The following is a 72,089-nucleotide window of genomic DNA, read 5'->3' on the forward strand; positions in this document are numbered from 1 at the left end:
TAATTCATTAGTAAGATGTATAAGAAAGACATTTCGTGCAGTCTTCTTAAGTGGTATGTGAGAATCAATATAAGAAAATTAACTCACTCTATGCACGAGTACTGATCGACTCATTTCATTGATCAGTTAGTATGATCAGTTTCCAGAAAAGTATAATGAATCGCCCTTCATCTTGACTACCTCGAGTAAGAACAGTGACGGACAGTTTCCTATGCACCTGGTTAAATGAAAACTTCCAACCCCACCTGAGCATATCTAATGAAAGTAGAAGCTATATCTATGGTACACATAATTGGTGACCTGTGCCTTCAAAATATTACCAGTGTATAGTAAATCCATATATTGTGTAATGCTTACAAATAAGTGGTATTGGTATTAATGAGGCGATAAATCATCATTTTAGGTGAATGGGTTAAATGTTGAAAATGCTTAACCAGTGCTGACTGGATAAGTAGATTGGGCAAAGCTAAGTTCACTGGTCTATATGGTCAATAACAGCTAGACTGCATGTTATGGGGGACAGTAGGCTTCCTGTTTGTGCGCTGTACAAAAATTGAAGTCTGTGTTACCGGATGTCTGGTAAACTTACAGAAAATCATTGGTAATATCTCAGTTGCATTTATTTTTGTTATCCTTGTCTTACTCTTCAACTTAGTTATATCGGTTACTTTTCCTTCTTCAACTGCCATATTTTTTATGTATACCGAGTCAGGTTTTACCTCGTCTATAAATTTCTGAAGGGCAAACGTTGGATCCAAGCCAAATCAATGTACTTCTATCAATTTCGTTAATCTCGTAGAGCAAGTTTTACTGACCGCACAAACTAAGCTGTTTCTAAACGCATCTATCTGTGTGTTGATTGGACTATACAAGTCAGTCAATACTTCAATCCTGAAACACCTCGTCAATTCTGGTCACTCTGTCTCATGAGAATCCCCTTTTAAAATCATCTATACAGTCACCAGTACTAGTTCAGGACTTCAAATTAAAAAGTTACATTTAATAAAGGATCTAACGCTCCACCAATTTAAGCCTAATCTTAAATCTTAAATTTCTCATTTCACCATGGTTTTAATTCTCATTTCTATCTTTCATTTTCAATTACCTGATATTTTTTATGCTTTTCTAGTTTTTTACAGTTATTACTTATCTATTATCGAGCAAACAATTATCACTCATGTACAGACTAGCATTAATTTATTAGCCACTGAATCATTACAAAACTTCATTGAAGTGTTCAATTTTCTTTGGAACAATTTCTGATGCAATACAACAATTCAATTTCTGCTTATAATGCTTATGACTTAATGTCGAAGAAACCCACACAGGATGTACATATGCTAATAAGAAACTAATCAATTGCAGTCCTAAAAATCAATGGAAAGTTTCAAATAACCAATGCAAAAATGAATCAATACAACTTTAGTTTGGGCAACTTTTTTAAAATTAAGCAACAGTTTTCTGTCTAATCGGTGGCTACTACATTTACAAGTGGTAAAATGACAATTGATGGCTCTCACACACTTTCCCGTAGCATTCTTTAACGCCTTCATCAAGGGACTGGCCATCAGAAACAACACAGAAGTTTATTTTATATCTTTGACCACATCTTAAATAACTTCTCTTGTGTTTACTCTTAATTACAAAAAAAAATAACTGTTCTGCGGATTATTCCCTTTTTATGCCCATCTCCAAAAAATCTTAAATAATGACCTCATATTTAATTTCATTGGACAAAAGCTTTTGTCCAATCAGTTACAAAAAGGCACTTGTCAAAACATTGTTTCACAGAACAGAAATAATATGTTATGAATGTCAAAAAGTGTTTAAGGAATAACGAATACCCACAAAATTTATTGAGAAAAATGGAAAACGTGAAGATAGAAAAAAACTCAAAGAAACCACAGCAAATAATGCCACAGGGTCAATCAATATGAGACTAGAGACTGCATTGACAAGAACTTATCCTGAAGCTGAATTGATTGTTCTGTCCAAAACAACATGTTCTTTGACACAATTAAAGGTCGACAGGTATCGCTTTCATGTTACCACTAACTATATATACAAATTTACATGTATCTGCCAAAGCAGTTACATTGGTGGAACAGAAAGGAGAGCCTACGTCCAATTCAAAAAACATATTCCGAAGAGTTTAAGATCGAACGGACTAAAAGCATTCAGCAGTGCCATCGCAAGACATCTCCTTGACACAGGACACGAAGTCGATACACTAAATTCCTTCAAGGTGATTAACAAACAATTAAACTCCAACCTTTTGAAATTTGCCTAAGCAATAGCAATCAGACGTCTAAAACGAGATCTATGTATACAAAAAGAGACGGAAATAAATTTTCCTTTTCCTCTGGTAACATTACCCCCTCCCTTTTATTTATTTATTTATTCATTATGTCATTCATTATTCCAACTCTCTGAAGTTTAAAATTACATCATTCATAACTGACTGCTTTCAATTCATATCTTTCTTTATTATCAATAATCTATTTTCAGTTACTTCATTACATAATCATCGAATGTTTTTTTTAATTCCATGAGTTCTAATCACTATTTCAATGTTCAGGAACTTTCCTTTCCAAACTTTATTTATTCGAAACAAAATCCTTTATGAGCTTATTAACTCTATCGGATTCTTCGCTACATCATGATATACATATTCATTCTTAATCACTCTCTTATGTATAAGTATATCAATATCTGTAATAACTCTGATTTTCAAATATTTTAGGTTGTAAGCCGCTGATGAGAACCTAACGAAATAAAATGAATCCATTTATTATTCTTCAACAATCTTTGATCTTGCTCTCTTTAACGAACAATGTCACTGATATATAAAAGAGTGGGATGAAAAAAATTTTTTTATACTAACACAGTTGTTAGGTGTAAATATTTAATAAAAACTATTATGTTATTCATTTCCTTGATTATTGTAATTGATTATTATGCATGACTGATTATGAATAATGACACGATCTTTTTTAATTTTCTTGTTTACTACTACTTGTTAAAAAAAAACTACTCATCAATAAGACTGTACAACATAATTCGATGAGTAAGTTAAAATAAATGAAAAGAGTTTACTTTACCTAATTATCTTTAATCTTTTTCTTTCTTTATTTATTTAATGGTATAATGAATTTGTTTATGTTTAGTTAAAATCATTCGTGAAAATATAGAACGAATACAATAAGAAACAAATGAATTAGTAAATCTATATGATTTGTCTAGATTCTTTCAATAGTCTAATGATTGTGTTGTGTTTTATTGTGTGTTTTTTTTCCTCCTCTTAAAACACATAATCAAATTATAATTTAAATAATTTGAGAAATCTAAAGTATCCCTTTGAAAAATTGATACATTAATTTTAATTAAGAGATGAAAGAGAAAAAAAGAAGTAGAAGTAAAAGTAGGCAACGATGAAAGAAGCGGGTAATGATGATGATGATAATAATAATAATAATAATAATACACAAAAATGTAATAAATATGTACATACTTTATAAAAAGAGCTCGTCATAGAAACAGTAAAAGAAAGTGAAGAATAAAAGACAACAATAAACAGGAATTGAAAATAATGTAGAAGGTGAAAGATTAATGTTATTGATAAACTGATTATGTTCTGAGATTAAACTTTTGTTTTTAAAGAATTAATAATACTTCCATGACGTATTGAACCAGCACTTAATGGACGAATTGCAGGATTATTGTTATTATTATAACTGGTGTTTAAAGTAGTTGGATTCACATTTATAATCGATGAACGTTGTATACTAGATACAGGTGTACTTCCTGAAGATGGTATAATCATGGAGGTTTTATTTCTTTGTATTAAACTAATAGAACGTTTATTAGTGCTTGGTTGAGATTTTGGTGAACGATTCTTTTTTAATATTTTTGCAATATGCTTATAATAAGAAGAGAGTAAATGATAAATAAATGAAATTTATTATTTATATCTTTGTATGTATTTTTGATTATATTCAAAATAGTGGGAAAATACGTTACTACTCTGTACAATCAAGTTAATTTAAACTAATTCACTTTCTGTGTAGCCCTGTAGTGATACTATAATTGATGAATGACCTTTGAGTGACGCTAAACTGACCTTGAGAGTGTCCACCTAATAGAACCAAATGGGGGCTATAAACCAGTGTTAGCAATTTGAATTATGATGAACAGTTGATGGTTAAAGATAGTAATTAGATTTCGGTTTTTCACCACGAACTGACATCAGCTGTAATACCAAAACTCTATTTATCCAAATGGATGAGTGAATTTGTCTCCGAAATCCAAGACCTATTATGTTCGACGTGATTGGTTCGTCCATAAATTATAGTCTCGTCGAATTTTCTATTCAAATCTTAGTTCTACATTATAGACTATGTTTAACTTATAATCAGTGAATTTGTCTTAGTTGAAATACTAGTTAATAATAAAATTGTGTCTTATTGGACATGTTTTTGAATAGTCAATATTGAACAATATGTTGTTACTATTTCGCATAGAAACAGATTAACAACGTTTTTGTAGAGATTAAGATCTATTATAAAGTTAGATATATGTATATTGATGTTCTGACGTCAGTTTCTTCTAATACCTAACCTTAATATTGTTTTTGAAGTTAATTTTTAAAATGAACTAATATCATCTAGAGAAAAGCCGAGGATCGCTAGACAGTTTTTCGTCCTTTTATGGAACTTCTCTGTACTAAATATCCATAATCTAATTCTGGAACAATTTATTCTCATGGAGAGCACCAAACCTTAAGACTAACAAGGTGGAATGCTCATTATTCTCCACAGTATTTAGGTCACCGAGCATCTCCTGTAGACTTTCCCAGTGACGTATTTCTCCAGTCCTCAGTGTTCATAGGATTACATTGATTAAGTTTCAATAAGATCTCCAAGTTTAGAGGTCCAAAATAACAGCGCATTTTTTATTTAAAATAAAATAGTTAATATTAGTTTTCTACTGATCATCGATTTAGGATTTGCGCAGTTGGCATACTAGAAAAAGTCTTATTTACAGTCTCTAGGCCAAATGTAATCCTTGGAGAATTCTTTTTATTCCTCACTATAATAATTAGTGGTTCTTCTTTATTCTAGTGATTGTATCGCTACTCTATTGGTAGACTATATGTAGCGTTAAAAGTACTGAAAAACATTATTTTTCAACAGGTAACATACAGATCAAATATCTTTTTGGTGTTAATGTTCACTACCGGACTTAAACCTAATACTTTTCAATGCAGACGCGCAACACAAAATCCACTGAGATGCTGAGTCCACATGGCCATATAATGGGTTACAGATTACACTACTAGCCAAAATCTAATTTTGCTTAAATACATGTAAGCTAATGGTAAAATCAAGGCAGTCCACTCAGGATGTATACATGCCAACAATGACTAATCAAAATTCAATCTTTACTATCGACAAATAAAAGGTTCAAACGCTCAAAAAATAAGGAACAAAAAAATAGTTTCAAGCCTCTTCACTGACTACTTGCAATCACATTTCAGAAGTACAGAATTTTTCGTTATTTCTTAAGGCGAGAAAAACATTATACCTTTTGCCAACTAGTTGGAAATGCATTCAGTAGACAAGCAATAGTAATCAGAATTAAACTTGAAATTTGTACTGAAGACATAATCAATATTCGTTTCATCCAAAATAATTCATAAACTGGAAAAGAAAGAGGATATAAAGCATAAATTAATTCAGTAATATAGATTCATGAATCATTTTAATGGAGCAAATAATCAATCAGATTGAAAGAATATTCAAAGATAGATGGTTATGACTCACAAATGTAGTAAATCTGGCAACTACAGACAATATTAAGACGTTTACTCAGGATGTAAAGATGTCATCTGAAGCTAATCAAAACTCAATCCTGAATATTAATATGGAAATATAAATCATAAAGACTAATAAATATCACACCCATCTGACAAGTTAGTGACTGTTTGTACTCACCGTTTGAAGCGAGACATACAATATTCATGTTTTAATGTGAACAAAAATACTAGGCTGCTGATACATCCATATGGTGTTTCAACAAGGATTCAAAGCATATTCTGAATCCAGTTATTGGGCAAGATAGCAAAAACATGTTCATCTATGTTTTTGATATACTTTGATAACAATTTTTAATTTAGTTGACTGACAGAATACCTTAAGTATGTAGATAGTCACCCAAACAAATAGCTAAGTGAAAACTGAACATATATTTGTGTAGACTAAATAACTTCAAACAACCGAGTGGATATTTATTAGGTAACTGGAGTTGGTGTTTATAAGTAAAACATTTTATAACAACTATAAGCCTTTAAATTTGCTTATAGAATCACGACGGATCAATCTAATATGAGAATGAAGGTCACGACACAATCAACGATGATTCGTTTGTATTTGTTGCATCTAGAATGTATGTTTTCAACTCTATGATATTAAATAAGAACTTTCGTCTAAATTTGATCGAATAGTTTCACAGTATTTAGGCGTCGAGTTGATGTGAAACATTAAAGAGAAAGAATGTATTTGTAAAATCTCAGCCAATGAATTTGAAGTTAATGCAACATTTCGCCTGGTAATTTGATCCAAGCTTTTTCACGGAAATATAATCAAACATCAAAATTATTGAATATAAATAGGTAAATGATTCTCCGGTTCACTGTATACTGAATAAATCATCATCATCACCTAATTTTCCTAAGTTGCATCAATCTAATGTGACATTAAACAAGATTAAAAAGTGAAAATATATTATCTAGTTGAAATCAACAGAAAAAATTTTAGGTCAAGGATGAAGATTATCGAAAGTATTAAAATGATAATTACTCTTATACACGTCATAATTGACATTATTTAATTTTAACTCCCAAAATTAAAGTTTTAACTAACAACGACTAATAAAAAAACTTGTTTCTAGGATACAAGGTTTTTTTAAGAAATATATTTTAGTTATATCTTAACAAGTAGAAAAATTTATTTCTGATGTTTTGTCACTTAGTGTGAACCGCTTCTTCAGAAGTGGGATATAACAAAAATATATTTCTTATTAACTTTCTGTCTAATGATTAATTTATTTGAAACTATCAAGTCCAACATTCGCACTGATATATATATATATATATATATATATATATATATATATATAAAATGTGATATGACCTTTTGTTGAATTTTATCATCTATAAGCTTATTTGAGTCCAGTTAGTTAACTAATGTGTAAAACATATGTCAAGTTTAGGTTTATTTACAGGCTGGTTGCCAAACTATACAAGGAAAGGCAGGATTACAACCTGAGATCCATTCCTACCAACCACTGGCTATTCACATTTGTTTCAGTTTCTGCTGCTGGGTAGATAATTACTAACCCTTAGAGTGAAATCATGATTCATAATCAGGTTTATAAATATGTCCCCAGTTATCGAGCAACATCATTAATATTATTAAGACTACGCAAATTCAAATGTTTGAACATTTATACAGTAATTTTATTTCACATATAAGTTGTTGACTGCATTCCTTTAAGCCATACAATCATACTTTGATATTACTTTTTTAGTTCGTAGTGATCATCTTTAGGGTTATACTAACACAGTTCTGACAGGACTTTAGGACTTTAAGACTTCCATAAGCTTTTGAATAGAAAGAGCAGAAACCTACAAGTTCTATTGAATGACAGTTACTCTCTGATACGAATTAGTTTAAATTATACAATGTTGTCGTTGTGACAACGTTCGAGTGACGCTTGACTGACCGTGAGCGTGTCTACCTAATAACTAGGACCAAATGAGGGTCATAAACATGTGTGAGGATTTAGAGTTATAATCTCCAGTTGATGGTTGAAGTTAGGAATTAGATTCAGGATTTTCATCACGAAGTAACACCATCTATAATGCCAAAATTTTATTTATCCAAATGGATGAGTGAATTTCGCACCAAAATCCATGACCTATTATCTTATAGGTGATTGGTTTGTCCATAAATTTTAGTCTCGCCACATTGTTAATTAAAACCAATCTCACTGACAGGCTAAATAATTACGCAGGCGCTATTAGGCTTGAATGTTTTACTATCTATGGGTACAAAATTTGAGGTGAACATAACAGAAGACTACCATTCAGTGCTTTTCTATTTTTCTTCTCTTTCTCCTACTGGTAATCTTTGATTTTAACGAAAATTATCATTCACAAACCATCTAACTGATCAACTCAAAGTCCTATTTCAGTTAACATAATACATATGTATTTTGATTGATCAATAACTTTTGCAAACGACCTCTCTATGTTGAAATATAAGAGCTGTAAAGAATGAAATTAGCTAGCATAATAACTCTAATTTACTATTGTTGGTCAACCAAGAAACACTACTTGTATATCAATTAATAGTTTACACAGGAAACCTATACTATTCTATACATTTTTATACTTCAGATAATACTAGATAACAATGTAACAATTAAATGAACCATACCACTTGAAATGGTTACAATTGTACTTAACCATCTAGCTAACTCTGAGATATATATATATTCATGATTTACTTGTGCTGATTATATGGGATTACGTCACTATCTATTTTAATTGTTTAAATAAACTTCTATACTAATACTTCACTTATTCTCTGTGATGATTGTTAAAAATCAATTTAAGTGAATAGTTCTAATCCATTTTTTTTAGAAATAGTCTATATACAAATCAACAAAATTGATATTAATAACACTGATGATAATAATACTTGAGTACTTATTATTTATATCTTTTTGAATGTCATTTCTTTGGCTATAAATTGAAGTTTGAAAGAGAGTAGACAATATATAATCACTTATAAACTATTCAATGAGTTGAATGTTTCTTTAAACTGATAAAGTATATTAAACTAATGAGAATAAGAAAGAAAATATCAAATGAAAATTTAATATAATTGAAACTTACTAATACAAATAGGTAAAGCACATAATGGTTGAATAGCTCTTATGATTCGTTTTGTTTTACGACAACTCATATCCATAAAAACAGTGATACCTTTATTTTAATAAAAAAAGAGAATATGTAATACCAATAATGATGATATAAATTTGAAAATGAAAAGTTTTATATTTGGTCAGTTGTTGTTATGCATATCTATTGCACAAGCTAGTGTCTATCTTAATTCAATAAACTAGTAGAAGTGTCTAAAATTGAAGTGATCGAGTTTGAGTTTCAATGTAAATGTTCTTGTTAGGATGTACAATTGGGATCCAAATAGAATGAACTTGACGTCCTGGAATGTGTTATTGATCACCATTCCACTTTCTTGATATAGGAGTGAATTAAGCAGTTTGGAAACTAAAAATATTCTTCAGTAATTTTTTATGAAGGAGATAACCCAATAAATATAGCTTTGATTTAAATTGTATATATATTAAAAGTAGGAATTAGTAGAAAGATTTAGGATTACCTTTTTCATCAAACTTCAGACCAGGAATAATAAGCAAGTTGTATGATCTTGGATCAACAATAACTGAATAGCCACTATAAAATAAAGAAATTTGTTTTATCTAGTTCTGGAACCCGAGACAAGCATGTAGTTCTAAATTTGCCTATAATTCAGTACTGATATTTATAACAGGACTCGAATTCATTTCCTTTAGCTTCGTATGCTAACTTCCAGATGTATTTACACTCCTAGTAACCCCAATCAACTACTTTATTATTTGTCTATTCTCTACAGTTTAGACATTTAATCCACTATGTAAATTTATGTGTGAGTCTGATCGAGCACATCAATCTTTAATTATTTCTGCCATTGGTTGTAACACAAAGACAATCAATAATTTATCCATAATCGATTAACATTCATAAATATATATGAATTTCTAACACACACTCGTTTTCCTGTGTGCTTGCTTTCTGCACGCTTGCTAATTTTTCTAATCATTAACAAAAAACTATCTCTATAACTGATGTTCGGGCTTTTGAATAATTTCGAGTAATTCCATAATTGTACTAGCAGATTTAGCCTATGTTGAGTACTCAGTTACTGGGATACTATTTATTGGAGTCAGATGTAGAGGAAATTAACCGCTACCCATTCGCTTGATGTGTATCCTACATTTCACTGATAGCCACAAATCCATTTATTTGTAGAAGCTCGTAAAAAACGATTGCATTACCATTATGTTCACGTATTTGAATTTGAAAAAACAGTTTAAGGGACATAGGCTTATCAAAGCACGAACATTATATTTGCAACGTGTCTTATTATTACTGTCATTTGAAATAAAGCTGTTTGATGATCGTTTTACCAATGGTAATTAAAATTGTATTATCTCGAATTGTTTTCTACACATTAGCATTATGTATTAGATGAATCAAATTGTGTTGCAGAATACCATGTTCATTATGTCATTAAAATAGAATGTTTCTAATTTTTTTCCCTGGGTGACATCCAGTGCTTATACTTATTTGAATCTGTTGAATATTAACTCCTAAGATAAATATATTATAACTTTGAATATATATTACATATAGCGGTATTATGATACAATTCACTAAGTGGTTGTGATTTTTTAAAATAATATCACTTCATAAGAAATATAGATAAATTTAAGCAAACTGTACCTACCTAAATATGAAATTCCAACACCAATAAAATAATCCCATGGTAAATATATCCAAGTTATTATTTCTGTTGAGGTCAGAATAGAGGTGAATACAAAAATCGGCCAAGTAATTAAAATGTTAAATAAGCCTATTGTAGTGAAAAAGAGGTTGGGAAATTATATAAGGTGATACGTTAAGAAAATGACAAATCACACTGAATAGTTAAGATAAAGGATTTTGGTTTGATTAATGAGTATTGTTTTCATTAAGATTTGGCTTCAGAAGTATTGGTCTTTCAGTTTTCATAGTGTCTATCAATCGAACTTGTTAGTTCCAGCTTCTACTCCACTGAACATGTATGTATATCTTATTAGAAAAATTAGTAACTAAAGTCCAAGAATTAGAAATGGGAAAGTTATTAAACCCGAAGTTTCGTTCAAAATACAAATCATAGTCATCAATATGATTAGACGTACGTGTTTTTAATTTTCCATTTTTTCAGACCATTTCTTCCGATAGATTAGGAATGGGTAATTATCAACAGATGAGAATGAAGACATGTTGGATCCAACCATATCAGAGGAAAGAGTTGTTACAAATGACATCGGATAAACACTACAATAGTACGGCTAGATAAATATTGTTATAAACAACGGACAATCTATTCCATCTCATTAGTCATATGCTATCGTCACAAGAAGTGATAGTCATGATTGTGATACAGAATAAGGATTGCGGATGTACATTGCTGAACTGTCCCAAAACTGATGGAACTAATTCTGCCTGAAACATCATGGTTGTTCCAGTAGTTGGTTCTCCACGTAGCATCGATTCATTGGGAAAATGGCTCTTAGAGATGAAAACGTAACAAACTGGGGAATATTCAAAATCTATTTTTCTAATATATTTGATCATATGAAGAATGTCATGCTGAGCTAAACATCACTGTCTAATGTTAACTTCATATATCATCTAATGATCTGTATTGATATATGTATAAGTACTTATGTACGTCAAAAATAATAACTTTTATATGCAGCATTACTAATTAACACTTTTATAAACGGTTTTGGATTATTAAAATCAGTATATAGGATATTATGTGACAGATGATGTGTTGTGATGCCTTTTTTGCTTAGCAATGATTGGACTATTTACTTGAATCCTCTAAAGAACTGAAACCAAAGATATGACCACTAGCCAAAAGAATAGTTTTTATCCATAAAAATCGAATCCTTAAATAAAAATTGCTAACAGAAAAGTGACATACTAAGATGTGGTAAACAATTAAAAAATATCGGCTCCAGTGATTTGACACCTGGACTGAGGTTCAGGATACGTACTTCGTCTTATTTGTTATATGTCAAATGGATACACCTAGACTTATGGCAGTAGAGACTCACCAATTGGAGTCCTGAATTACAACAACGGGGATTATAGACTTTTACTGATATATATAATACTAATTACCATTACTATTACTACTACGTGAGTTGTGAAAGAGTCTCATACTAGAACGAAACATCTGTCCAATGATGCAGGGCTTCCAATGGTGCTTAAACTTAAGTAAGTCATTTTATCTTCAGATAAAAGCGAATTCACAGTCAGTGAATTTCTGTCTAAAAAATCTGACTGAAAAATGAATTGAGTAAATGGAAACAATCGTTTGTTCTGCATTAAAACAAAAGCTATAAAATGAAATAGTTCCTTTTTACAAAGTCAAACAGTAGCATGAGAACACTTATTAATTCATAAAAAAACTTTTAGTAAATTTCTGTTAAATATGTTTTTTTCTTTTGACTACAATCTTAAAAGATACTTGCAATATAGATACCAGTAATTGGATTTGTGACAGCTTGTTAACCGTTTTATGAAAGAGAATAAGTAAATGCACCTTCGGAAACGTAATGCAGCCTAGAAGTATGAGAAGGTCGCGAAGAGATATATGCTTAGACGTTTATAGGGATCCAAAAATATATCGTTTAATGTAATTATGCAAATGTAAATGTTTTTTTTTGTTGTTTACGTAATTTGCTTGTAATCGATGACGACTTAGGAAACATCGAAATATCAATTATTTCTCATTGAATATCTCAAGTTTATTTTTTATATCGATCAGAAATATTATTTTTTGTTGTTTACTATTTGATAACTTGAAAAACACTGTGAGTTATCTTAGACGTTTTTGTCAAACCATATTTTCTGAAATCAAATGACTGGTTATTCTTCATGACAGTCAGTATAATATTAGAGTGTAACGCTGTTCAGTATTGTGTTAGTTGAATAGTATAAAACATATAATAGAGATATTCAATTAAAAGATTCGACGTTTAATGAACTTACTCTCTATATCTTAACATCTATGGTCTGATATATTTGAATTATCGGGATAAATTCTGTTAAAATCAGAAATGATTATTGTTTTTTATAGACTACTTGATTGCGGATCAATTAACTGACTAATGTCTTACAAATTACAAAGCAACAGAATCTGTATTGCTTGTTCAGTTTTTAGTTCACATCAATTCCCATCGATTGTGCTTGAAAAATGATTTGCCTTAGAAATATTATAGAATAGTTTTTAGGCGAGACTATAATTTATGGACGAACCAATCACCTATAAGATAATAGGTCATGGATTTTGGTGCGAAATTCACTCATTTATTTGGATAAATAGGGTTTTGGCATTATAGGTGATATAAGTTCGTGATGAAAATCCTAAATCTAATAACTAGCACTGGTTTATAACCCTCATTTGGTCATGGTTATTAAGTGAACACTCTCTAGGTCATTGGTTAACAAATAAATAATCACATACTACTTGTTTACACAAATTCCAAAAAATATTCTCTTATCAGAAGGGGTTTTGTGGAGATTTTAGAAATTTCACTGATTGAAATCATGAGTCAATTGAAACTAGACCACCATGGAAAACCTGGAGGCACTGGACGGCCGTTTCGTCCTAGTATGGGACTCCTCAGCGGTGCTCATCCACGATCCCGCTCCCAGGACCTATCAGTCTCGCACCAGGCGCTTCACCAACTATATCACTGAGCTGGCCGGAATCCAACGGTGTTAATGTCTAACTTCAACCAATCCACGAGGTTGCGCCACCGTCCACTATTGTCATCAGTGAGCTGGTATCTCATAACAGACCTGATCGAACTCCACTGGTCTAGCTTCAATTGACTCATGATTTCAATCAGTAAAATTTCTAAAATCTCCACAAAACCCCTTCTGATAAGAGAATATTGTTTAGAATTTGTGTAAACGAGTAGTATGTGATTATTTCTCTGTTAACTATATCTATCGACCTGATTAGTTTAACTCCTTAATTTGCATATATAGTGTGATATAAATGAAAATAGACATTAGGTTAATAATTGAACTATTCAGGACATGATGTTTATTAGAAAACAGATTTTACACCAAATAAATTGATGATTGAGTTCGAAATTAACTATCGAGTTTTGATGAGTAAATTCTTCCAAGGTAGTTTAATTGATAATGGTCGCAACCAATAAAGTAGATCATAATCAGTTTAATTTTAAAATTACATTGATTTACAAAAAAACACAATAAAAAATAATCGATTTTTAGTCTTAGCGATTATTTAATTTAAATCAATGAAGTATTTTTCCAATTATCTAGTATCCTACTGTCAAGTTTTTGACCACATAGTAACAAGCAATATTAATTTTATCTAATATCTAATGCTTTTTTCTGTTTTATTAATGAATCAAGAAACAATATTAGAGAAAAAAACATGAAAGAAAATATTTTTCTAAAGAGAAATAAAAATTTATGCAATTGGATTAATATATTACTAAATAATATGAATTAAGTAGTATTTGGATGATTACTTACCCAATGCGAAATAAAAACAAGCCATTTGTCCAACAGTAGGCTTATTAATAATACGTTTCAAAATAACCTAAATTAACGAACAATAAATCATGATGAACAGAAACCATGTATATTTTGATTTAAAGATATTATTTAGTCAGTTGGAATCAAGAGCCTACGTCGATAAAGTCGATTAGAGAATTTGTTTTAAAAAGTGTTTCTGAATTCACAGGTGATCAGTCGAAATATAAATGAAAATTATGAAAGATGATGATGAAAACAAAGATCGATTTTTATTGAAATTGCAGGAGAAGCTAACCCCGCTCAATTAGAAGTCAGCGGTCCATTCTTCCAATATTCGTCCAATCCATAGTGTAGTACAATCATTATCACTCAACAAAATATCCAATGAACATAAAGGTAAAGCTTATAATTTGATCGGTCACAAGTTCTCACAATAGTCACTGGAAATCCCCTAGGAACTAGACTAGTTTTTGGTTACTAATTAGGCAGTTGGTTAGCACATATTTAATTAGTGTTTTTCTCGCCAGTGTTATTCAGTGGTGGAAATAAGCTTTAATTCAATTTAACACATACTAAAGTCAACCTGAAACTAATGAAGTTCAACCACTGTCGGCTGTCAGACAGTTACCGACCCGTATCCAGTGAAAGAGAGTTGAACAATATCATGGACCGATTAAAGTTGAAAATTAACACCATTGAATGCTGAGTCAACAGTTTGAATGTTAAGCGTGGGTACACAAGATAGAAGGTCCTAGGTTCAATTTTTGGTTACGAGTTCGTGGCTGAGTACTTCCGAGAAGTACCATAGTAGGACAAAGAAGCTATTCAAGGCTCTAGCTAAGGTCGATTTGTAAGTTCAACAGTAAAGAATGACGAAAAGTCTAGCTCATTAATTGAGCGTTAAATATTTTGTTAAGACTATGAACTGAAACTTTTGTTCGAAAGCTCGCAATATTAAACAGTCATCGACATTAATTTAGGTGATCAATTTTGCCTATATTTTCTAGTGATTAATAAACGTTTGTAGTTCCTAAATCTGAGGCTAAATTTAAAGGTTAATATACTGATACTTTAGGTTTAGAGAATCGATGAAAGGATGTTTAAAGTGGCCTTATTATCCATAAGTTTCTTCAAATATTATGATGAGAAATTTTCCAGTCGTATTTTTATTAGTACGTATATACGTCTTATTGCTCATAAATGGTTGATCATATAATTCAAGACTAAAGAGCTTAATCCATAAACTCTCAAGAATTTGTATTTTTAAGGTTGGGAAAAAGTTTGTAATTCTTCATATAGTGGGATATGTCTTCTTACTGTTGGCAGTAGAAAACACCTCAAGAGTGATAATTCACTTTCAGCTATATATAATAAGATTTAACCACACACACAAATTTACATACATGTCAATTATGAATCACCTTGACCGAAATGACATATCATTGATTTGTTCAGACCTGTATTTTTTATTGATCCCACATAATATTCTTACGTTGTTCCTTTGTACTATTTAGACTTGGATTCATTTTGATTTAATTATTTAATTTTCTAAAGAAGTAGCTTACATTAAGTCACGAAACGTCGGAAAATTTAATTTTCCTATCCATTTATTTATAATTTCAAACAGTTTACCATATTAAAAAACAAAAACTATTTCATACATGACATGTGGTAATTAGTTTACGAATTTTAAGGAAGTCAGTTTTTCTTATTCAAAAAAATGGTATAGTGACCATTCATCTTTATGTATCCATCTATGATAAATAACCAACTTCAGCTTTAATTAATTTATCAAAAATCTGTCAAGTAAACGAATATAAAAATGTACACATCAAATGAGATTTTAAATAAAATAACAAAAATCAACTACCGTTTGGGAAAATTTTAATCAATTCACTAATTGGTAAATTTTATTGATCATCTATCAAAAATTATTGATTATAACGTTCCTCGTTAAAATCATTTTTAATTGTGAAAATCTGTTAGTTACTAAAAGGTAAGAATTAGTATACAGTGTGTTAAAGATTCACTATGATAAATATTTATTTTAACAGTTGAAATCATAAATCAATTGAAGCTAGATCATCATGGAAAACCTGAAAGCACTGGACGGCCGTTTCGTTTATTTGTTTTCCTAAATGATTTTTTAAAATCTTGGAAGATGTGATAACAAAGGTAAATTGTATTGTTACTTTCGGATTTCAATTGATTGTCTAAATTGATATGAGTAGCATGACTGGTTGTCGGTTACTCAAGAAAGACAAATTATTTACTTAGAGCTACTTAATGAACGAAGATTAAAAGAAAGAGCCGTTGGCTATAGAGGAAACATTTTTCTAGTAGACTGATATAGTTGTTTTCAAAATATATGACACAAAGCTAAGCAAATTAAGCTCATTTAAAACGGAGTTAATTACAGGATACAAATTTCGTAGGTAATCCACCATCCTATGAAACGAATATTTCCTGATGGGGTTTGATCCGTACCTGTCATGTTAGATAGTATACGTGAAAGGCTCTGAAAAGTTTGCCATTCGAACTATCATAAATGACTGGTAAGTTATAGTATTGACATGTCAGTGTATATTACTCTATGATAACTGGAAGGTTTCAAAATAAAAGCTGAAAAACATGTTGAGTCTTATTAAAATTTCAAAATTAAATAGACAATTACTTACTATAAATAATGAAAAGATAATTATCGACACACTAGTAAGACATTTATACCACATTACCAATTGATCACTGTATATATTCAAGATTACCCCACTGGAAGCCATAATGAATGCAATGACCTAAAATAATATACATATAAAAAAGTACATACTATTTTAGATATAATAAATTGGTTCGAACTCTTTATGTAAATAATCATCAAAGAGATTAAATTTTGTAAAAAAATGGCTTTCTGATAAGAGAGATTTACACAACTATTTTATTATAGAATAACATTTCTAATCAAATGAAATTGATAAGTTAACTCCCAGAGACCAAACACAAAGTCATTGAATAACGGTATCGCATTATCTTTGGAGAATTAAAAGTTTCACATCTAAATCTTAAGGGGTAGATCTCATCTCACGTAGTAAGCAGAATAAATAATTTAAAAGATACCTCAGTCATTTCTGACCTATGCTGTTGTTTTTTTAGAGGCGGTAAATAAAGTACTAAGCTACATTCGTAAAGATTGATTGTAGTAAGATATTAACACCATTGGATGCCGGCCAGCTCAGTGGTCTAGAGGTTGAACGTTCGCGCACGGACTGAAGGTCCTGGGTTCAAATTCCGCGCTCAGGATCGTGAATGCCCACTGCTGAGGAGCCCTATAATACGACGAATTGGCCGTTCAGTGGTCCCAGGTTTTCGATGGTTCTCTAACATCGATCGCTTCATGATCTTAATTCAAAAAACATTCATCACCGTTAAACGTGTCTGATAGACTAATTTGTTAGTTTACTATAAATAATACTATGAACTTGTCGGTAACTCACTGTTAACATGGATTATAGATTAAAATCAACTTATTGACTATTAAAATAAACCATTTCCAAGAACTTGTTGCATCACCTGTACTTCGAGTCATAATGGTGATAAGCTGCGACGTCATCTGGTGCAGATAATTTAGGTATCACTTGTTTAGTTAATAGGTTATAAATTCAAATGCTAAACTTCACTGCAAAGGCTCTCACACTGACATCAACAACACGAAATATAATCCCTTACAAATTTTTATTTATTTGTTATTTCTCACTTTCCATAAATCTCTTTAGTACATTAGAGACATCTGTTGAACATTATTAAAAATCATTAAACTCTAAATACATATTTCGGCTTAGTTTTTTATTATACTATTAGGTACCCACAGCTCCAAGTAGTGTTGAACCCAAAGCATTTATCTACGTCTAGTAGTAAACATAACGACTTTTGCGCATCTGTATTTTAATATTTTCAGATTTAGTGTTAAGTGGTTGGAGGTAGTCTACAGGAAACCCTGATGTTCGATGGTACTCATCAACAAGGCATCCCAGTGATCAAATTAATGTTTTCTGTAGAATCCAACCCCCCCCTCCCCATCACGAAGCTTCACTGTCTGTGACGTTATCACTGAGCTGATAAATAAACGACTAGTCACTCACAAAACTAACATGTTTATGTTCAATGCTTACTGAGTGATACTCAACATCTCACTAGATTCATGTGAAATCCATCACAAAATTAGTCACAATGGATTAATTTTTATTTACTACAGTGGTTTTGTTTGTCTTTGTAATGTCAGTAAACCAGATAACTAGATATATAGAACACAATTTTTCCATTAATAAAATTCATCGTAGTTGATTGTAAAATAAAAATTTCTGATAAAACTTACCCGTAAAGCACAAAATCGTCTATGTACAATAATCCAGCATAATAAGTATAAAAAACAAGGGAGTACAGCTGTGATAGCGGCACAATCAATTGGTGTTATAATTCTTAAACTGCGAATATAACAGTGTATAAATATTTGCCATAAACTTGATAAAAGACTACATCTAGCAATAATTTTCATAATTTTTGGTTGGTCACTTGCTACGATGATAGCATGATTCCTGAATTAATCAAGTAAAAGGAAGAGAATGAAAGAGTGAAAGAAAGAAATTATTCAATTAAACGCTACAGATAATGATCTTTATAGAGAAGAATAAACTATCGGGAATTAGTAAGTGTTAAAAGGAGTGTTCGCGGTTAAGGAAATGTTATTATTTTCGACGATTTCATCTATTGGAGCTGCACAGAAGTCATCTATAAAAACGAAAACTTAATATCTGATTAACAGAGGTACTAAAAGTCAGAATTTAAAGTAACATAATAATCAATGGATAATAAGAATAAAATAACATGTAGAAACGAGATATGAAGGTTTCTCACCTAACGATTATACAGAAGATAAAGCTATGAATTGAGATATTTGAAAATAAGATTGGAAACAGAGATGTGAAAGATAACTTTCTACTTAGAGAATATGGAAAGATGAAAAAGAGAACATGTGTCACGAAACAACAACTGACAAATTATGAATTGGTGTTAGGATCATGATCAAATGGATAGACCTTCTATATCTCGTTTCTATGCATTAGTCCATTCATATTACCCTTTAGTCATTACGTTACTTTAAATTTTGATTGACTTTTAGCACCTCTGTTAATGAGACAATAAGTTTTTGTTTTTACAGATCACTATGTGTAAAATGTAACGATTATACTACTGTGAAGCTCCAAACATTTAAATTGTATGTCAGAGTTTGTAATTTTCTGTTGTTGATAGTAAGTAACCCAATATAACGAAACGTACATCCTGGATTCCATTATTGTCACAATTCAAATATCTACAGACACTTGTGACTGAATGATATGACTGACTAAATCCACTCAGGTTGAATATATGTCAATAAAGCCTGATCAACTGAAATCCTCAATATAAAAGATGGCAAAGTAATTCATGCGATTCCACAGAACCGTCATTCATTATTATCAGTGAAACCTATTTCACATATTGCATAGTTATGCTCTACCAGTTATACCTTTTTACTTAGGTAATTTCTCTTAAAGTTCGTTACCAGTGAGTGCACGATTATCCTCAACAAACGATGTTTTGTGAATAATGTTCAGCTTTTAGGTTAGAACATGAACTGATTCCAGATAGGTAATCACTGAATATCAGGAAGAACTAGGTAGTTTTTTCGTACTGCTAAAAGACTCACTAGCAGTAGGCACCTACTACATAGTCAAGGGTTAAAACTGAGAATTTAAGGTCTCATGATGAGCAAGTAATTTTTGGATTAGCGAGTTAATACTCAGTGGTTTGTGCTTCTAACTTCGACCTGTTCACTATATCGTACAACTGCCATTCATTGACCCCGATTATGTTTGTCTCATGCTTGACATTGTCATTTAGCTTTGTCCTGACAACATACCAAGAAAAAAGCATGTTGATTTAAAAAGAGAACAAAAAAATCAGTAAAAATACGTCTAACACTCACATAATCATTTCAGTGATTGTAAATGCTTCCAAACGGAATAACAAATTGATAATGAGGTATATCGGGTAAATTAAAATTAACCAAAATGATATAGTATAAGAAGCCAATGACGGAGGATTTACAAGTTCCTGAGTGACAATGAGAATATTATGAATAACAATAATAATAATAATAATAATAATAATAATAATAAACCTTTTATAGTGAGACAGATGACTTGTGTGTAAGTATAAATCATTGTACTTTTATAGAATAACTTGTCTTAAAACCCAGTTAATCATTGACTTTTTATCATTAGTAGTATGTCAGGTCTGAATAAAATAGCGATAATTGGATAGTGTTAATTTTTCTGATGAAATTTACGTTTTTCTGAAACATTATTGGATTAGAATCTTGCTATATAAAAAAATGATCTCAAATTATGATCTAGACCAAAATATCCCCATTTTTGACCAGGTTACTTTTAAACAACAAATGATATTTACTTTAGATCTTTTGTAGGTTCATGATTGTTCATTGTTAAAAAGCTTGAGACTGAAACTTAAGAACCAGCTACAGTTCTTAGATTCAAAAATGTTATCCAGCTGTTGAATATCTGTGACGGCAGTCTCCAATCGAAACATGTTTATTAGTTATGTATCATTCCATATTTGTCCTGTTGTAAAGATCTACATTTTCATCTGTTTATAAATTCATCACATATCCATGATTCGCATTGAGAGAAAAGTGAAAAACGTAAGACTATATTGTGAAGAATATCAGCCTCAAATTTATTACATCAATATAATACCTCTTCAATACAGTCTATTTTGTATTGTGTTTTGTTCCATTTACGAGTGTCATATACATTACCATTATCAATTAGGGACACCTAATAATCCTTTAAAAAGGTGGAATTGCATTTTGAAAACTAAGGCAACCATGTACTATTTTATGTCCTAGATGAAAATATCAATTCCCTTGCTCAGGGTAGTAAACACTCATTTTTATCTATTCGGATCTAAGTGAACCGACTATAATTCTTTATAATTGTAGCTAAAAAACGATTTATTTTTTTGAAAACCATCTACAGATGTCTCCATAAAAGATAGAAATATTGTCTAATTGGTTTGCAATTAATTAATTATGGTCGTTTGCCTTAATTTTTATTTACTAGACATGATTTCATACTAACCCAAGCTAACCACATATCGAAGACTTGAAATGTCAAAAACTATTTTTAGCATCAGAAGGGGTTTTGTGGAGATTGTAGTGACTGCAATAGTTGCGATCATGAGTCAATTGAAGCTAGACCACCATGAAAAATCTGGAAGCACTGGATGGCCGTTTCTTCCTATTGTGGGACTCGTCAGCAATGCGGATTCACGACCCCTCTTGTCGAGATTCGAACCGAGGACCTATCAGTCTCGCGCGCCAGCGCCTAACCACCAAACCACTGAGCTGTCCCAGCATCCAACGGTGTTAATGTCTAACTTCAACTAATCTACGAAATTCAGCTACACATCCACGATGGTCATCAGTGAGTTACTATCTCGCAACAGACCCGGTTGAACTCAACTGGTCACGACTTCTCATTAGAACTCCAGGAAATACCTCTTGAAGCCAGTCATTAGTGAGCATATGTTGATTATAATCAGATAGGGGTTTTGTGGATATTATAGTCATTTCAATAGTTGAATATTTATTTTAAATTGCTTTTATGTATGTTTATATTCATCATCATGGTATATCTACGTCTTGTTATTGAAATAAATTAATCGATAGAAACAAGGTTCATTTATCACCATCTTCTTATAATTTTATTATTATGAGACTAACTGAAATGAAATAAATGATTAATGCTAGTTTACCTTGATCAATTTAGTAAGTTTTCTCAGTTCTTTGTTGGTTTATTTGTAAATGCATTCACTATGATAGATATGCAGTGACGTAACATGTTTAATATAGAGGAATATAAATTATGTAATATTGTTATCGAGATGTATTTATGATAGCATAATTCTAATTAGTATTCAGTGTATTGTGAATGAGAGTTTTCATCTTTTAATCAGTATTAATAACTAAGCTAATTTTAGTAATGGCTTTTTCATCCATTATAAATTTATTGCATAAGTATTTCTGAATAAGAAAAAGTCAATATAATGAATCACTTAGGGTTGTGTCCAAACACAGATTTTTAATCTTCATAAAATGCAAATTATATTCAATGGCCAGGTACAAACATCCTTTAGTTTACTGACAGCTGATTGAAATTAGGTTTTACTTAATTGGAAACTCATGCTAAATATATTTATGTGTTTATAAAGTATTCTTTCTGTAGTTATTTTGTAAACGTAATTCAGCTTTTAGGTGACACTATCAGAAACCTGAGAATATCGAACGGCCATTTCATTCTGTAAATGAACACTTTAATCCAAGATATTAATTGGATTCAAAGCCATCAAGTCCCATAGTGATGGCTTAATTATTAAGCTGCATTGTTGAGATGCGGCGATCCACATTTCATTCTTTATTTTTATTTGTAATATACCTTGACGATCGTCCAATATCGTTAGTGTTATCTGGATCCTCCCCAACATGGTTAAACATCTTCTTTGATGGCTTACGATTAAAACTTTAATTATTCATCGCTAAGGTAGTTAGTAATGAATGACTAATTGGGGTCTAGTTAATGGGCTTGTGTAGAATAAATTAATTCACAGGTAATATCTATGCTCAAATTAGATAACAATAGTTTAACTATTTTCACGATTCAAGACTAAAGTATGAACCATTAATTCCAAACTTACTGGTTGAAGGGATACCCACTTACCGTAAGGCCTGAAGATCCTGGCTTTGATCACTGGTGGTGTCGTGGAACATCGCTGTTAAAAAATCTCAGGTCAGGGTTAAACACCTGCTCAATATTTTTCTGTTTTTCGTGAGACTTCGATTAATGTGGTTTTATAATGAATACCCCTTCGATGTTATGATATATTCTACATTGCTGAATACTACTCAATAAATAATTGTTTTTTTTATTACTAACATTTTCTCCCATTTCATTTTTATAGTTGGTTTAGAGAATAATTTATACTTATTCAGTTATCAAACGACGCCATTTAGATTTGATAGGTTTAGTCTTTTTTGACGATAATGACTAATGTTTGTTATAACTGATGACCAGTTATGAAAGTGTTTTGTTTACCTCAGTAAGGTCATTTCAGCAATTACTTTGGCTACGAATCGTTTATAAAAGACAAACTGCATAAATACAGTAAAAGTTCTTAATTCATTAGATATTAACTAAAAATATTAGTCAATAATTACCAGGGATAATTTTTACATATATAAGGTCATTACCTGTAACTCATATAATTCCGTTGGCATGTCGATTTGAAATGTTCATGGTTACGTTAATTAGCTTCATGATGTACGACGTACAGATACATAATCTGGCAATTTTAAGATATTAGTTTAGAAAAGTGGAATACTTATGAGAGTACCTAAGCATCATTTGGAATGTGATTATCAATAAATCACACTGTTATTTACAAGGCATAGATTGTATTGTAGTTTTGATTCAGTCTGAATACATTTATAATAAAAAGCGTAAGTAATAGCCTCAATCAAACATCCTTTGACACTAATCGATCGGTAAACAGAAACCAAAGTCATGTTGTCCAGTTTTTAGAGCTGATAAGGTACTTCCAGTTTCTTTGTAATCACTTAGCTAGGTTATATATTATAGTATATTATTGATATTATAGTATATTTTATTTTACTTCATGTAAGCTGGAAGAAATTAGCAGGAAGTATTGAATCCAGAGTTGTTACTGGTTCTTGCACATAAAACAGGAGAATTGGGATTATTTGTTCAGTAGAAATTCACTGGTAACTCAGGTGGCTCAATGTAAACATTGTTGACAAAAATATTGCAGATATGAACTAAGATCTTATAGAGAACAATAGTTTTATTAGGGTCATTAATTTGTTTTGCTAACAAAGTACTTTTGTCCATTGCTATTCGCAAATTGGTTCATACTGCACAATAATAGAAAGTGTACATAAAATCACCAAATTCAGAACTAAGATTTACCTGAAAAGTTGAATTATCCCAGTAAGTGTAAACATAGATATTTGGTACGCATTCTATAAAACAAACAAATGATGTACTAAGGAATGCTGTAGTAAGAAAATACCATAGAATTTGCCAACATAAATGTTTCAATTGTTCGGTATGCTTTTTATGTGTTCCAATAATTTTCCAGTCATGTTTTTTGTACAAACGTTTTACTGCCCATTGAAGTTTATTTTGATTAATCTGTTGTATATTATCCTGTGTTTGATTTGCAAAAGGTAATACGGGAACTTCTAATTTAATTGAAGATATACTGAGTTTATTAGTTGCATTCTGTTGAGACAATTGTTGTGTTGTGTCATTATTTAATTCATTTGGCTGGTAGATTGATTGTGTTCGTTGCTGTGGTTTTCCTGTACTTGTATTAATTGCAATTTGATTATTCGGTAAACTAGATCTAGAGTAAATAGAATCTAGTTTTTCACCGGACTGACTGTCTTTATGACGATGATGTAATTTCCTTGTTTTTAATCGTATTGGAGGTAGTTTAAAACAGGAACAATCATGCTAAATGGAAATAATAATATGCAGAGATAGATTGAAAAATAACGCTGAAGTACTGAGGATAAATTATTTCCTTATAATGCAGATACGTTCAAATGTTTATTTATAGAAAAGGTTGTAGTGAACAGTCACTTGGAGCTTTTACCCAGTTTTAAGGTACCCACATTTTAAATAAGCAACTAATTACTTTAGATTAGCCAACCAGTTGGTACCTCTGAAATTCACACAAACCGTATAGCGTAACACCAAGCATATAATTCTATCCTTGGCAAATGCACCAATTACCCTCATCGCTTTTATAATATTACTGATAACAAATGGAATATAAGTAACAAAGATGGAATGCATAGTATTTAACATCAGCTACGTTTGATAAACCAACACTGAAGATAAGTTAACATCTTAGAACTGAATATAAGCATGGATTTGTTATAAATGTGTTATGTCTTGTGACCGCCAATTAAAGAGCAGTGACTTATCGACCGGATCAATGACGCGTAAACCCGTATGAGCAGCCTAGAGTTCTGATTGGCCCTGCTTTCCGCCTAGCCCAGTCAGTTAAGTCCAGAATACAAGTCTCAGCCTCTGCGATATGAATCATGTATTTCAAACATACTGTGTTTATATACCAATCAAGCAGACCAAATCGTACCATAAAATAGAACGTATCATTTGTACAAGATTTAGCCAAATGTGGCTGTGAACGTGGGAGGTAGTGATTAATAGACAGGAAATAATTCAAGAATGGAAAGTCGTATAATAACGGTTCATAGGTTAAAATAAAGTTTATAATAAGAGAGACATAAATACAAATAGTTTAGTTATTTAACAATTATACGATAAAAATATACGCACAGTATTGGTCCATAAATAGATCCCAAAAAATTACCACTCATTATTCTTATCGGGATACAACAAAATGCGACCACTATAAGTTCATTAGAGACTTTCAAAGCTCTTCAAAATTATGTCTAGTTTGTAATTATTGAAACATAAGGCGTGTCACAAGTGAATCTCAGATGATCGCTTGAGATACCTGAACAAAACACTTGATTAAATTATTTTGGACAGATTTATTTTACACTAAATATGTGACTAAAACGTTATTTAAATAAATATACGAATACTGGCAAAGAAGAATTTCGCGTTTAGTAAACATCTATTGCTTTTTACTTATTTCTTATAGGTTGAACATGCACGAGTATCAATTGAACGGAAAAATACGACCTATATTTTTTATTGTACATAAGAAAGAAATGATTGAAGAAAATTATTTTGAATAGCTATAATGATGTAAGAGCTTTATTGTTTGGATTAATATATGATTCAAAACAACAACCAACAACATTTGATGACCTTTGTACACCAGTCAACAAACGATCAATAAACGGGCCCCATAATAAAGGCCGCGTTTAATAAGAGCAACTGATTTGAGTCAGCTATATTTCATCAATTTGACAACTCCAAGCCAACGAATGGAGTAGATAAATTATTTATCAGGAAATATTTCATTGAGCTCAAGCAAGACTGAGCTTCAATTTGAATTTTTGAATAAAAAAGTGCTTAACTGATTTCATAGAGAAACTAAAATAGTCCTGATGACTTCTTCAACCGTTTCCTAATGTTTACAGATATCTAAACAGAATAAATTTTAAGACAATCAATAATATCTCACAGGTCAAATCATGATAATCAGCCTGTTGTTGCTTACATAAGCCTAATCGATCATTATCAACGTAAAAAATTATGTTCAAACATAACTCCAAGTACCTTTCAACACAGATATCTCCAACAATTTAAATTGTAAAGAAGATTCGGTGAATTGGAAGTCATTTAACTTATTTAATTAAACCGGAGTTCAAGGCTTCCTCAGCAAAGCCATTAATCATCGCTCACTCTTTAGTAGTTCAAATTCGTTTTGTAAAATCAATGGTAAAACAGATAAATATGTATATTAGTCTTCAGAACACTATTCATTCAAATAATTTAAGTGAGTAGTTAATTTATTTACGGAAACTCAGTAGGTATTAGTTAGTTGCAAATGTGGGTAAATATTACTTTGTTGAAGTAAGAAATGGTTGAGACACCTCGGTTAAGGAAGATTGATAGCCTGATCAAATACCTTAAGCTCACAATCTACTCTTAATTTCAGTGTTCCTCATTTGACTATCCCATAATACATAAATAAGCCTACGATGAAATCTTTCAACAGGAACTAGTAACCTATCATAAACAGTGCAAGAACCTGGCACAAATGCATATCAGCTGAAGTTACCGGAATACATCACTGCAAAAAGGGAAAATTTTCAATTTTAATATTAGTTCAAAAGTATTATCCATGATATTCATGGACGTCCTCTAGTTCCAAAGACCACATTTCACACTTATAATGTAAAACCCAACGTGTCGCATCTAGAAAGGCCAATAAACGATGTTATCTGCCCTACTGAAAAACTTTCTTTTAGTTATATGACTCATCACCGGTTTATACCTATGACCTCACTAAAGATAGAGTCCAGACCGAACATGACTCATACAGAATAGATTATTTTTTAGATTTTTGAGTTATTGAATGCGATGGTCCGCATTTCTGAATCTATCCCAGATTTATATTTATTTATCATCAGTCGCATAACACGACTATATATTTTACTTCAGTTTCGGACAGATAATTTTTCAAGGATTCTAACTAGTAATAAATAACCACAGAAATCAAAGAAAAAAGTCCCTCATAAAAAAACCTACCGTTGGTGCTACCAAATCATCTAATTGTATGTGATCTATACAAGTGTCACTTGTTAAAAATGACCCATTTTCTAATTGAAGAGATAATGAAGAACGTGTAGGATTCAAATGACTATCTGAAAGAAAAAAATGATAAGCATAAATTATCTAGTTTATTATGTAGGCAAACTGACTAATGACATTTAAAATAAGCTGACAACTCAGCATTGAAGAACACTGTAAAAATGATTACATATTATTAAATATTCCCATTGAGACATTAAATCGAACTTGTCTTTTAATGTTACTTATTAGTAGTATTTGCATCTTGTATGTATTTTAAACTCATATTTACATGGAAAAAATACTACTGCCTGAAGAGCATTTACAAAACCGAAAGCATTCATTTAGCGCAGAGTGTATTACTTTATTACGTTGATAATCTAAAAGAAAACCATATACAAAATTACAGTTCCAGTTTTCAACGTCCTTAGCCAGATATCTATCGGTAACTATCAATTCGTCATTCTGACCAAGTGTATATTCAGTAAAATCGATTGGTTGAAATCAAAATGCCTACCGACAACCTATGAGTAGGATCCACTCCTTCAGAAAATAGTATGCACTTATCAATGTTATAGTGTTTCTATTTTATTAAGAATAAATCCACTTCTATTGTTTCTGTATTCATTCACAACATCGGTAAGTCATACTAATTCCTACATTCGTAAACCTCCATTCATAAAAATAGAAGTGTAAATGAATGGTCACAAATACTATTTTATGTTGAGGCTCAACTCATGTGATTATGTAAGTGAAATAAAAGATCGTAATATTGAATTTGTAAGTATCAGTGCCAAGATTGAACTTGATAGTTTCAAGTAAATTAACCATTAGGTACAGTGGTCTTGAGTGCCTGGTCCTACGTTGTAGCTGACTGACTGAACCATTGGGTAGAAAGTTACTAGTAAATATGCTATTTCGAAATATAACACTAAGTATATTTGTTGTTAAATCGAAACATGTTTGACACTTGTTAAGCTATTCAAATGTATGAAGATGAAAGAGTCTGAATTTTAGATTGGAATGAATTCTACTAGTATTTCTATGATCAGCAAATATGACAGCTAATCAAAGCCTACTAAAATGCATCACAATATATCAATCTCAATAAGTAATTATTTAGAACCGTATTAAATTGATACAAAACTGAGTAACGGATTAATAGATAACTGACTTTTAATTTATAAATGCGTCATTTTATAACATAGAGTTATAGCCTTAAAAAGTGTCAGTCAGTCAGTCAGCTACACTATAGGACCAGGCACATATATGTATCGGTCCAAGTTTCCATATCTCATTAACACAACAAGTTTAACACTTGATTCATAGAAGTAGTTAATTCAATGATGGTACTTTATAGAAGAAAGATTATATATAAGGTCATAGCACAGAAAGAAAGAATTAGTTCGTTGAAAGAAAGATATGAAGCGATTTTAACCTCATAGTTTAAAGGAAGACAAAGAATGTATGCATCTACATCATCGTGATCGATCCTGAGCCATGTCACCAAGAGTCTCCAGCCATTGGTTACGACAGTCACGTGGACCCCAACCAAGTAGTCTGCATCTACCAACATAGCTCAGACTAGAAGTTAGTGACTTCAAGCACTGATGCCACGTTTTGGTTTGGCCGCCTCTAACTTTCTTCCAACCGTCCCCAACACTGGTTAGCATTGCGCGTTGTGGTAATCAGTGTTCAGGCATTCGTAACACTTGATCCGACCATCTCAGTCGATGAAGATTCACAACCTAATCAACTGATTTACCATCATTCCCTAATACCGTGCGTCTAACCTCGCTATTACTTACTAGGTGATCCCAGCAGGTGCAAGTAATATTTCTAAGTCATCAGTGGTCAAATTCTAGTAGCTTACGAGTATCTTCTACTCTTAATAACCATAAAATAACTGTTCATTAAGTAAGGCTTAAATTAACACATACTAATTCATGATTTTCCCATTCACAAATCTTCCAACAATCACGTACTTAATTTTTGACAGTTTATTATTATTCCCTATTGTTGATGCTCAGAGCTACAAGTGTTCTGTAAATTTGGTGTGTAGCTAGAAGCGGACTGTCAAGATTCGGATTTTATCCAACTCATGACTCATCGTCTCGGTCAACCTACATCTCGATGTTGATATCATCACTGAGACTCAAACCCAGTAACTTTGGCTTCTTTTGACATTTCCTAAATGGGTTGAAACCCTTATTTTGGATTCCACCGTTAACTATATACCCATCACTATTATATTGTTCAAGATACTTAAATTTTTAATTCATGAATTTAAAATCTCTCAAATGAATGAATACATCATCTATAAATTTTATGCAAATTTTCTAACTATATAATAAATTTCCCTTTTTTGTTACTGAACAATTGAGATAAATTCTGTTGACAGCGAATTGTTTAATGATATAGAAAAATAATTATCGATTTATATCAGAAGGGGGTTTTTTGTGAATATTATAGTAATTTTAATGATTGAGATCATGAATCAAATGAAGCTAAGCCAGCAAAATTATCGACTTGTTGTGGTTTTAATTGTATTAGTTAAGCTAGTTACTATACAAGAAAATGACCAAAATAATTTATTTTAAAAAAGTTTCCTAAGGGAAGAGGTGAAACCTAACACTAGTAAATTATGTTTACGTTAGTTTTGTGCACAACTATTCATCTGAGTTATTTGTTATTTGTTTAAAAACTAAATTTAAATCATTAAGAAATTACTTATTATATTTTTGCGGAGAAATGATGAATGTCATTCAACTATTTTTTTGTTACTAATTGGTTTTTATAATAATTATTCTGAAATGCATATATTACTAATTATAAATGTCTATCAAACAACACATTTCATGGTTAAATAAACATAGGAATAAAAGTTTTGCTTACGAAGTTACTTTTTATACGCAATATTAAAGTTCTGATAAGGATGCAGCAATCAAAGATTATTATTATTATTATTGATTTTAATATGAATTTCAAAACTGTGTCTAAAAGAATCAATTTGTATTTAGAATGGTGGTTGGAGGAAGTCGACAGGAAACCCTAAACCCGGGTTTCGTGCCACTAAGTGGTTATCAATATCATGTGTGTCAAGTCCGTATTAATGCAGATCGAATGCTATCGACCAAGTTACAATGTGGCCACTAGTCTAGGTGACTCGACATCGAATCCATCAGGGAGCACCTGTCGCCACAAGATAGCAGGTACCCCTTGCTGATGAGCGCCAAGGGGCACGAAAACCGAGTCCAGGGTTTCTTGTCGACTACCTCCAACCACCATCTAATCTCAACATAGTGCACGCAGTGTCGAGTCACCTAGACTGGTGGCCACATTGCAACATGGTCGATAGCATTCGACCTGCACTAATAAGGACTTGACACACATGGCACTGACCACCACCCAGTAATCAGTCAATTGTGAATCAATTTCTATTTACTTTACACATTTACGTCATATCAGATGATCAGTTAAGTGAATTTAAAAATACAAAGTAATTTGGATTATTGGTGAAGTCATGAATAAGCACCGTTAAGAAGAGGCAGCTTTAAGGACGCCTTTGTTTTCAAAATCAGTTCAACAATCTTCAAAATACCCTGTCATGTTAAATACTGAGTGATTTATCCAAAAATTTAAAAATATTTTCTTTTGTATCGAGTTTGTTTAACAGTCAACATGGTAGATTAATTGAAGACACATCTGATCAAATACAGAAATTTCAGTGCTCATAACGAAACGTTCCTTTTAGATCAATGATTTAGAATCTCAATTCATCTATGATAACTTCCACCTCAATATGAGTGAATTGCGTTAATTAAAATTATGCTGTAGATTTTCGAGAATCTATTTTATAGATAACCACTGAATAACAAATGATTGCGGTCCTTAATGACAGCCTGATCAAACATTTGCGTCACCTATTTTTGGACTGTACAAATATTGCAACTGAGATACCGTCTTTAGATTTTTCTAGACTAGAGGGTTATGGATGTTAACTGTATATGCTAACGTACCATTGTCAAAAGCTTACAAATTATTATAACGTTAAATACTGGAAAACTTAAACAGAAATACTACAATTCTTGGTAAGTTTTCTATATGATCTATCATTATTTTAAAATGAGAGGCGAATATATTGGAATTCAAAAGCCATGTATGTGACTGACGGAAAAATAGTTGTTGGCTGCTTAGTTCAAATGTGTGGTTTTTTACTTGTGAGCATGCAAGATGCCATATGAGATTATAGTCGAAGACGACAGTTCATTAGACTTGTATCCTGTTTGTAGTAAACCGATTCAAATTGAAAACATGATCTAAGTAGTTCCAACTATTTATAGATAAGGAACTTCTCTTTGCAGAATTGTCAATAATTCTTCTTCAGTGACGCAATGTGCTCCTTCCCTTATGCAAAGACCAGTAATAATTTCGCCATAATTGATTAATTAACTGGATTTCGATAATTTCCTGTCAAGCTTGAATTGGCCAATGCCATGATCAGTTTTCTGAAAAACTGCGTAGACAAATAAAAAATTCTAAGGTCACACCGGGAACAGATCATTGAGAAGTTTTCCTTTTGCTGATTGTATTTTATACTTTTACACCATAAAACCCGATAGTATTTAATTCGTTTTGGTTTGAAAAATGTAAATAAGAGCTATTGAGGAGTTTCAAAACAAAACGATATAATTCATGTAAATTCCATGATTTTCAATAGTTTTTTCTTCAGCTGACTTCAAATGATGATGAAAATCGATTCTAAATTATACGATATTTCTACAAATTCATAATTCATCTTTTCTATCAGTGACTGAAATAAATGATTAACTATTAAACTCATATTCTTGTGGAAAGAAAACAATTTAATTAAATAAATAAATAAAACGTTTAAAATAACATTATAAGCAAAGATGGATAGTGGCTAGCAGTGGAATCCAGAACGCGCGTTTCGTCCTAATTTGGACTCATCGGTTGAATGTACGTGCATCACAGAGTTGATGTTCACTCTGGGAATCAGATCCAATACCGTCCGCTTCAAACGCCATCGCGCTATCCACTTAGCTACTGATTCCTGATAGCCACTTGATTGTGCAATGGGGTAGAGTTTAAATTCACTTGGTATTGTTTACTTGAATCTTCCCACTGTTATTCAGGACTGCAATTGATCAGTCTGTTGTTGGCATATGTGCATACTGTGAGGATTGTCTCTATATTGCCTTAATTCACAAGCATTATAAGAAAAGATAACACAATAGCGTTTGAAGCGAGCAGTACTGGATTCGAGTCTCAGGAAGAACATTAACTCTGAGATGCAGGTGTGGTGTGTGCTACTTATAAGTAGTATATGATGTTAATCGTGGACAGAAGATCTGGCAGCAGAGGGACGAGAGGATTGAACAGTAAGGAATGGAAAAAGGATTCAATTTGTATAAAAATGCAAGAACAATGAAGTCTGAGTCATTTTTAGACAATTGGTGGGCATTTTACAAATTAAGCATTTACTTTATGATTGTTAGATTTTGTTAACAAGTCCTGTAATTTTGTGTTAAATACATTCGATTGTCCCCACTGGTGTTCTGTTCACTACATTTGGTGTCGCTGCCAGTCAGAAGAGGGAAGAGGTGATCTTCTGCGAACGCCGTTGCGTGCCTGGAGCTTAGGTGCTATTTGGGGCAATCTGGTGTTGGGGTGGCGTCGAGTGGAGTTTTCTGGCGGGATGGGGTTGACTGTAGCGGGTGCTGTCGACGGAGAGGAGCGGTGGGGCGTGCGGCTGCAGACCGGACATTGGATGTAGATGGAGAACAGGTGTTAAGCGTCCCAGGTGCCGGGTGAATTAGGGTAATATCGAGGCAATACTTACAATGTACACATATACCAATAGGAAACTGATCAATTACATTTCTATAGTTTTTATTACTTATCGCTAAAAATTCTTAATTTTCACTTTTTTCTTAATTATTTGCCTTCTTACCTCATGTTGTGATTTAAAATGGAAGATTAAAAGAAAATTTACTTAAATAAATGAACTAGTAATTTTAATGTAGATTTTGGAAATAAACTGATATAATTTCAATAGGCAAGACAAACAATGGAGGATAAAAAGCAACAACAACAACAAAACAAACGTGACGGATAAAATGAAGGTTGGCGAACTAACTAAGTAACCTTTTTTCTCTATTTAATTCATCTGAAACTGTACAAAATCGTGTATTCTATTTCTTTTTTTTCTTTTTCACTGTTAGTAGACTAGTGAATTACTACTGAATTTTGATTAAGTAGAAATTAATCTTCATATTGAACTTTTTTATTATTAAATTTAAAATTAAGAAAATAGACAAACAGGAATTGTTTAAAAACAATAACTAATCTTTAGTAATATTTTATGTTAACTAAAAATCTTATGCATATATAATACAGTTAAAATTTCGCTTATTTACTTTTAATTCATTTTTATGATGAAGTAGTTTTTGTAGAAATTTTTCGAAAGTTAGAAAGAATATTTGACTCAGTAGCTAAATGGATAATGTGATAACGTTTGAAGTGAATAGTACTGGGTTCGAGTCCTAGAGTGAACACCAACTCTCCCCGAGAGTGAGGAGAGTCCGCCCTCCCTCTCAAAATGCTCTCATATGGCCACGCGTATACAGCCTCTGCCAGGGGAGTCCTACTCACTGCATTATCGTGGCGGGGGTGTTTTTTACGAAATTGGGAGAACGAAGAGCAAATGTCCGACACTTTAACCGGGTTAATGGACACGGAGAATCCCCATAGGGGAGTTAGAAAACCCTGATTCCAAACCAATGGTACACATGGGCTTCAGTACCCTGGGGGAACAAATGGCGTATGAACCATTAGTTGGTCGCCGGCTACCATGGAACTGCATCTCCTTGCGATGCTCTACTGCGTTTTGGATTTGACCTCTAGGTCGAAGGCTCCAGGTATGGCTCCGTAAGGAAACCACCTGCTTCGATTTAGGCACCTGGGCAGTATCACAGCCCTCACACAAATCAAATGAGATTTATGTTGCACATATGTATCTGGTGCCTTCTTGTACCAGTATTTATGTGTTCAAATAAATAAATACATAAAACTCTGGGATGCAGGTACATCCAGCTGACGAGTTCCAAGTAGGACGAAACGTGTGTCCTGGATTCCACTTCTAGTCACTGTCCATCTGTACTTATAATGGTTGTGAATTAAGGCAATATCGAGACAATGTGCACAGTATACACATATACCAATAAGAGACGGATCAATTGCGGTCCTCAATATCAATAGGGAGATTCAAGTAAAAAATAACAAGTGGATTTATATTTGACAGTTGTTTCATTCTATGATTAAAAATTCCCTGATAAATATGGAGATTTCCTATATATCTCTCGTTGACATTAAGGTTTGATGAACACTGTTATAAAATGAATTCATTTGAATATTTCACAAAATCATTTTAGTTATGCTAACTATTGGCTGGTATTTTAGAGTGGGTTCCTTGGAATCTTGGAGAGAATCTGTAAACATTTGATTTTTAAGGGTTTGTTAGTGAGTAGATAGTTGTAGAATTATGAGCTTGACCTTTGTCCTTTATGAAACTCATCAGCTGGATGAACATATATCTCAGTTTTAATGTTCGCACGAAGATTCGTTATTGATGTTATCTAGCCTCCGTAACTCATTGGTAATGTCTGAAACAAAGGATACCGATTTCTAATCAATATGAATAGCAAAACTCGGTAGCAGGTTTATCCAACTAACGAGCTCCAAATCGGACGTAAGTCGAATTAATGATTCCGCTATTGGCTACTTTCCAGTTATAATGAGAGCTCTTGACTTGTTGAGGTAAAATCCTTTCTGATTATACAATAATTAGTAGGTAACGTCGGATAAGGGTGACGTTTCATCATATTTTGACTGAAGTTGACTATGTGAGATATTAGGGATAATAATCAATATGTGGCGGAAGCCTGAAGAACTACAAAGGCCATCATCCAGAGCATACAAGTGTTTATTAACAGTCGTCTACGCAAAATACTTCGGATCCGTTGGCCAGACACTATTAGCAATAATCTACTGTGGGAGAGAACAAACCAGATTCCAGCGGAGGAAGAAACCATATAGAATCGCTGGAAGTGGTTAGGACACACATTGAGGAAAGCACCCATCTGCGTCACAAGACAAGCTTTCGCCTTGAATCCTCAAGGCCAAAGGAGAAAAGGAAGACCAAATAACACATTACGCCGAAAAATGGAGAAAGATATGAAATGAATGAACAACAATTGGATAGAACTAGAAAGGAAGGCCCAGGACAGAGTGGTTTGGAGAATGCTAGTCGGTGACCTTTGCTCCATTGGGAGTAACAGGCGTAAGTAAGTAATAAATCATCATTTCTCAACATAGGGGTTAATTTCAGTGAGGTTATTAGCTTTGCATAGTTCATATAAAGATGATTGTGTTTATTCCAACCCATAAATAACTCAATTGTACAAATGAAACCACGATCCAGACAAAAATTCATCTAAGTTGATATAAGAAAATATATATTTAATTTATTTAGTTGATTCTCACTTATTCAGTAGCAAGTATTGTATGAATATTATATCGGGTTTTTTTCTAACAGGAAAATACTCTACATTGTTTCAAAATGACTTTCTTGTTACGTAGTTAGCAGGAAATCTTGGTTCAACTAGGTTTCATGCTATTTGATGCACATCAACGAGGCGTACTTAGAATCTTGAGAGAACTGATTCTCTCTGAAGGGTTCTATGCCTTATTACCCGGCTTCATGGTCTAAGTAGTTATAATTGATCTACTCGGCTTGTATGACCGGGATAAATATGACTGAGTGATAGAGGAGTGGTGATCAATGTCATATCTGTCTAATACTTTGGTAGTTATCGAATTCTATCAATCAAGTTATAAAGTGAGTACCAGTGGAAGTGACTCGATATTGTGACAAAGTGTTCTTCAAATTAACGGACGATGAAAAAAAGAGGACGGCGAAGTTTAATTATTATTTACGATTTATCTACGGTATATTGAGTTTCCTTTCTTTTTCCCCCTGGCTATTTTGACATAGTAGGTTGTGATGTGATTGCTTTTTTCATCTTACTAAACAGAAATAGATTGAGAGATTAAATCTGTATCTTTTTCTTTTTACAAAAAGATGTATATTTTTCAAAACTGAGATATTAGCAGCCAAAGAAACCAAGTGAAAGATCAAGAAACTAGTTGTGTTTGTGTATATAGTATGTGCATGTAAATGAGATTGATAAGAGGTTGATTTGCATTGATTAACAATGAGTGTGATATATATTGAGAAAACAATAATCTTCTTTAAAACGTTAACATTATACAAACCTTTTTTCTGTCATGATATAATTCATTAAACTAATCTAAATAGATCTAGAGTTAGTTTAAATGAACAAAGTCCTTTTCATCTACTAATAACATATATTTATTTATAACTAAATTAGTATACCGTTAATGTTGTTCCCTAATCATGAATGACATAAACAAACTAATAAGTATCAGGAGGAGGTTTTCTGTGAATATTATAGTAATCTTTTTTAACAGTTGAGATCATAAGTCAGTTGAAGCTAGACCACCATGGAGAACCTGGAAGCACTGGATGGCCATCTCGTTCTATTGTGAGACTCCTCAACACTGTACATTCATGACCCCACCTTTCGAGATTCGAACTCAGAACCTATCAGTCTCGCGCTAATAAGTAATGAATATTAGAGTAAAATTGTCTTTTTAACAAAGCAATGATCAATGTATATTATTTTAACGGATATTTTAAACTTGAAAGTTATATAAATATTTTAAAATGAATTGATGCAGTTCAAACTGGATAATCTTTCGTTATGTTCACCGAGTTCAAAAACTTGATTGTGAAACTTTTTTAGTCATTTATGAACAACGTCATCAACATTTGCTTTAGGTAGAAGTAAGCTAAATACTTATTTTAAAAATCTTAATCAGTAAATTTTCACTACTCAGTTTAGTAATCTGTTTGAATAACGGAACCTATTTTTAAACGCAAATAAATGGAAAAGTGTCATTAAACTGACAGAAATGCTCACTTTTACTTGACATAAGTTCTTAGAATGTTATTTAGAACGGTCACTAAATATCGGCCTCAGAGAATTCAACATTACCAAGACCATTCACCGAGGCTTCAAATCTTCCCAATTATTCCTCAGTTTGCTTATATCGCACTTAGTGAATATGTTGATATCAATCGTGGCTCAAACAGGTTAGCAATTAAAACGTCGGATATTGGGTTTGGATCTCTTTGTGAATATCAACACAGATACAAGGGGATCTGACTGGTGACTGTCTAAAGGGAAGAAACAATCGTCTCATCTTTTACTGCTAGCCCCTATCCAAAGTATACGAAATGTACTTTTAAAAATTAAAGTTTTTACACAATAACTCTAATAGTTTCAGTTACTTATAAATTTAAATCGTTCAATAATAAAAGTAGTTTGGTTGTTCGATTAGCTGTAAATTTAGGCATCTGGATTTGTAAAATTGAACAATATATCTCCAGTGAAATTCTTCATTCTTAAAAGTTGAACATAAGCAATAATGATATTCAGTAATGAGATGATCCATTTGTATTGACATATGATTAGAGTGAGACAGTCATTCAAGAAGCATATACAATAAGAAGTATCAATAATTCCTGTCCTGGAAGTTAAGAAGGGCAACTTTCAAAATCTTCAAACACTAATCATGTTCTATAAATGTGTCTCAGTAGCTTAATGAATAATAGTGGCACATATTTACTTTCCTCCAAGCAACTTTTTTGGAAACTTAATCCTGATATTCATAAAAATGAGATTATTTTTTCCTTTAAAATGACTTTACTTACTGTTCTCCTAATAATACATTACCACCATTTCGAAATAATCTTTTACTACCAAACACTAAGTTATTTCAATGGAATCAGTGAAACGTTGTTTTTTTCTGTTTAGGGAAATAAATTAAAGGATTAATTTTAAAACTGCTATTATGATTTTTATAAAAGCCTAAAATATTTCTATATATTATGTGATAATTTATTCATATTCTTTGGTATAATCTACAAAGTGATTCATTCAAATTGTATCTTATTTAAATAACATGGTAAAAGTATCATTTCTTTCTATTTATTGTTGAATGAACTGCATTACATTTGTGTTGTAATAAAGCCAGTAAATAAGAGATATCATCTCTTTGTTGATTTTCAGGACGGTATAGTTTGTGAATATCTGAACTCAATGGTTCAGTGGATGGTAGTTGGAGAGACAGTTACTAGGATTAAAACTCAATATGAGTATTTAAACTTGAGTGCAGTTGTACTCTACTGACGAGTCTCGAATAGAACGAGATGCGCATTCTGGAGAATATAGCACACAGAGTTTTAAATATACTATATCTACATCACGGACTGACTTTAGATAAATGACTATTATAAGCTAGCAAATATTGAGCTCACTATCAGTGAGTATTCACGACACCACCAATGATGAAAATCTACTGGTTCTTTGATCTCTACAACCATCATAATAAACACGTTTCACCCGCTCACCAATAACTTGCTTTGGGAAGTAGTTTTAGGAGTGCCGGTAGAAAGCCGTATACAGTGGAGTTCAACTATAACACAAATAACAAGTGCACAATATCGCTAAATAACAACTGATTAAGATGTGTAACTATTAGGTGGCGACCCAGTAGTCTAAAGGTTAAGTCCTTATTTCAGGACTAGTAAGTACTTGTCTACCTATATTTCCCCTCCTACGTACATTTTCATATACTTAGAGGCATAGAATATTCTGTGCTGTTAAAATTTGTTCTGATCGTGATATTCACTAAATTCCAAACCAGATATTTCAGTTTATGTTGTTAGAAACTTTGTGTATGACAATATGATGATTGGTCTCTATAACCCTTCTGAAAGTTGTCACCAAGTTAGAGTTTAGGTATTAGTGAGGAACTTACTCGTTTACTGGGCGTGCAACCGTTACGCCTGAACTTCGATGTATTCTGTTCAGTACTAGTAAAGCCTGAGCCAATAAACTATTTTACTGTTTCGAATGTAAGATTTCACATTTCATAAAAATTTATACTTGGAGAACTTGATAGAACTTCAAATGTTTATTCCTGTTTCATTATGACCCTTATTTTCACAAATTACTTCGCCTACAGCTGGGATCGACCAGATATAGACATGACGAATACTGCTGACAAATAAAATTAATGTATACTGGTATTTTGAGACTATTAACTCGTAGTTTCCAACCAGATTTACATACATGTTTCCGCACAGTGTCTAGAAGCTCTATTCATGAAATTACGAGTCGATTATGTGGAAATTGTTAGCACAATTTTATGTTTTATTTCCAATCTACTTATTTCTTAGCCTATAGACAGTAGATCAAATAACATATTTCAACGAGTAGAAAAACTAAATTTTCTGACGTTTGGTGACGCAGTGTAAGTCACTCCTTCAGAGAATAAACAACCAAATTAAAATTAATCGACGAAGAAGTGACCTACACTGAGTCACGAAACGTCAGAAAATTTAATTTTTCTATTCACTGAGATATTACAAATATATTTTTATTTATAACAATCTACCCAATGCTCAGTTTATTCGACATTATCAAGTCAAACCTTAGTAATGATACTTACAATAGTCAGTAAACAAAATGACCGATAGAGTGAAATAATGATAAAGTCACAAAATTAGCAATTTCCATAATCACTCATACCCAAAAATATCATGTCCTTTCTGCTGAGTAGTTTCGGGAGGTAATTCTCGGAGTTCTACTGAGACATAATGAACAGTAGAGTTCAGTTATATTGGGCCTGCAAAAATGTCACCGATAATAATAGACGATGGTTGTGCAACATCTTTAAGTTAGGGATGTACACCTAGTGATAATCGATGCACACTACAGGATCCACGGATGACCAAAAGAGGTGGATAGAAAATACTCACATTATAACATTTGGCAACCTTGACAACAACCATCGACATATACAGACGACACAGAGAACAAAGTAAAAGCACCATCAAGAAAAAACATCGAGGTCAACATGTTGAAGCAACCACTAACAAACATTGAATACTTACTCTGAAAAGTACTAAACGAAAGTACAAGTAACGCCTCAAAACTAGAATTCTTTCGCCGCACTAGAGTCACTACTCAAAACTGCCGGAATAAGTGAGGAAAATCAAAAGTAAATAAGATAAACCATAGTACTGCTAATTTGACAGAAGATAGACAACACCCAACTGACCTCACAAGAACAAAACGCCTCAAAGAAACTCAGAACTAGGAACAGAGGACACACTACAGGGATTATGGACAAGAAAGAATGTATCAGAAAAGCGAGCGAACTACATGAGGATAAAAGCGTATGCAAACCAATGGACACATATCCGGTTAAAAGGTTAGACAATCAAATCGCAAGGACTTTAACCAATCTTGTCAAAGCAGGACAAATATCAGCGCAAGATCAACGGAAAGTGAGATCCACTGGATCAGTACTCCCTCGGTTCTATGATAGGCCGGAAATACACAAACCGAACATTCTACTACGTCCGATTGTAGTACTCCCGGAACCCCAACATACAATTTGTTAAGGGAAATTTCACGAATATTGAAATATTTAGTAGACTCATCCAATCACTCCATCAAATCTCCCATACAATTCCTGGTTACCGTTAAGGACATTCAAATAAACAATGACAAACTGATGATATCTTTCGATATATCAGCCTTATTCACCACAACTGAACCAAGCTTAGCAAAGGGAACTCTATCCGTGCTTCTCACCAAAGACACAAATCTCACAAAGTACACGAAGCTTCTTAGTCAAAGTCAAGTAGAACTCACTGATTTATGCTTAACAACAAATTTTCAATTCAACAAAACAATCTACGAACAAACGAAAGGGACGCCGACGGTATCACCAATATCAGGACTTATTGAAGACGCAGTGATGCGGAGACTGGAAGCCTTGATCTTGCCAGCGATCAAGCCGAAAATTTGGACTCGTTATGTGGGTGACACATTCGTCGTCAAAAAGAACACCTACAATCCGATCAACAACGTCTTCGATGACAATCGAACAGGAGTCAAACAACAAACTATAATTCTTGGATGCACTGGTCACTGGGACCGACACAGGAAAACTGGAAACTCAAGTATATCGGAAGCCGAACTACACAGACTATTTTCTCATTTACAGTAGCAACAACCCAAGAACTCACAAAATCAACTACGTACAAATTTTATTCAAGAGGGCGAGGACGCACTGCAACACACTTGCAGAGAGGAATAATGAAAAAAATCTCTAAAGACTGTCTTTCAAAGGAACGACTACCCAATCAACTTTATCAAAACATATCAACCAAACGCATCAGAAACCAATAAATGCATCATCCCACCATATATAAACGGCATACCAGAAATTACAGTCAGATTTTTGAAGCCTTTCGGAATAGGTGTAGCACACAGGCCAATAAAATCACTTCAAGAAATCATGTACAAACCAAAGGACGAAATTACAAAAGAAGAAAACCCGAACGTCATCTACAAAATAAGTTTTTCCAACTGCGAAACTCACTACATCGGATAAAGTGCACGCCCTCGTTATCTTTCCCTGCACAAACATAAATTAGCGGTCAAAAGCTATGATATATCCTCGCCTATATCAATGCATGTGAATAGCCACGGATGCACATTCGACCAGGAAAATATTGAGATCTTGGATAGAAGCAATTCTCAAAACACCAGAAAACTTTTAGAAACTTGGCACTTTGATTAATTAGCAATCAACAAACGCATTGAAATCGACCCAATGCGTCAACCAATCAGAAAAAATCATGGACAATTATAGGACCAATAATCAAATTATTGGGAGATACAATCAAAATAAAGAAGTAAACAATGACAGGTCAAAGGTCAACAATAACCAATCAAGATTGAGATCTACAGGAAAAGCTGTGAGTTATATATGAAGAAATTTGAACATTTCACTTTTACCTGAAGTTTGTACTGATGATGTCGTTCAGAGGAACGATAAAAGCTTCACAACCAAATCGTCCAGCTCAGAGAAAATTCTATCAAAGTTAGGAATGTAATTTGTTGAATGTCCCAAGTTAATAACATGAAAGTTAAGCGATTGCCACAGACCATTAGTACCCTGGGTTCAACCTCCGGTTTTGCCGTAGATAAAGGTTGTTGAGAAGATCCACACTAAGATGAATCATTTATCTAATACTTCCTGTTTTTTAATCGTTATATAATTATAATTATCTTGTGTTGTGAAACTACTAAGCTCATCAAATTTTCACAGCACTCTCTCCGTAATAATAATAAATATATATAAATTGTCGTAATTTATTTATCGTTTACAATTTCCTGAGGAATAAAACTTAATTATCTGTCATTTTCCACTGTTTATATTTAATCTGATAAACGATTGTAGATCATTTGTCATAAAGAAAAATAAGTATTCTATATATATTCTCATCCTCTCAATCAGAAATATTCAATCGATTTATATGAATAATATGCAAACTATAATTTGTATATAACGACATATCAGATATATATATATATATATATATATATATATATATAGAGAGAGAGAGAGAAAGTTTCATTCTTTTTCATGCCTCTTCAGTAAACATGGACTTGTGACAAACAGTACATACTGAAATGTTAAACTGTTCAAAACTATGGAAGCACAAATGTTTAGTTTATCTTGCATATCGTTTGTGGTTCAGTTGATAGTCATTTTTGATAAGAACTACTTAAAATTCGATAAGCAAAAATTACTTTGTTATTAAATTATTATAGTTTGTATTCGTCTCAGATAGGTATTAGTTAGGGATACACCATTATAGATAAAACCAATAGTGTCGAGGCCCCACAGTTAGGGCTCGACCAATGGATCACTGGGTCGAAATTCAGTAGCATACATTTCCTAATTCACTTAATTTTTGATATTGCACAATGGTCATTCAATGTGATTGATGACCTCTGTTTCGTTTCCAATTTATCTGAACTTCATTTCTTAACTAAGATCAATCTGCGACGAGTATCACCTAAGAATTAAATCAATATCCATAAAACCCATTCATTTATGATCTATTCAATTGACCAGCCAACAATCCTGCATATATAAATGTTAAAACAAAAATGTGTATTTCATCATTAATTTGTGAACTGTGCTTCGATGAGACTGTGATGATATTCTTATATATTATACGTTGTAGATATGGGCTGTATCGTGTATTATACATGGAATATCCAATTTTAAACGTCTAATCATATAAAGAAAACTCTCAATTATAAAGTGTCGTGCATACTTTTTATTATTTTCATCTAGTATCAGTTCTATCTTCAGATAAATCACTTAAGCATATTAAGGACTATTTTGTTATATGATCCTAACATGATAAGTGTATTTTCTGTTGTCAAATCTCTAAATTATCAACGACTGTAAAGAAATTGTCACATTGTTTTCATATTAGAAACAAAAATAAAACAATAAGACAAAACATAACACAATGGTGTATGTGTCGCTGAATTTCGTCGATTATTTGAACTTGTACATTACTATCAACGGATGCCGGCCATCCCAGTGGTCTAGTGGTTAAACGCTCGCGCGCGAGACACATAGGTCCTGGGTTTGAATCCCTCGAGGCGGGATCGTGGATGCTCACTGCCAAGGAACTTCATACTGGAACGAAACGGCCATCCAGTGCTTACAGGTTTTCCATGGTGGTCTAGCTTCTATTGACTCATGATCTCAACCATTGAAAAATAAAACTGATCTTTTTTTTAATATTCCAATGATGACCTCCAATTGTTCTAAAAATGATGGACAGTAGTTGGAAGTAGGTCAAATAAACAAACAAACAAACAAACTTCATCACCGATTTACCATGGAAATAATTGAGTTTTTTACTATACGAAGATTATATCTAAAAAAAATTTCTAATATTAACGAAAAATGACCGATAATAGAGTATGTTAAAATAATGACAAAAAGCAATTGATTGATAAAATGATTGATCTGATTATTAGAGTAGAAAAAAAACAGTCAAGGCAAACATAATTTAAAACTTTGATCTTTAAATTATGAAGTTCATTCTTATTTTAATGGTCAGTATACGATTGTAAGTTTTTTGTTTACCAATCATTGATTCCAATGTGATTTTCTCGAAATCCTAATAAGAGGCTGACTAGATACCAATTCGTATTAAGTGATAAACTGATTACTAAGAAATAACCAAATTACTAAACTATACCATATTGACTGTGAAAACAAAATATTCTGGATGAAATCGCTTATAAAATCATGAGGGCGTGTTATTGAATAGTTTTAGAAGAAAATAGAACAACTATCGAGAGCTCCCCTAGTTTTCAGTAATCGTTCAACTGATATCACTGTGTTAAAATGAATCTCACAATTATACAATTTTTTTATTGACATCATGAACCGATTGATGTTAGACCACCTTTGAACACCTGGGAGCACTGGACAGTCGTTTCATCCTATTGTGGAACTCCTCAGCAGTGTGTGTGCATGATCCCGCTCCGGGATTCGAACCCAGGGCCTTCGATCTCGCGCGCGAACGCTTTATATCTAGACCGCTGAGTTGGTCGGCATCCAATGGTGCTAATGTCTGACCTCAATCAATCCGATAATCTCTGTCGGGTAGAGACAGGTATCTACCTCAGATAATGGAAGATGGTCGCACGATTTCGAGGATTGGTTGAGGTTAGACATTAACACCATTGGATTTCGGCTTAGTTGTCTAGAGTTTAAGCATTCGCGCGCGAGATCAAAGGCCCTGGGTTCGAATCCCGGAGCGGGATCATGCACACACTGCTGAGGAGTCTCACAATAGGATGAAACGGCCGTTCAATGCTTCCAGGTGTTCAAAGGTGGTTTAACATCAATCGGTTCATAGTCTAAATCAAAAGCTTAATAATTTCCACAACCCTATACTGATAATTTTACAATCCACTACAAACCATCTAACTAGATTTATCTATATTCTTTGAAATAATTTATAACGATTACTTTTCTAGCAAACATGAACGAACAATGGGATAAGAAGTAAACTGGTATCAAAAAGATACCCAAACTTTCCAAAGTTTTCAGGAAAAAAATGTTGACTTTTTCAATATTTTTGTTTTGCACTTTCACATTTGAAATCAGAAATTCATCAACAATCATTTTCTTTGACTTGATTGAAGCAGAAATTTATCTAACAATGATGCTAGTTCCATTTTTATCAACTTATTATCAATTCGCCGTGTATGGATTCTTCTTATTCTACTCTTGGAATAATTATCTATTATTAGATTAACAAATATTGATTTGATTTATATATATATGAAAGCCTGTTTGTTTTTTAGCTATTTCCTTTTATTAAAACCGATGTGAATGTGTGTGTGTGTGTACTTGCATGTGTATATGAAGGGATTAAAATAAGAAGATGAAAGCATTAGTTGGTGTATCCTTTGTAATATTGTGAAATAAGCAAATGAGAAGAAATTAGAAAATTGAGAGATGGAAGGACAGGAAATTTTGTCCTACTTAGAACTCGTCATCTGGATTTACTTGGATCTCAACGTTGGTTTTCACATTGCGACTTTAACTCAAAACCTTTTGTCTCAAACATCAACGGGTTTTCTGCAAACTCTTGTGATTGAAATTGGTTAACCACATCGATTTAGTCTTGAATATTAAAAATTGCCAAAAAAATAGAATAATATCATTGATAAAAATAAACAAGGGTCATACATAAAGGATGAGAGAAATTATGGGCCTTAATTAAGGTGATGAATTCTAACCATAAGTTAAAGTCGTATGTAAAACCAGGAATTGTTGTAGCGTAGTTGTTATGACGACATTAATTGTAATTTATATTAAAGGCTATTAACTTAGTGATTTTCCATTTATGTGGTCTTAAACGTATCGATTACTGGCTAAAACTGTAATCGAAGCCAAAACCTTTGTGCTTTGTGACGCGTACTTAACATTTAGGTCATTGAGTTGAAATTTAATGATTCACGTTTCCGATTTCGATCAATAAGCGATTTCTCATAGTTGTCATCTATGTTACCTACCTCACTCCTGATATGGTTGAGCTGCATTGGTTACGACTTTACAAAATAAAATCATTCTAGTTCATATTTCTCTCGGCCTATGATGTGTGCTACTGATGTCGACAAGTAGTGTGTATCATCAATCGAAAGTGAAATGCCTGGAGGCAGAAAGTTAAGGTCAAAGAAAAGAGAACGAGAATATAGAATGATTGGTGTAGCAACGAAAGAACAATGAAGTCTGAGACTATTGACATTTTACAAATGAAGTATTCACTATATGGTTCTCAGATTTTAATAAGCTGTTCTGTAATTCTGTATTCACTTACATTCGATTGTCCCCACTTGTGTTCTCGTTCACTACAGGCCTGATTTTTTATCTGACTCACCTACACTTATTTTTCCTCTATTCTTTCATTCAAGTAAAAAATTTTATTGTGATGAAATAAATATTCATTTATGTCTTAAAATATACTTAATTTGCTCTCGAGCATATAACTTCTGATAGGCTTCTGAAGCTCCAAATCATGGACTGATTTTGAATAAATAACCATTCAAAACCACAATGCTCTCAATAGGCATTTCGTCCAAGTATAGGACTACTCATTAGTGCATAGTCAACCTATTCGCTTACGATATATATAGACCCACTTAATCAAATGGTCGTTGAGAATTATTGTATCTGATGTAAGCAATATGAACTGAAACAAACTTGACAATATCATAAAACAACAGTTCGATAAGTACTTTATAACTCGTTAATAAAGTATTTTATTTTATACGCCACTTTCTAACCATCGATGTTTTCTGTATCACAAATAAATTAATCTGAAAATATTTACGAATTTGTTGTTTTCTTCAATGAACTGAATGAGTGTTATGGATTAATGGATTTGATGACATAAAACAGGTTTTGATTTGCTTATAAGCAATGTGAATGGGAGGAGAAGGAGATAAAAATAACTACTCAAATCTCCTTTCTACATACTCATTAGAATTAACAGAGATCATAGGCCACTAACTAACGAACTAGATTATTTTCTGGTAGGAAATGACATAGAAATAATTACATACAAAAATAAACAAGAGTAGATATCTTAGACGATTGTACAACATGAAATATTTTGATTAGTCACATGCCAACAAAATTGGAATCTTATGGTTAAGCTTAATTCCTTACTCATTACATCAGTTGAACAATTTATAAATTAAAATTTCATTGATTTTTTCAGGAGACTTGACAATAATGTAATTTGTGGTTTGTTAATATTCCTAAGATTTTCCTAAAGAGTTCATACCGACTTTACAAAATCTAAAAAAGCTCAGAGAAAATCCATACTGATTTGTCGCAAACAGCGCATTAATCTTATTTAAAGTTATTCAAAATGGCGTTCTCATTAAGAACTAAGATGAGCTATTTCGGCTCAAGTTAAAGAAACTGCTACGTATAATAAAAATCATTTATCACTTTTATGAGATTGAGGTAATCCTAAAAAGACATCCAGAAAAATATGTATAGTTTTTATATGATCTATAAAGTTTTCTATCGTCACAACTGATTCCTATGTCTTGAAATCAAAGTATGTTTGTTTTTATGGCTGATGATTATTTTTCATCACGAAAATCTATATGCGGTTTTTATAGTTTTTCATCTATTCTTGGATACTATCCACCTTATTTTGTTGAACTCTGGCAACATAAAGTATTATATATTGTTTATAGAAAGCCAGTTTATTATGATATCCTGTTACCTTGAGACACCGGTAAACTGTTCATTCATTCGTTTACACGTTGGTCTCTAAATGAACATACTTTCTGATTATTGAAAGAAGTATCAAAGATTCCCGTTGTGAAAATTAGAACTGTATATATCACGTTGTTTTACAATTACGATTATGCTGAATAGTTTATTTATTTGAAGGCTGGAATAATTTATTATCTCACAGTTCAGGGATATATTTCATAAATATATTTTTAATAGAATTACAAGATTTTATTAAACATACAAACAGAAAGGTCAAAGTTGATGTATTTAATATCTTCAAATAATAAACATTATTTTATATATACTAAACAAAAATACTAAAATTCAAAGGGCAGTTGAAGCATATTTTGTCATAGTTCATGGAACCCCTTCACTGATGAATACTAACAATTTCACGCTTAATTGAATCCATGATTTTTAGATTTAGAGATAAATGAAACATCATTCAATCACTGAATTTATGTGTAACGATTGATATTTTCAAATTATTGTCAATTGATGATATTAACTTATTAATCTATTAGAATCAGAGAGGCTAGACCACCATGGAAAACCTGGAAGCACTGGACCGCTGTTTCGTCGTAGCATGAGACTCCTCAACAATGAGCATCCACTATCCCGCCTTGCGAGATTCCAACCCAGGACCTATCGGTCTCGTGCGCAAGAGCTCAACTACTAGACCACTGAGATGGCCGGCATGCAATGGTGTTAATATCTAACTTCAAGCAATCCATGGAGTTGGAGGGAAAATTGTTTTTAAAACTAATTAAAAAGTAGTGTAATGCTGAAATATTCGGTAATGATCAGTGTATTAATGTAATCATGAAATGAATCCATTGGTACTTATAATGTAATATTATTTAATTAAAAATAATAGTGTAAGATACTTTAAAATCATCCTGTTATCCTTATTACAAAATTCATATTTCCTCACTTAATATAACTAAAGATTCCCATTTTGATAAATATCAGTCATGATGTTATTAAATATTAGTAATCTTCCACCAAAACTATAACAATGTTATCAAACATTTGAACAACAATCTATTCAGAACATTATTGAATTAAAGATTTTTGGGAACTGGTGAATAAAAACGGTTAGTTTGATTAGCAAATAACATTCTCTTGGAGGACTATTGACAAATCAAATGATACTAATAAACTAGGACGTCATACTTTATCTTAGGGCTTTATTATACTATTCACTTGATTATTCACACTGAATTAAATTTCTAGTTGAATAGATTCTGACAAAAGCTTCAATGCTGTTGAGTTCCAAAATATTTTAATAATAATATTTCTTCTTGGCATTAACTTCTATCTATTTATTTGCTAATTCAGTCTTAGCCATGTTGATAGATGCAGACGACTTGGTTGGGGTCCATGTGATTATCGTAACCAATGGTTGGAAACAGTGTACATGGTTCGGAATCGACCACAATGGTGCAGGTGTATACATTCTTTGTCTTCCTTTAAACAATGAGATTAAAATCGCTTCATATCTTTCTTTCTACAAACTCATTCATTCTTCATGTACTATATGCCATCTTTATTTTATAAATTGCCACCATTAAATTAACTACTTCTATGAATCAAGTGTTAATCTTGTTGTGCTAATGAAGTATGACAATTTGGACCGTTGCATATATGTACCTGATCCGACGTTGTAGCTGACTAACTGACTGATCGACTATTCAATAGTCAGTAAAGATGATTAAAATTAGCCTTTAATAAAAAAACCCAGTAGATAGAATTATTACTTTCAATATAAAAAAGATTTTTCTTATCACTTACTATACTTCCAATCCATATTTTCAATATGTTTTGTTTTAAATACTTCTTAACAGAAATTATAATGTTCGTTAGATGTAAATAGATAATTATCCAATTGTCATCATCGTAATCATTCAATATTATACAGAAAATAATTATTTCAATGATTAAATTACTTAACATTTGCATTGTATAATGAACATTTTGTTTTATTAAAACATGATATAAATCAATATTATGTAATGAGATCATAATCAATCAATCAATCCATCTGATCAGCATTATGATCATGATCATGATAAAAAAAAAGAAACTACATAAAGTACAATTCAATTCTTCTTTTCAAATGTCCGGAATCATTAACTAATTGTCAATATATCCCATATGAAGTAAAATATTTGAGAAAAGGTGTTTTTTCTTTTCAGATTTTTTTTTCTGAACATTGATAATTTTTTACAGGTAATGATTTCTATTTTATTTTTTGTTTTGTTTTTTTTGTTTTTCTTCCATTTGGAAATTTTTCTCGTGAATTCATAGATTGATTGATCGGTGCTTCATTATTGTATCAAGTTGTTATGTGTATGTTATAGTTCATAGTTGAAAATTCTCTACTCTATAACCAATGAAAAGTGAGAATGTTTATTGATTAGATAAAATCATATAGGTGAAATTGTAGGCGTGTCTCAATTGTACAACACACACGCACACGCATACATTAATTAAATGCTTAGAATGTATAGATGATAATTATATATTATCTATGTATACATACTTATATATTAGACAGACATGATTGTGCATATTTATGTGATTATGTGGCTAAATGAGATAGTGATAGGATCAAAAGGGGAACAACCTATGGAATTTTTTTAAAAAAATAAATATTTAGTACAGGGTATATAAATCAGCGAATAAAATAAATTTTATGTGTACTTCCGCTTAAGTTGATATTTGATATATTTTCTTTGAGACTCCCTCTCCACCCCGAGAATCTTACTACCTTGATAAAACAAAGATAACAAGGTAAGACAAGGAGAAGGGAAGATAGTGAGAATCAAAAACATCCAGAGACCAATTTAATTCCATATGATTATGTTAAGTGATACTAGGCTCATTGTATGTGTTTACCTGTTTAATTTGTAATGGTTCAACTTGTTAGCTCGTTACCATGGTACTTATTTCGGATTACGTTTATATTTTTTGTTATTGTTTTATTTTGCCAAAAAGTATGTTTCCGGAGCCTCTTGTCAATAAATTGTAAGGTAGTTGAAACATTCTTCACTATTCAAGATAATTATTCACTTTTAGGTAATTGAAACTTAGATAAACTAATGTTAAGTGTCAGTTAAAAGGGGAATTTTAAGGGAAAAAGAAATAAAAAAGTATTCAGCATCCTGTTTAGAAGCAGTATTTTTGAAAACAAACCAAGAGCTCAATTAACATTTGTAGTTACCTTTAGATTTTAATGTGTAAGAAAGGTTTAAAATATATTTATTAATTGTGCAGTTTAAGCAGATGATTATCAATGTTGAAAAGGTTATTTTAGATTTAATACCCTCGCCTGATAATGTAAAATAAGATTGTTGCCGTAGTGATGTGTCTGATACGGCTCAGACAGAATCACAATGAGAGCATCAGTTCACACAAGATTACAGATATTCCATACTGATGTTTCTCAACCGGGATGAAACTTATTTCTAGGGCTTCCTGCCAATCGCTTCCAACCACCTAAAATCCAAACACAGTTCACGCTTTATTAGTTACTTAGACTACTGTCCTCATTCCGATTGATTATTAGGATATCGTCAGCAGTAACAACTAGACAGACATGACATTCTCTACTGCTATGTGAACATTCGGTGTAAGAAGTCACTTGATATTCCTATTTAATATCTGTTATTATAGAGATAGCTACGAACGCATTTGGAAAATCTGGCAGCTTAAGTCAACAACTTTCTCCTTTGATAACCCTCCCTCATACAAACTGTTCAACAGTAATATGATTTAAGACTGTGGCAACTTTTGGGAGTATTCTTTGCCAGCTGATATTAATAGGGAGATCAGTGAAAACCAGGTCACATTGAAAAGGCCGTTTGTTCAAGTCTGTGACTCGTACGTAATGCCCACCCATAACTTCACATGGATTACAATCTGGAGGATTAACTGACATAACTCCTCACAATATACTCGATCCCAACCAGACAAACGTCATGATGTTTTTCGTTTGACTGATAGAACCAATTCCTAAGAGTTAGGAACTGTGAAATTACAATCTTTCCCTATTAGTTTCATATATAAATCCGAAGTCATAAAATGAGGTAAAACGAATGTATAAAAAATAATTATTGAATACATAAGTACTGACAAGAATATATCGTTGAAGTTATAAATTCTTAAGAATGGAGCTTATAATTCCGAATGCCTTAATGTTGTCTTGTTGAATTCCATCAAAAAAACTATACTACTATATTCGTAATAATTTGAAGTGAGGAAGCGAATTTGTAGCTGAGGGAGAAATGTTTATGGCATATTGCTTGAATCTGTGCAGCTTCCACAATTAATAAATTGATAGCAAAGCAACTCATCACTTCATCTCATTTCAGGCAGACGGAAAAACACAACGATGGACGAAAATAAATACAGTATCACTTATTCAGTAAACAGTATCAACTGAAACCAACAATACATTGGAGGAAGTGGACATTTTCTTCACTACCAACCACATAGCATGGATTTGCTAAGGCAGATAACTAACAACATAAAGTTAAATGAGCAAAGTATAAAAATCTTAGATCAGAGAAGTCTCAAGAACGTTAGGTAATTTCGAGAAGCCAGGGATTCAGGTCATTTTGTAATCAATAAACACATCAACACATATATCGTTGAGATTCACTTCAGTCGATTCACATAAAGTTGATGGAGAAAGTACATTTGCATACAACACATTTACAAAATCTATAAAATCTTTCTTAACACAAGATACAATTACAAGAAATCTTATATCTTTCTAAAGTTTATTGAGGAGGCAAAATTGACCTGAAAAATGTAATGTGTTTGTGGAATACTTTTCAAGCATTTTGATTGAATATTTACTTGGCAAAGTATTTCATATTTAAAATGAAGTTGGCTACATAAATTAAAAGCTATAATTATAGGTATAAAAGATATATAATTTATTATCAAAACAGTAGGAAGCTGTTATAAAATTCTTAGTATTAAAATGGATTTAAAGTTGCTGGGTAGATTTAAGGTGAGAACAAATTACTTAAAAAATATGGAGGGGACTTAAACCTTGAAATATTCAGGATATCGACAGTCAAACATTACATTCTTTGTAATGTCCATAGAAAATTTTGATAGCTTCACTAAAGTTGGACTGTGGATAGCAGCGAGGCCCAGAAATGGTATTTCGTTCTATTTAGGGGTTTGTTAGCTAAATGCACCTACAACCCAGTTCATCTAGCTCTAAAAACTAATGCGATATACACTGAGCTACTGGGTCTAGAGAGTAACATACCTACCAAACGTGTATGAAGTTATACAAAACAGGGTTTAAATTTTCCAGCTGATATTGTGGACTGAATTTTGTCTATATCTGTTGGCATATGTGTTCCCCTTTTTTTTATAAAAGACTTAAAAGCTGTTTGAAGGTCAATCCTACAACTTACTTCTAGTATGTGCCTCGTTATAAAGATACTAGGTTGCCTGTTCCGTGGGCCAATCGAGGCCTGTGATTCCAACTGAATCAAAGTTAATGTTGACATTCTTTACCAATCCCTGTCGACTAACATTATTACTCACCTTGATATATATTTATTTTATACATATGAATTAGGAAGTAAAATGGGATATAATGTTTGATTTTATGTGGTGATGATCAACTTGACAGCATTATATTTTTTGAAGGCTGATTGCGGCCTGCATTTTACAATGCTCTGTTCGATACTCATCAGTATTTAAACGTGATAAAAATCCCTTTTTACAAGACAAACTAAAGATCGGATACTGTGTCCGCCTAATTTCACGCCAATTTATAAACTTTGAGGATTAGTAGTGTTTTGTTTAGCTTTTTGACGTATTCAATTAAAATTTTAGTACCAACGCATCAGGTTCTTTTGAAAAGGCACCTTATAAAACCAGGTTTAGATCAAAATGCATAGAAAGTATGAAACTTCAGGTCTTTTTGGTTTTGTATAAATTAATTATTTTAGGTTTAATACAGTCAGTTACTCATGCAAAACGTAGAACCTGTGATCGAGAATACGACTGTAAAAGAAGATATCGACCAGTGAAATAAAGTAAAAGTTATTAAGGTAGTTTAGAAAATCATTATCTGAGGGAAGATAAAAAGTGAATGAACGTACAGGAATGTGGACGATTCTGAGTTGTACCACCCAAGACATCCAACCACTAGTTACGACAATCACACGGACCATAACCAGGTAGTTTGTACCTACCTAAATGTGTCCATCCATCAGTCTTTATGTTTATGAACTGACACTATGTCTTGGTTTGGCCAACCAAAGCTTTCTCCCAACCTCCTACATCATCCATCGTTGGGCGTTGAGATAGTCGGTGGATGTGCGCACAAAATACATGTCCGAAGCATCTAAGTAGATGAGGATAAATTACTTCGCTAGTCAATTTACCGTCCTAATCTAGCACCCCGGTTTTAATTTCAACATTGCCATCGTATATTATATTCTCACTCTTATACTTTCAATTATCGCTTATGATTTATATGATCTTTTTCGGTTTTCATATAAAATATTTTGACAAGTAAACATGTAATTTTTCAATCCTCCTTCGTCATATCACATAACTTTTTCAACTTATAGAAGAGATTGACTGTTTTGTATACTAGATGGTTTCCAAATTCTCAAAGTTGTCTGTAACCCCCTAAGTAGTATTGGTTTAGTTTGAGTCAAAGTAATATTATAATGATTTTCTCAATCTTATTAACTTTAAATTTATCTGGGGCTTAGGAAACATAAGCTTTGATTAATCTGGAATTTTTCCGTTTTGTAACTTTCATTAGAATTTTATCATAGAATGAATAGATTCAGACAAGTTTTTGATAAGCACTCAACATTTTACTATATTACTTGGCTTAGTATCGTTTACATGATAATTTTTTGAAATTATTTTTACTACTCATAGTAGACTCATTTTTATGGTGAAATTTCGGCTTTTGTTAACTTTCATGGTATATGAGGAGAGATAGTGAGGGTTGAATTATTTGTCTGTCAGAACAGGGAATACGCTTGTGTATTATTGTTTGAACTGTGAAGCGTTATATATTGTGATCGCAAATAAACAGTATGAGATATGGATTACTAGACGTTCCTTAAACGAGATACAATAGCTAGATACTTAAATTCAAATAAGATCAAAATGGTGACAGTGTATTACCTTTAAATATTAAGTGGTTTGATGTATGCGGTAAACTCTGTTTAACCCAGTTTTCGTTTCACTTGGGACTCATCAGCAAAGCGTAACTAGAATCTCGATGGAACTGATGTCCCTTGAAGGATTTTAACCCTGAGTCTTCAACCTTGATAAACCTATTCCTAATCACTGATGCGGGTGATCTCTGAGATATTCACATTGGTTGTGCAATGACTAGTATCCAATTTCATATTTTCCTAGTCCCAAGTACAGATTTAAATCTATTGATGTCAGTTCACTTAGTATTGTAGCCAAACTACGACTTAATTGATCATATTCAATCACCACTAAGGATAAAGTGTTGTGACTTATTGGAAATATCGGAAATTAAATGAATGAGATAAAGTAACCAATATCACACTGTTTTTCCCATAATGTTGAGTAAATTCCACAAGTTGTCTGTGGTTTAAATAAATCACTGGTGACCATTGTGAGTGTTAATTTTCTGTAGGAGTACAAACGCGATTCACTAATGAATAGCCGTCATCATGAAGTGTGCAGACAGTGATTCTTGTGGATTATTTCCAACCACTTAACAGCAAACACACTTTACTGCAATTTAGGGTTATCTTGAATAACGATCACTTTAAAGAATGATCATTAAGTTATCAGGTGTTTGAAAATGCAGTTTATTATCTTCAATTTAAATCCTTAAATGTTTACTCCATAAAATACATAAAAATACTATTCTCTGTAGTCAAGTATTTCGATCAATGCCAAAATGTCTACTAAAATTGACGTTTTCATTCGTAAAGATGTTAAAAATGGTGTATTGACATTGTAAATAACCGTTCGAAACATTTGACTTCACATGTGCACAATTTTCTATTCACTGGTGTTTAGAAGCCGACATTAGATTCAATCGGACAGCAACCAAGTTTAATGGAATTTGACTGACGGCCTTTCATGGTGCTCATTACTTTTCTACACTAATCTTTTAGACAATGGATGAAATTTCCGAAATAAAATCACATTTGGAAATCTTAGTGTTCATCACAGGAATGATCATGAGCCTACATAATACCATATTCAATTATTCAACGAATTTTTAGCACTTCAAATAAGGTATTGTCAAAAGTTGAGCTATAACGAACATCATCCTATACTGTCCCATCAATCATATTAGAGTTTAAGTGTTCGCACGCTAGACCAAAGATCCTGAGTTTGATTTCCGCTTAAGGAATAGTACGTGTGCGTTCCTGAAGGGTTTCATACTAGGACGAAACGGCCGTCAAGTGCTTGTGGAATTTCAATCAAGTAACTAAGATCAGTTCATGATTGCAATGAAATCACTGTTGAGTTCTTCACAAACAATAAAATAGTCGCTAGGTGAGATAAAGTCAAATGCACATGAATGTAATCTACTATCCTGATTTATGTCATAATCCGACATAACCTACATATCTGTAATCCACATGCGTCTAACTCAAGAAGCAAGCATAATCCGAGTACAACTCAGATTTTATCGATCCAAAGGCGGACTGATGTTGTGGTTATTAATATGGTTACACGCCTACATGATTTACTCTAACCTTCTGATAGATTAATTATTCTTGTCTTTCCATTTATTTTGTTACCCATATACTTGGACTTTTCAACTACCCACATGTGATTTCGATTGTTTTATACGTGGGGTATGTAGTATGTGTCTATCCACTTCCTGTATTCCTGAATGACCTATAAAATTGGGTCACTTAATTATTCATTGAGTCAATGTTTTATCAAACCGCGATACTGAGTTTTCGTTTGCTACTTTATCGTTCAAAACTAGCCTATCTGGAATGTACTTATCTTAAATACGATTCATATTTCACGTTTGAAATACGATTGTTTCGTGTTAAGTTTAAAGAAAAATTATGAAGTCAAGAAGAATTTTTATTTCATTAGCGTCAGTATCGCCCGATGATAAAGGATTCAGACAACGGATGCTAAAAGATAAACGTTTATACAATAGACATGATTTGCTTCTTTTACATATTTTATATTTGCGATTGCTAATCAATTTGTGTATCCAAGATTGTTAAGATTACAGGGGTTGACAGAGTAATGTGTTTTCTTCCTTCTCGTCAGTTTCAATTCACTTAATCCACTGAATAACATATTTGGTTAAAACACTTAGCCTGAAGATTTACATTGTTTGAACAGTTGCGTTCAAAATAATTCATCCTCATTATTTAGGTTGATTACTTTCTTTTCCTGGTTTACATAATTATTTTGGTAAATTTTTATTCGGACGATTCTTATTACTGATAAATGAAATAGTAGCTTATTTGTTGAAGCTATCAACTTTAACCTTGCAGATCGTTTGTCCAAATCCCGATGCAGTTACTTTGGGTTAGGTAGTTGCTAGTTATAGTAACTACACAAAAACGAGGTTTTACAAACCTAAGTACGTAATAAACCTGTGTTATGTAAATATTTTACACTACATTCTTACCACTAATGAAACGTCTTAGTACATATACTAATATGATGACTGTCATTATTATTATTATTATTATTATTAAAAAGAAGGAAAGAGAGGAATCATTTCAATGCAATGAAATTAATGTGTAGAAGTATTCATTTTGTTGGAATATTCCATGTGGTTTTTAATGAAACGTATTACGTTGATCCTTTCTTTCCAAAACGTAGTAATTGTTCCTTATTGTTGTTAGCCTTAGGGGATAGTATTTAGAAATATTGTTGTAGACAGAATTATATAATAAGGAATTTAATCATTCCTTATTATTATTTTTACTATTATTACTATGACTATTCTTGCCCGTTTTTCTTACTTGTTACTGTTTCATATTTGATTAAAAAAAGTAACAATAGATAGAGGTTCTAGTGATAATTTTCTGTTTATCGACTGAGATTATGTTGAGTTTGTCAGACAACTAGACTAGGGTCAACATAAATTCGGAGACATCGAATAGATCCTTCATAACAGTTTAAGACTGTAAATTAATCTAAATCCATGGGTTAATACAATTGAGCTAATGAAGTGAAGAAATCCAGAAGTTGGTTTCATAGAATACAGTACATTATTATAAGTTCATTCAAACTCTAAGTAATACTAAAACTTCATTTGCTAAGCATCAATATAAAATATACTTCATCTTTAGTGAATAAAAGTACGAAACAATTTTTTAAATTAGAATAATATTCTAAACTAAATTTGACTTTAAGAAATACACATAATTGTTTTTCAATCAATCAAAATGATTTCAGCCTACTTAACTTAAAACGATTAATGATTTAGATGTTTAAGTAAATGAAGATCATTCTTAAGTATCTCTTAGAATTAACCTTGAAGAATCCGACTAGTATTGTATATTTAAGAATCAAGATCATTGTGAATATTAAATTTTATACGGTTTGTGACGGAATTAATACAGAAACTAAGTGGATGTGTAGAACAATATCAGTGATCTTGTTACAAAACTAAAGAGTCCCAAATCACTTATCAGCTGGGTTGCTATAATAATAACAGATTATGTGAAATAATGACCAAGAAAGTAAGTTGGCGGTTGAAGCACACTTCGGACATAGGTTTCGTGCGATTCAGGACTCGTTAGCAAAGTGTACTTGCAGTCTTATGGAATGTACCTTTTTTTGAAGGATTCAATCCCGTTTGACCCAGCTTCTTGTTGACTACATCCAATAATAATGGTTAATGTTTCAACGGAAAATCATTTTCGTTTACATAAATGAAATATACAAAAGGATCACTCTACTATTAGAAATGTGGTACCTGGATACTTTTTGTTCTAGATAAGTAGTAGAAACTTGATCTCTCGATAAATTTCAACAGAACCAGAACAATAAAACTTAGAAGACAAAATGTATCTGTTTTATTTCACACCTTTGTATCGGCTGAAAATACATAATGTTTGTTACATCATCCAAAGAGAGATCAATAACATTCCGATGTCATCTCCAGTTGCATTTATGAATAGAAATTTACTTCCAGTGGCAATAATGCATGACAGACAGAGAAAAGTGTTTCTACTAGGTTTTCTGAACACAATTCCTTCAACCTACATTTAAGGGCCAGTAAAGTCACCTCAGTGCTATTCTCAGGCACCTGAAGGATAGTGAAGATCAGGTGGTTATCAGTAAGCAATCCAAAATAATTGGTAAACAACCAATATCATGTTTACTTTGCTGATCATAGGAAACTGCTATGAAATGCCTCCACCCTGACCTTTCTGTACAGAATACATGATATGCATTTCTTTGACAGGGTAAAAATGGTTAAAGTCAAAGAAACGTTTTGATTTTTTAATTTTTGTCATTCAACTTTTTACCCCTCATAGAATCTTAACGATACCCACATTTAAAATTGGTTTGGTCCCAACAATGTTCAGTACTGATGCAGTCATCCGTCACTTTCACCCTCATTATGTAGTCGTTTTTTCCTCATTATGACTACCATCCACTACCTTTGATACACTGAGTTATTATCTTGTGACGTACAAATACAATCCAGAGTTCACTTTTTTGTGTTATATCTCGATGAGAAATATGAATGGTAACTTTTCAGAACTATTTATACACTAATACGATACATATATTTTTACTGCATAATTATTAAGTAGCTAAACTATGCATATTCATGTTTCTCTTATTAAAAGCTTTATTTTGATCCATAGACTATTATTATACGATTTCCCTTTATTGAGTTATGCCCAGTCTACTAATTACAGTCTCCCACATTCACAGCCCCTTTTGGCTAGAACTTGAACAAATGTTATTTTCTATTTTATGGTACGATGTGGTCTGTTTGGTTTGTATATAAACTCAGTATGTTTGAAATACATGATTCATTATGCGGAGGCTGGGATTGGTGTTCTAGACTCTAACAGGTAGGGCTGGGTAAGAAGAAGAAGCGATAAGGACTCTAGACTGCTCATATGGGTTTTATGCATCATTGGTTCGGTCGATAATTCACTGTTCTCTAATTGGAGGTATCATTACTTCATATATTAGCAGGTGCACAGGGCCACAAGTTATAACGGTTTGATTATATGATTTTTATCCTGGTCTACTTGTTAGAATTTTCTGTCCCATTTTGTTTATTCATCTCAACTTCACTAACTCAACTTTTGTTTATAAAATAACATTACTGTTTATCATTTCAGGCTGTTTGGAGCTGATGAGAAACTGAAAAAATGAATGGAATCATTTTAGTTTGCAAATCTTGTTCTTACTCCGTTTAAATAATTAAATGTAAAACTTAGAAAGATTATTATCGATTAATATGAAATATATTTAATTGCTTCCGGTCACAATCTTCTAAAGCCTTCGTGTCGGTAACATATATATCTATGTAACATGAGACCGGTAATTGTGATTTATGGGACAGATTTTGCATATATTAATAATTAGAAGAGGACTATTTTAACTTAAGAAAAACTGCAGAAATTATAATGTAAGGTGTTTGTATGCAGTCGGCTTGATTTAGAGTTCCATACTAGTTGACGCTCGTCAACAGGGGCGTCTGAAATTTTGATAGAAAAGAAACCTTACAAAAGCATCAAGATTAATCAAGTTGTTAAGTACAAATAAGAAACGTTCATATAGACAATCGGTAAATATATCATGCTAGACTGTCGAATATCTTAACCAAAAATTGTTTTGTATAAAGAATATAAATGACATTTTTAATTTGAGTATAGTATAGTTAATTTATTATGTGGTTAATGAGTGATATAAAAATAGTAAAAATAATATGTCAGACAAGAAGGCTGACAAAAACTTTAAAAGATTGTTATATACTTAAAATCACCTGGTGTTGTCTTACATGAATCTTAAAACGCTTGTGGTGTTTGAAGCAAGCGGTGCTGAGTTCGAGTCCCGGGGTGAACATCAAATCTCTGAGATGCAGGTACATCCAGCTGACGAGTCCCAAATAGGACGAAACGCGCGTCCTGGATTCCACTGCTAGCCACTATCCATCTTTGATTGTTATATACTTTGTTAATTTCTAAATAGTTAAATGAGACTAATTTTACTCTTAATAATAGCCGAAGCATATGAAGATCACAGTAAAAATGATGCTAAGACACTATATTTAGGGAAATATATAAACAACTTTTGATAAAATAACTTTTCCAGTTGGTGCTTTTTTATTTGTATCTTCCAATTGTTATTTAGGACTGCAATTGGTCAGTCTCTTGTCGGTATATGTGCATCCTGTGCGGAGTGCCTCGATATAGCCTTAAGTCACAAGCTTTTTAAGCAAAGATGGATCGTAGCTAGCAGTGGAATCCAGGACACGTGTTTTGTCCTATTCGGGACCTGTCAACTTGATGTACTTGCATCCCAGGGTTGATGTTCACCCGGAGACCCGAACTCAGTACTGTTCGCCTCAAACGCCATCACGACATCCACGTAGCTGCTGAGTCCTGATGGCCATCTGCTTGTGCGATGGGGTGAAGTTTGAGTTCACTTGGTGTTGTTTTACTTGTATCTTACAACTTTGACATTATTTTCTACAAAGCTTTCTCCTATTCAGATTTACCGTGTGTTCATTGAAATATCAGTTTTAAAGTACCAGTATTACCAAATATAATTTTTAAAAGGGTTGACCGGTGTATTTAAATCTACTTATGAAAATATCTCTCAAAGAGTATAAAACAGAAAATCAAATTTAAGCCAAGATAGATGCTTTTAACGACAGTCAGTAGAAATTTACATTACATCATAATGTACGTCAATTTTCTATGCAAATTATATCAAATTTGTCAGTAATGTTTTCAAAACCAAAATTTTATCATTTTATCTACTTGAAATATGTCTTTCTGTTTTGATAAACAGAGAATGATCTTTTACTGAACAATTGCAATAACTTACTTACTTACGCCTGTTAATTACAGTGGAGCATAGGCTGCCGACTAACATTCTCCAACCCACTCTATCCTGGGCCTTCCTTTCTATTTCTATCCGATTGTTGTTCATTCTTCTCATATCTATCTCCATTTCTCGGCGCAATGCGTTCAAATGTAATAACAGTGATATGTAATTCTGACATGATGACATTTATCCAGATTATGAAAACAACACTTTGTAATAAAGATTGTTTGACAAGTAGGAGAGACAACAACTAAAGTCTATGTATCATAGTTTTCTTTGGTGAGACTATAATTTATGGACGGCCTTTGAGCAACGCTAGACTGACCTTGAGAGTGTCCATTTAATAACCAGGACCAAATAAGGGTTATGAATCTGTGTGAGAAATTAGAATTATTATCTACAGTTGATGATTAATGTTAGAAATTCGATTTCGGGTTTTCATTACGAACTGACATCAGCTATAATGCTAAAACTCTATTTATCCAAGTGGATGAGTGGATATCGCACCAAAATCTGAGACCTGTTATCTTATACGTAATTGGTTCGTCCATAAATTATAGTCTCGCCTTTTCCTTTGTTATTACAAGTCAATTGCTTTCTGTTGCAACCAAAGACCTAGTTCAAATTGATGTTTATTGACAATATTTAATGTTCATGGATTAAAAATATATACTCCAGGTCTACTATACCTAGAAATAGTCTGACTTAATAAATGTTCTTTCTTTAATGAATTGATTCACCACTCTGTATAATTGATCGTGGAATGAATAATTATAATAAAAATAAACTTTAAAAAATAAGTTGACTTGGGCTGAAATATCTTGTTCTGTTTCTGTTATACAAGCTAAACAATATTCATTACACATCTGTGATGTGGAATTTTAATATATACACTGAACTACATTGTAGAAATGACATCAGCATTTAATTCACTGATAAAGGTTTGAGTCCTCTTTTTTGTTATTGTTAGGGGCTGTAACTCATTATTCTATTTTGTCACATCTGTATGTTGAATAGATTAGATCGATAGTGACATTAGTCACATCCATTTTAAATAGAGAAAGATAGTGTCTGGAAGTAGTCTAGGATGCGTGTTACATCCTATTCGGGACTCGTAATCTGAATGTACGACTTTCCCAGTTTATTTATTTATTTATTTGAACACATAAGTATTGGTACAAAGAGGCACCGAATACATATGCGAGACACAAATCACTCGATTTGTGCGTAGGCTGTGATACTGCCCGGGTGCCCAGACCGAAGCAGGTGGTTTTCGGGTAGCCACGCCCGGAACCTCCGACCTAAAGGTCTGATCCACAAGGCAGTAGAGCAACGTAAGGAGATGAAGTCCCATGGTAGCCGGTGACCAACAATAGGTTCATACGCCATTTACTTCCTCAGGATACTGGAGCCCATGTACACCATTGATTTGGAGTTAGGGTCTTCCGAATCCCCTGGGTGAATCTTCCAAATCTACTGACCCAGTTAGAGTGCTGGACATTCGCTTTTCGTCCTCTCAATTTCGTAAACAATACCTCCGCCGCGAAAAGGCAGCGAGTAGGACTTCCCTGACAATGGTTGTATGCACGTGGCCATGTGAGAGCATTTTGAGGGGGAGAGCTAACTCTCCTCACCCTCGGTCATACCAGGGCATTTGGGGGCTATTAGTTCTGGTAGTCAGTATTCTTGATAAAATGTTGAAAATATCGTACTTCTGTATTTGTTTTATGTAGTAAGAAGACTTAAATGAGTGTAATGGCTTAAATGTCAGATTTTATACGTTTCCAATTCGATCTATGAATCAAAAGATTTTTCTCATCTTCTGTAGACTTTCAATTTCAGTTATTTAACCTAAATATTGATCGACTAGAAAAGGTAAGTGCTCGATACGCTAACTCATTTTTTTAATTTTTAGAACTTTTACGAAGCATTGTTCAGTTTGAAGATCTATTACCTTATGTGCTGACCCTAGTTAAACAATATTCAAGAACAAAGAAGCAATATTAACCTATTTTGTACCCATATAGAACTTTTCAACAGCATTAGCCTGAAATATATTCATAGACCAAGCTTACAACCTTAAGGTTTCATGGTTAGGACGTGAATTTCAATCTAGCATGTTGCCATCATGTGAATCACATTTTCATCATTAGTCGATTTGTGATACTGAATAGCCATTAATCAATGGTGTTCCCTATTTGTCAACCAGCAACGTTGGACTCTACCGATCAATTCTTTTCATCGGATCTCGTAGCCTTTAATGATTATTTTTTGATCAACCGTACATACTTTTGTTCTTATTCATGAGAACATATTATAAGTTGACCGATTCATTTTCATTATTTACCATACCGATTAATCTGCACATCAATATATGCAGTTACGTTCATTAAGCGTCTAAACTACATATCTATCATCTTGTATTAAATTATCTTAGTTTGTTTCAAATATCATGTGACTTTTATGATGATATACTATGTGTGATAGCTAAACAGTCAGAGAAGAAGTATTAAAAACAAACTGGGTTTCTCCCAATACAACAGAATGCTTACCTTTAGATCCCTATTTTTGTTAACATTAAAGAAGTCTCCTAGTAACACAGATATGAATTAGTTTGTAGTGCTATGCTAGCCTACATAGCTTATTCTAGCTTCCGGACAAACCAATCAATTCATTTTTCTTGATTCATATTTTAACCTTGTTAATTATTCACTTGTCAACCCTGACTTTTTATGTAAACGTATGTGTGGCATTTCCTATCTTACTGATCAAATGTCTGTAACTTGTTTTATCCGATTATAAATATCGATTAACGCTTGATTAAATGAAGTTGACTAACACGCCTTCTCCACTGCGCGTCATTTCTCTTCACTCTCTTCTCTTCGCTTCGTTTCTCCGATCATTTGTCTGGATCAACGATTGTATGAAATATATGTATTCGGAATTCATTCTCATTATTGACCTATTTAATTCTGTTATACACTAATGCGATTGAAGACGATGGTTACATACAAGGATTGGTGATGTGTATATTTCCATAACAATAATTCATACAATCCGATTAGCTTCAGATCACGAGCCACTAAAAGTTAAACCTCTGATAAACTGTCTCAAGTCATAAACGTAATTTTATTGGCTAATTATTCGGATAGTAGTTACAACGAACTTGGAAACATGTTAATTTTGACAACATAAACAGAAATAATTAGGTTTAGTCAATTTAAGATTTTATGGAGTAAAAAAAGGAATATGTTACTACAGATTATTGAAAATGAAAAAATCGAAATTTTATTCATCTATAAAGTTTAATTTAATTTAATTCCAAATAGTATAACATAATTAGGTACATTTAATATACTTAATATACTTGTATCCTCCCGTTGTTATTTAGGACTGCAATTGATCTGTTTGAAGCAAACGGTACTAGGTTAGTGTTCCGAAGTGAACATCAACCCTGGGATGCAGGTACGTCAAGTTGACAGGTCCCGAATAAGACAAAATGCGCGTCCTGGATTACACTGCTAGCTACTATCCATCTTTGCTTAAAAAGCTTGTGACTTAAGGCAATCTCGAGGTAATTGATACAAGATACACATGTGCTAATAGGAGACTGATCAATTGCAATCCTAAACGTCAGTCGGAAGACTCAAACAATCAATACTAAAATGAATGATTAATTTTAATGTAAACTACCATCAAGTTGAATAAACTTCACAAATTCATGATAAGTAAACTTTACGTTTTTGGTAGAGAGGTGATATAGGGATCATGAAGCCGCAAAAAATACTACAAATTATTATATTATCATATCCACATAGATGGTCGCAAAAGTAAATGTAAAGATACCTCTAAATCAAGGTCTAGCTAAATAACCAATGAAAAATGTCGTTTATGATTGTAATGAGTAAAATTTTTTAATTATTTCACTTGTCCGTGAATACCTAGAGAAGCATTATTCAATCTATCGATGATTGATAAGTCGTAGATTAGCTTCACTGTTGTTCTGAATATCGCAGATTGGGACTTCATCAGAAGTATGAGTAACAGCATTAATGTCTGTTAGTGCACGAAATTTATTTCTAGAATTAATCTTGTTAGGAAAGGCTAGCTAATGACAAGTTTTTTCACACGTTGAGTATACTTATAAAAAGTTGATTTGCTGTGATATTCAGTGGAATACTAATATATCCTTCCTTTGCATTCCAGATTAACCGGTTCTATTTACTAGAACTGTAGTCATTTACCATAAAGAAGATGTATACAATTGCCCATAGAGTAATACATCTTAATAAAGAATTTACATAGAAAGACCTTACAAGAAAATAAGTAAATATCGTTTAGAGAACGATTAGGAACTTCGTTTTTAAGTTCATGTGGTGACTTTACAATAACAGAATATATCTAAAATGAGGAAACCAATCAAGCACCAACAATAACCTTGAAAAAGGTGAAATATGAGCTAATCATTAGCGTTAGTTTTTCCAAACATTCGAAAGACCATTATATTTTGAAGTACTATAATAAAGCGGGTATATGTTGTGATGAGATAATTTGAGAATTATGAAGATTGAAACAATTCAGATTAGAATACTGTCTAACTTTACAATCTTCATGATAAAAATTGTAAACTGAGTTGAATAAACTTTGATTTTACCGCTAAACTAGGTAAAAAGTAATAATTCTGACTACTTTTTGTTAACTAAGAATGCGTTGTCATGACATGAAAAAGTGTCGTCATTTTTCTTATTCTCCTAATCCGGGTTTAAACTTATAGTCCGCTAAAATGCCACTGCGTATTGTGAAACATGCAAATTCTGAGTAATCAATAAGTGATTTTAACCATAAAATTATCTTTGTTATATCGTAGTGGAGATTAAATTACGAGTAACAATTAATGGACTAATATTATCTATATATTCTTATTGTATAACTATTCACTAACTAGATTGTATATAACTGTATTCATTTTATTATAGGCTTCATTTTGACCTATCGATTATTATTATACGACTTACTTTTCTTAAATTATGTTTAGTTTATTAATTACCGTCTCCCACGTTCACAGCCATTTTTTTGGCTTGATCTTCTATAAATGTTGTTTCTTATTTTATGATGAGATGCGGTCTGTTTGGCTGGTATATAAACCAAGTATGTTTGAAATAAATGATTCGCATAGTGGAAGCAGTTATTGGTGTTCTGGACTAAACTTGGTGGGTTAGGTGAACAAAGGATTAATAAAGACGCTAGGCTGATCAGACCGGTCGAATGTCATTGGTTTAGTATAGTACAAGAGTGAATAAGTCGTATTTCGATTGGCGACGCGATAAAACTAGCCGGGCCATAAACTCACAACAATTCTGATTCAGGATTTCTAAAAAGACTGAATGAAACATTTGTAGTACAATGGTCGATTACATGTAGCCGTTCAAGTTACTAAAACACGGAAATTTTCATTCACATGGAGGATAGAATTTGAATTCTCTTTTGATCCTTAGATTATTAATTATTATAATCTATCACTGAAGAAGAGCTTACTTTAAAATTTGATCGAATTTATAATTAAAACTAGGAATAGACGATTCAAAGGTTTATTCCATTATAATTAAATCTTTATCAAACCATAAATCTTAGATGATGATATCACTCTATTTTTCTCTTATTATTGTTATCATTATTATATTATTATTATCAAAGTTATCAAGTTTTCGATGCATTAATTCTAACAAATATCATGTGAGTAAATTCCTATTCATAGTTACTGTTGTAACAATAAAATCTGATATGGTTGAATATAAAGAATTAGGGTAAGATGGTGGAAGACGAGCTACTTAACATTAAAACTACACTAAAACCGATCCATGTACCTAAATAAATGGTTGCTTTGGTTGTCAGAAGGGGCATCGGCCTGATGACTTCTGAAGGAACTCGGCTTTCATCATGAGGCGTCATAACTCTTCTAAATGAAGACCTTCTGACTCCCAGGGCAGAGTTTAAAAGGTTTGAATGATTTTTTCTGGTTAGCGTTTTTTTAGCGAGTTAGTTTTCCACGGGATGGGGTCGCTAACCCCATGCCCAACTCTCCGCCTTTATCCGGGCTTGGGACCGGCAGTATCCCCCTAAGGGACTCTAGACGGAGTCCAGTCACAGTTGACGGAGAAGATTTGGAAGATGTAAAGACCTTTACATATCTGAGCAGCACCATTGATGAACAAGGTGGATCTGATGTAGATGTGAAGGCGCGGATCAGTAAAGCAAGAGCAGCATATTTACAACTGAAGAACATCTGGAACTCAAAACACTGTCAACCAACACCAAGGTCAGGATTTTCAATACAAATGTCAAGACAGTTCTACTGTATGGGGTAGAAACTTGGAGAACTGTGAAAGCTATCATTCAGAAGATACAAATGTTCATTAACAGTTGTTTACGCAAAAGACTTCGGATCTGTTGGCCAGACACTTTCAGTATCAACCTACTGAGACAGAGAAAAAAACAGATTCCATTGGAGGAAGAAATCAGGAAGAAGTGCCGGAAGTGGATAGGTCACACATTGAGGAAAGCACCCAACTGCGTCACAAGACAAGCCCTCACATGGAATCCCCAGGGCCAAAGGAAAAGAGGAATATCAAAGAACACATTACACCGGGAAATGAATATATATATGAGTAAAATGAACAAGAATTGGATGGAACTAGAAAAGAAGGCCCAGGACAGAGTGGGTTGGAGAATGCTGGTCTGTGGCATATGCTCCATTAGGAGTAACAGAAGTAAGTAAGTAAGTAATAAAGTGGTGTCATATTTTTGTGTGTGTAAATAATCCTACTGGTTCAAGCCAATAATCACTTATCATTAATGATCAGATCATTTATTTATTAATGATAACTTTAATTTAGTTATTGAATATCACAATTAGGTTAGTTGTGTTTATTATATATTTTGTCAGTAAATGTAATTTTAAATTATCATATTAAAGTAATAAAATGTAAACAACCTTGTTTACATGTTTATTTTTATATAAATGTAAACAACTATATTCCAATATATAAAACACATATTTATCATTCAAAGAAAACAATAACAGAAAACTTGGATAAATATTTATTTGTACAAACATTGTTTGATATCTACACTTAGTTGTAAACTATATTTTTTGAACTTGGATGTTGGACATTCAGTTAACTTGATATTAAGCGACGAAAAACTATAGTAAATGATATTTATCAGAAATATGATAAGCAGTACTTGTATAAGATTAGTTAGACTAGGTAGATTGTGGCTAGGATTGTAATCTATGCCACTAATTTAGCCTTATTTGGGACTTAATTACATTATACACATACATCCCAGTGTTTACGCTCATATCGGGAAATCAAAACAGTTTACAAGGCCCAAATAGGTCGAAAAGTGCTTTCTGGATTCCAGTGATAACGGTAATATATCTGTGCTGAAAAAGTTTTAAGAGAGTTATTGAATAAAATTCTTAGAAGAAACTGAATTTTCAATTAATTAAGAGTTCACTTTAGTATTACTGTCAATGATATATTCTTATTACAAGATGATGAAAAGTTCAAATAGTTCAGCGAAAAGTTTCAATCCCATCAAGATTTACGAGGAGGAGGAAAGACCAACATGGAAAACAACTGCAAAAGCATTAAAGAACTAGTAACTTCAACATGTAAAGATATGGTGGGCCTCAAGAAGCACTAGCATATATATATATATATATATATATATATATATATATATATATGATTTTCAGTAATAAGATAATACTAGTCTAGTAGTATTATTACATAACAACACAAAGATTTCACAATTGATCATGGAAATTATATCCAATATCCAACCTAGTAATTGTAGAAAGAAAGATAAAATACCTATAGTAATCAGGGTCAGCTTACATTATTCTAAATAAACGAATCAGCTAGTGTTTTGATCTGAAGATTTCATCAAAGATAAACTCGAGGATATCCGTAGCTTTTATCAGTAAATGTGGATATCTTTCTAAACTTATGAACAAGTTCACTAATGATATAATAATATACATGTAGTGACTCATAAGGCAATTTGCCAGTGATGTTAGGAAACGCTAAGCAGAGAGAGTACATTTCAAGCAAACTGAATAAAGTTATTTACAATTGTTCGATAATCCAGCAGCAAAGACAAACTTCTTAAGTTCGCCCTATCACCATACGTTTATTAGTTCAGCTGCTCTTAAAGAACCAAATATATGGGGCATATATCTCAGCTAGTCAGTCATCCCATTGTCCGACATTATAAGGTCTGATCGAACAAAGGGTAGATAATGATAATTAAGTTATACTCTCGCTTATTTAGTCAATTTTACATATAATGTGGACCTCATCCACCGTATTTCACCAAATTTACTTCATAGTTTATTAGTTCATCCTTTGTATACGGCCGAAGCGATAGAAAAACTAACCTTTGTACTCAAAAGAAGTTTATATAATCCTTGTCTCTATCTCGGACATCGATATAGGTCATACCAGAGTGGGTTGTAACATACAATTAACTCACCACAGTTTTCAAAGTTTTCCTACATTTATTTCAATCTTATGATATTACACAATCATAATGATAATCTCAATTCTTAAGCAAATATTATTGACTCGAATTCCTCAAGAAATTTTTACGAATTCGTTGATTTAGAATAATGTAAGCTGACAACCGTAGAAATGCATATTTTCAACTTTTACAAATAATTACCCTGATTACCACAGGTATTTTATCTTTCTTTCTACAATTACTAGGTTAGACATTGGATATAGCTCTCATGATCAATTGTGAAATCATTGTGTTGTTATATAATAATATTACTAGACTAGTATCATCTGAATATTGTTGAAAATCATATTATATATAACAGTTGAAGCTGAAAATCGCATTTCAAAATACGTATGTTTACTTAGCTAGATTTAGCGATGGGAACTTGAGTGATAATAAGTTTTTAATAAAGAATTTTTTAGTGTTTAGTTTTACACAAGTAAATTACAAGGCAGAAATCTAAATGTAATAATAGATATTGACTTGTTGCAAATAATAATGTAGAATCTGCAATCGTCTCTAATAACTTATTTACATTTATCCTAAATAACCAATTTTCTTAGTCTCTTTTATCTATACCATAGAGAGCTTTAGTTCAGTTTTTGATGAAAGAAACACAACATTTCTTAAAACCATACGATAACTCAATTATCTCACTCACA

At 32.3% G+C, this 72,089-nt stretch overlaps 1 protein-coding gene across 1 annotated transcript; it reads right to left on the reverse strand.

Moving 5' to 3' along the window:
* Positions 1-2,925: 2,925 nt before the first annotated feature.
* On the reverse strand, positions 2,926-51,299 carry MS3_00009559 (uncharacterized protein). The gene is made up of 11 exons (XM_051217932.1): positions 50,596-51,299; positions 27,868-27,983; positions 24,577-25,125; positions 20,499-20,626; positions 18,849-19,068; positions 17,158-17,274; positions 14,477-14,543; positions 10,632-10,757; positions 8,960-9,049; positions 5,584-5,699; positions 2,926-3,919 (listed from the first exon to the last, which is right to left on the reverse strand). Exons 1-11 carry the CDS (start codon positions 50,609-50,611, stop codon positions 3,641-3,643), a joined length of 1,824 nt encoding a protein of 607 aa, XP_051064368.1. The 5' UTR covers positions 50,612-51,299; the 3' UTR covers positions 2,926-3,640.
* Between the last annotated feature and the right edge of the window lie 20,790 nt (positions 51,300-72,089).

The sequence above is a fragment of the Schistosoma haematobium genome, chromosome 7 (genome assembly GCF_000699445.3).
Source record: "Schistosoma haematobium chromosome 7, whole genome shotgun sequence".
In the NCBI taxonomy this organism is placed as follows: domain Eukaryota; kingdom Metazoa; phylum Platyhelminthes; class Trematoda; order Strigeidida; family Schistosomatidae; genus Schistosoma; species Schistosoma haematobium.

Excerpts from the sequence above, each read along its gene's own strand:
- MS3_00009559 (XM_051217932.1), bottom strand. Across the intron at positions 25,126-27,867 it reads ATGATTTGGTAGCACCAACG|CATGATTGTTCCTGTTTTAA; the intron begins GTAGGTTTTTTT and ends ATTTCCATTTAG. Across the intron at positions 14,544-17,157 it reads TTATCTTTTCATTATTTATA|GTTATTTTGAAACGTATTAT; the intron begins GTAAGTAATTGT and ends TCGTTAATTTAG.